Genomic DNA, 72,089 nt, shown 5'->3' on the forward strand with positions numbered 1-72,089 from the left:
TACTCTCCAAGAGAGGTATTGAGTGTGATCAAAAAGGTATTCATACCGAAATATTAATAATAGTAACTATCGTATTTTACAAGAGCTCAACCCGCCGACTTTTAATATCTAAATAATGCAGCGCCCTCTTCCTTCAAAAACCAACCAAAATCGTCACCCGGAACGGTTTAAATATACAACACTGACAAATTCTATAGTAAGCCATCGCTTGCTTTAAGTGCAAAACTCGTGCAAGATTGATGAAGTACTGAACAATGACAATAGTTTGTGTATTATGGCAAACGAGTTTGCGCCTATAAACAAATACGTTATTTCTAGCGTTTGTTTTGATTATTTAAAACTGCTTTTAATTCAGTACCTGAACATATCGAGAATGCGCATTTGAATTGATATTATTCAATGTTTAAATTCACAAAGTAAATATTTGATCATTCTTCTTGTTTTGCAAATAATAAAACATTGAACGGAATTGAAACGTTTATCATTATTACCGAGTAAATATTGATTCCATTGTTATTTTTCTAGCTGAGTGTGCATCTTGAAAAGTAACGTATGTAACGTATTTACTTTCGTTTGCGTGCGAAGATCAAAACAAATCGGCCAAACTGTGAAACTGTGCAAGTCAAAAATTGTTGCTGGTTTGGTGCCTTGTACCGGCAAAGGCCAGGGAGTCCGCCTGCCGATCTTAATTAGCATTCCCTGCATACTGGCTCCTGCAGGTCTCGGACTGCCCTTCCTCCAATCACTCAGGCCTCGGACAATATGTAGAATTCATTCGAAGTAAATACATCAGTGCGCAATCAAAGTTTGTTCTGCAACGGAACCCTGTTTACCTAAGTGTTCTGCGTGTTCAATTGTTGCCGATGTCATACCTCTACAAAAGAAAATGGACATGGACCTTGGAACACCCTGCCACAGCGCCTAAATTTTAATTTCGAATGCATGACTTTCAGATTCAGAGATGTAAGTCCTTTTTTTTTAGGGATTTTTAACGGCTAAGAGATGTAAGTCCACAAATTACACCTCAGATATCGAACACAGTTTGACATTTTAGATATAGCATCTGTTTTGAATTTTTTCAATACTTCTGTCTTTTAGGAAAATATTTTAATTCATTATTTCGGTATTTCAGTATTCATACTTTGACTTTACCTTAGATTCAGATTTATTTTAAATCCTAGCATTAAACATACACCACCGTATTTATGATTGACACTTACAGAACACGACTATTGATGAAATTTGTCTTATACCTAAATCCTCACTCATCTCACACAAATTACACAGTCAAATCTCAACATGTTTCATCAGACTGGAATTGAATTTCAATTCCATAACTTAAATTTTAACTTCGGATTCATGTTGTGTTGGCATATTCGAATTCAAATATAGTCAACTTTGAAGACAGTGATTTGCAGATTCATATTTCTATCCTTAAGTTTGTGTTACTTTAGTAAGATAGTGTTAGACTCGCGGGCTGTGGCTTAAAAATCAGACTTCAGAATAGTATTCAGTAAGCCAAATGTGAGCCTGAATAACTTGATCGAGATTCAAATTATGATTCTTCTAAGATCATGATTTATCATTGCCAATTCCGTACTCACATTGATTTTATTCTGAATTTTCACGCCCTAACATAGATGAAATGTAGTTCACGATTTAACAGCAGATTCGGTATTCGGTTTAACACATTTATTTTATTTTGTTTTCCAGAATAAAATTACGTTTGAAAATTTTTGATTTTGACTTCAAATAGGAATTTGTTTATAACTAGTTTTGATTGTCAAATTCAGGATCTTAAAAATTCAGATTACTATTTAAATTATTCCAGATAGTTTCTCACTCATATAAATTTTTTTTTTTAATTCTTCGCAGAAGCTGAACATGAATGAACTCCATAGCTTTATAAAACTTATATCGAAACCTTTGGCTACAGGTTCTCGTAAATAAGTTTTAATTTTTTTTTTTAATCAGTTCGACATTCAAAAAGGTTCAATTAATTGTGAAGGGCAAATTCAAAACTTGGTTTTAAGATCCGGGTTTCATAACTTGGATTCTTACTAAAAAAAATAGATTTAAAATTGTAATCAAAAGTTATTTCAGCTACACCTGATTACATTTAATTTAGCTATTCTTGTTCAAGACAACCTTTCGATTCAAAAATTAATTGAATCGTTCTCCAATACCTTGTTTTGAACTTTTATTGTATCCAATTGGCTATCGAATGCAAAAGAAATTGCCAGTCAATTTCATGTATAAGTTTATCAATGAAAACATATGTAAGATTAGTTCTTAAATTACATTTATTTTCAATGCAAACTTGGTTATGGTAACTTCGCTTCCCGAAAATACAAACTACGAATACAAATTTCTTTATCGCTTGAAGTATAAAATCAGTGGTTTAATAAACACAATTGTTTTGAAACGATTTTTTCATCTTCGTATTTGCAGTACATGTTAACATCTGAAGAAATAAGTGTTATATTCCAAAGACAGATCTCGAGTTGCAACTTCGAATATAATATGCAATTAAGTACCTAGAATGATTTTTCAATTTGGATATCATGTTAATAATTCCATATTTTTTGACAAACTACAAAGCTTTTTGTATTAAACTTCCCAATCGATAATTATTAACAAATGCATAAAAGAATGCATACATTATTTAGCATGAAAATATTTTTTCTGAAATTGATTCTCATATCGTCAGTCACTTTAATTACACTACTTTTTTAATCTGTTCGTTTTTCAGGCACTCCGCCTTCTCATCGAAGTCCTTTATTTGATTTTTTTTTTGCATTTAATTTTGAATCTTCGCCTTCCCATCGAAGTTCATGTTATTTTTTACAAAGCTTTTTATTTTTTTATTTTTATTTTTATTTTTTTTTTTTGAGGAACTTCGCCTTCTCATCGAAGCCCTTTATACTTTTGACAAACTTATTTTTTTTTTTCATAAATATATATCGTTTTTTTTTTTGGATCTTCGCCTTCCCATCGAAGTCCATTTTTTTCATTAAAAATTTCTTTTAATTTTTTTTTTTAATTTATCGGATCTTCGCCTTCCCATCGAAGTCCATTTATTTTCTATTATCAGGATCTTCGCCTTCTCATCGAAGTCCCATTATTTCTTTCTTTAATAAATAAATTTCAAGGATCTTCGCCTTCTCATCGAAGCCCTTTTCAAACGATCTATTTTTAAATATTGTTATCAACACTATCCGCAAATCAAATCAAAGCGTTTTCATATTTTTATTAAATTTTGGCGTCTTGTTTGCATTTCTTTCAATATACTCACCTGATCCGTGGAGTCGCAACTGCGCCATGTCGGATTCGATGATTCTAAAAACGTTAAACACACCCGATCGCGTCTGTCGTCCTGAAAATTAGTCAATAGACTGACCCATTACGTTGGTCGTTGCTCGTTGATGTTTTTTTCCGTTAATCACTCTTTTCGTTCGTCCTTATCTTTCATCAATGCACTCATGTCACTCATGTCACTCATTCAGTTAATTGCACGCTAAGAAAGGAATAAGCAATTAGTACCATTTCCTATGCTGATTATTTTAGCTTACTCATCTGTATCCTACAAATATCACTTTGAATTTATTCATATTTTTCAAAACACTTTTCACGAACACTTTTCATAAAATCTTTGGATCCTGGGAACGCACCTTCCGGCTAATGAAACCCCAAGCGACCGTTCGTCATTCATGCATCGATGATTGTGCCGGATGCAGTGCGTTGAAACTCCAGTTGTCCACTTCCGAACTGTTGTAAAAAAAATCCGTCAGTCTTGTCGGAAATTGTAACCTGGTTGAAAAAAAAACAATTTTACAATTCGAATATCGGAAAATCTGTACACTACTTGATCGGCCCTTACCTGTACGCATCCGGTATTGATCTGGCTACCGTTTTGCCACCACGAGGACCACCAGCATCGCGCTTTCAGAACCGCACTTAATCGCTTCAATTTGTTATTTTTCCCCCAACTGGCGGCGGCTGCTGTCTATAAACAAAGCGGCTAGAAAACCGCCGTTTTACTAATATCAAGTAAAATTGCCTTTTTAATTACTAAAAAGAAGCAAAATTTGCTTTTTGCTATCACGTTAGTAAAATAATCCTTTTTGCTAATCGAAAGTAACAGCAAAATTTTGCTAAGTGGAGCCTCGAAAATTTTGTGTGTTGGTTTCTTACGATGCTTCAGAAAAGAATAAAAGCGAAAAATTGGTCTTATAACTCATTTTCAAAACGAACTGCTGCGAAAACGAGTAAAACCACAGCAGATAGCGCTGACGAATTGTATTTAGCCGAGGCGCAATATAGGTAGGTGCTGCCACCTTGTGGTAAAAAACAGAAAGGGAGTACTAGAACGCATCATTCAAAACAAGTGCACGGTTAGCTTGGAGAACTCAAATCACAGTTAAATTCTTAGTTTTTTATTACCGCTATGAGCTGTAATGAAGCTGAAATTTTTGTCATTTAATTTCATTGTTTTTTTTTTTGTAATTTTTGTCCCTTAAGTAATTTGTGTAATTTTTATCATTTTTTTTCAACTTCGTAATTTTAGTCATTTTTGTCAATTTTGTCATTTTTGTCATTTTTGTCATTTTTGTCATTTTTGTCATTTTTGTCATTTTTGTCATTTTTGTCATTTTTGTCATTTTTGCCATTTTTGTCAGTTTTGCCATTTTTGTCAGTTTTGTCATTTTTGTCATTCTTGTCATTTATGCCATTTTTGTCATTTTTGTCATTTTTGTCATTTTTGTCATTTTTTTCATTTTTGTCATTTTTGTCATTTTTGTCATTTTTGTCATTTTTGTCATTTTTGTCATTTTTGTCATTTTTGTCATTTTTGTCATTTTTGTCATTTTTGTCATTTTTGTCATTTTTGTCATTTTTGTCATTTTTGTCATTTTTGTAATTTTTGTCATTTTTGTCTTTTTTTCATTTTTGTCATTTTTGTCATTTTTGCCTTTTTGTCATTTTTGTCATTTTTGTCATGTATGTCAGTTTTGTCATTTATGTCATTTTTGTCATTTTTGTAATTTTTGTAATTTTTGTCATTTTTGTCATTTTTGTCATTTTTGTCATTTTTGTCATTTTTGTCATTTTCTGTCATTTTCTGTCATTTTCTGTCATTTTTGTCATTTTTGTCATTTTTGTCATTTTTGTCATTTTTGTCATTTTTGTCATTTTTGTCATTTTTGTCATTTTTGTCATATTTGTCATTTTTGTCATTTTTGTCATTTTTGTCATTTTTGTCTTTTTTGTCATTTTTGTCATTTTTGTCATTTTTGTCATTTTTGTCATTTTTGTCAGTTTTATCATTTTTGTCATTTTTGTCATTTTTGTCGTTTTTGTCATTTTTGTAATTTTTGTAATATTTGTCAATTATGTCATTTTTGTCATTTTTGTCATTTTTGTCATTTTTGTCATTTTTGTCATTTTTGTCATTTTTGTCATTTTTGTCATTTTTGTCATTTTTGTCATTTTTGTCATTTTTGTCATTTTTGTCATTTTTGTCATTTTTGTCATTTTTGTCATTTTTTGTCATTTTTGCCATTTTTGTCATTTTTGTCATTTTTGTCATTTTTCTCATTTTTGTCATTTTTGTCATTTTTCTCATTTTTGTCATTTTTGTCATATTTGTCATTTTTGTCGTTTTTGTCGTTTTTGTCATTTTTGTCATTTTTGTCATTTTTCTCATTTTTCTCATTTTTGTCATTTTTGTCATTTTTGTCATTTTTGTCATTTTTGTCATTTTTGTCATTTTTGTCATTTTTGTCATTTTTATTTTTTTTATTTAATGCTTAAAACGAGTAGATTGAAAAAAAACTGGTACCTGGTAATGTGAATATATTAATTGGGAAATTGTTTGCGCATTTCACCATTACATAAATATAAACCTTTCCCCAAAATATAGTTACTGACTAAAATATAATTGGTCTTTATACAAATTCCTTGTCTGCGTATGGACTAAAAATAAAAGTTTATAGTTTCAGTTTGCTTATAGCATTTATCGAACCCTCTCGATGCCATAAAAAAAAGCGATGATCGAACGATGATGACAGTTCGCGCGAGCAAAAATGACAGCACAACTCATCATTGCACAAACACAACCGCACGCAACCTTCCATCGCTGCTGTCAATTTTTCTTTTCCCGAGTCAGCCGTAGCCAGGCAGTTCAGCTTCGAACGGAGGTATCGGGCGAGCTGACTTTAAAATTCTTATTTCGCACCAGCAAAGTAGAGCTGCGGTCGTTTGAGTTTTGAGGAAGGTGTAGTGTGAAGTAGTTTTCCTCCGCGACGACGACGACGACGACGGTATCTCTGCGAATCGCGTCAATAACTACTTTGATAGTGCTCGGTCATCTAAATCTAAAGTTTCGCAGCGAACCAGCTAAGGTCTAAAACATCCGGTCGTCTCCGTCGTGGGTCAGCTGGAAAAGTCGAAAATTATTGTGTTTAGTGTGAATTGAAAGTGCAAAGCTTTACCGGACCTATTCCGGATCCTTCCCAGTTGCAGGAGAATGGCTCCTGCCGAATGGTAGAAGTAGCCTGGCAAAAAAATGTGAAAGTTTGGGTTTTTTTGCCATTTTGCAATATCCGTGCAATAGTGAAATAAAAAAATTGTGTCCTAGTTTAGTTTTCTGTTTTGGTTGCCGAATTAGTTTAATTTTTCTCTTCCCTGGAGCGAAAATCTATCGGAACTACTCCGAGCAGTTAGTGCGGGTTGGGGGCAACAAAAATGTCGGTGGTGCGAACCAAAGTCCTTGGGCTGGTGGACGTAATCATGCGTGTCCCCAGCCTTTTTATCATCGATGAAATCCTAAAAATAAGTATGGGGCTGCCAAATTCCTCGTCGTCATCGAGCTCCTCCACATCGACGACGTTCGGAGGAAGTTCTCCGGTAGTCGAGGAATCGTCAGCGTCGTTCAATGCGTCGCTAAATGCCACGGTCAAAGCTGCGGCCACCATGGCTGCGAACGTCCTGAGCGAAGCGGCGGGAGCAGCAAATCCATTGGATGCCCAACAGGTCCACCCGGGAGGACAGGGTGGGGTCGATACCCTGCGGGATGATATCGAGTTCTACAAGTTCGTTTCGCTGACCACAGTGAAGTTTCTGCTGTGTTTGTTCGGTAAGTGACAATCAGATCTGTCTATGGGAAAATTCGATTGTTTCAGATCCACTTGTGGTTTTGTTGGTTTTGTGCAATGACCTTCACACATTGTTGTGTGGTTTTGTTTTTGTCGGATTATGAAGGGTTTATTTGCTAAGGATGGGTATAATTAAAATGATAGCATGATCACAGAAACCAAATTAGTTGCCTTCCTCCGCAAAGCCGGATTATTCTACAAAATATAGAGAGCTACCACGAAGCTTGACCCTAATGGGTTAACCAACCGATCGAATCAAGGAAGAATGAACCTAACGGGTCAAACACCTATCAAAAAAGAAAAATAATGATAGCATGGAATCGCTCCCATGGATGATGGTTCACTGACTGACTGACTGACTGACTGACTGACTCTGACTGACTGACTGACTGACTGACTGACTGACTGACTGACTGACTGACTGACTGACTGACTGACTGACTGACTGACTGACTGACTGACTGACTGACTGACTGACTGACTGACTGACTGACTGACTGACTGACTGACTGACTGACTGACTGACTGACTGACTGACTGACTGACTGACTGACTGACTGACTGACTGACTGACTGACTGACTGACTGACTGACTGACTGACTGACTGACTGACTGACTGACTGACTGACTGACTGACTGACTGACTGACTGACTGACTGACTGACTGACTGACTGACTGACTGACTGACTGACTGACTGACTGACTGACTGACTGACTGACTGACTGACTGACTGACTGACTGACTGACTGACTGACTGACTGACTGACTGACTGACTGACTGACTGACTGACTGACTGACTGACTGACTGACTGACTGACTGACTGACTGACTGACTGACTGACTGACTGACTGACTGACTGACTGACTGACTGACTGACTGACTGACTGACTGACTGACTGACTGACTGACTGACTGACTGACTGACTGACTGACTGACTGACTGACTGACTGACTGACTGACTGACTGACTGACTGACTGACTGACTGACTGACTGACTGACTGACTGACTGACTGACTGACTGACTGACTGACTGACTGACTGACTGACTGACTGACTGACTGACTGACTGACTGACTGACTGACTGACTGACTGACTGACTGACTGACTGACTGACTGACTGACTGACTGACTGACTGACTGACTGACTGACTGACTGACTGACTGACTGACTGACTGACTGACTGACTGACTGACTGACTGACTGACTGACTGACTGACTGACTGACTGACTGACTGACTGACTGACTGACTGACTGACTGACTGACTGACTGACTGACTGACTGACTGACTGACTGACTGACTGACTGACTGACTGACTGACTGACTGACTGACTGACTGACTGACTGACTGACTGACTGACTGACTGACTGACTGACTGACTGACTGACTGACTGACTGACTGACTGACTGACTGACTGACTGACTGACTGACTGACTGACTGACTGACTGACTGACTGACTGACTGACTGACTGACTGACTGACTGACTGACTGACTGACTGACTGACTGACTGACTGACTGACTGACTGACTGACTGACTGACTGACTGACTGACTGACTGACTGACTGACTGACTGACTGACTGACTGACTGACTGACTGACTGACTGACTGACTGACTGACTGACTGACTGACTGACTGACTGACTGACTGACTGACTGACTGACTGACTGACTGACTGACTGACTGACCAAAACGACCAAAACGACCAAAACGACCAAAACGACCAAAACGACCAAAACGACCAAAACGACCAAAACGACCAAAACGACCAAAACGACCAAAACGACCAAAACGACCAAAACGACCAAAACGACCAAAACGACCAAAACGACCAAAACGACCAAAACGACCAAAACGACCAAAACGACCAAAACGACCAAAACGACCAAAACGACCAAAACGACCAAAACGACCAAAACGACCAAAACGACCAAAACGACCAAAACGACCAAAACGACCAAAACGACCAAAACGACCAAAACGACCAAAACGACCAAAACGACCAAAACGACCAAAACGACCAAAACGACCAAAACGACCAAAACGACCAAAACGACCAAAACGACCAAAACGACCAAAACGACCAAAACGACCAAAACGACCAAAACGACCAAAACGACCAAAACGACCAAAACGACCAAAACGACCAAAACAACCAAAACGACCAAAACGACCAAAACGACCAAAACGACCAAAACGACCAAAATGACCAAAACGACGACCTAAACGACCAAAACGACCAAAACGACCAAAATGACCAAAACGACCTAAACGACCTAAACGACCTAAACGACCAAAACGACCAAAACGACCAAAATGAACCAAAATGACCAAAATGACTCAATGACTCAATGACTCAAATGACAAAAAATGACACAAATGACAAAACTGACATTTTAATGAAAAAAAGGACTCAAATGACAAAAACGACAAAACTAACAAAAATGACCAAAATTAAAAAAAAACAACCCCCCCTTGTCCCTCAATCATACTGAATTTTTCGAATTTGAATTTAAAACAAAGCAATTTGAAATTTAGGATATTCCCTGCTAAGATTTTGTCGCGATCCTTAATGTGCTTTCTGTTGTTTACCGTCCATATTTTCGTTCGTGGACCATTCTTTTTTCGAATTTCGTTTCACTTCTGTATTTCTTGTCAATTTGGTTATTTTCGGTTTACTACTTTTTTGTTATTTTATTTTTTTTTTTTTGTTATTATTGTTTTCATTTTCATCATATTTTCAATTCTTTGATTTTTTTTTATTTCGCTTTTTTGCATTTTTTAAATGTTAGAATTTCAATTGTTTTTGCCATTGTTCATGTATTTTGTCATTTTTATAACTTAGCCATTCGTCGTGTAAATTTTTATGAAATACTGAGTGATTTACAGTTTCCACAGATCGTTAGCCTCCTCAAGTACTAGACATTAATTTTTTAAATTTTCCCTCCGGGAAATACAGGCGAGACTTGTCAACAAAAAGTTTCTGGTTGGAAGCTTGTCAGCTAATCGCTGAAGAGTCCGGTTTGCTGTCAATTACAAAAATTTTCAAAATATCTCTCCACGAGATTTCCAAATATTTTGCGCACGATTTGACCACCGTATTTTGTTTTTTTTTTTTTTTTTGTGTTGCCGTTTTTGTCATCTTTTTTTCACAACTCAAATATATGCACTCAATTTTCAATATTTAAATGCCACGTCGATCTTTTTATGCTTCTCGTTTGAATTTCTTCGCGTATCAACTGTTATGATTTTTTAAATTTTTGTTCGAGGCCCATCCACTTTTCGTGTTCTAAAAGAAGTCCGATCTGGTCCGTTTGTGATTGTCATTTCATTTTGTGACAAGTCGTTTGACTTAGGACAGGTCACAGTTTAGTCCCAGGTTGGATGATTCTAGTAGCTAGAATATCTCACTTCAACCATTGTGTAATGTTCAAATTGTAAATGTTGATTCGAAATATGAAACTGTCGGCCTTAGCAGGAGAAAACAAGATGCAGAATGACAAATTTCAAGAAGGTATCTATGGAGACTTAATAATTTGCCTTAGTCTATCGGATATAAGTACATACATACTTTATACATATCGACGAGAACGCAGCTGATGGTTTGCTGCACAAGAACCCAGTCTATGAATGTTCGTTGAGTACCTCATCGTCCCCTGGACAGAGGATAGTCTAAGGCAGAACAAGTTCCAATCAGGTGTCGCATTCTTGCACTCCGCACTCTGCGCGACCAAATTAATGGCTTATAAATAAGTGTTCTGTGTGTGCTACTCCACTGTACTCGAACATATTCTTGACCGAACCACCAGTAACGGTGACCTCGATCGATCTGACAAGTTTGGTTGCATTAATCAGTTCAAAGGCGGCGCGAAAATTGGTGACGATCGATAGCTGACGGTGACTTTTCAGTTTAATTTATCATATTTGTTCCGATGCTCTATTGAACATTCGCAGGGCAGCACCTGTAGAAAACAACAAAAAAATTAAAATCTTCAATACTCGTTGAATGTTTTAAAATAATATTTTTTTGAACTTGTCGTTAGAAACTGCTTATGATTCATTATCTACCCACGCGTTGAATTTTCGATTCTCACAAAGTACAATATCCTCAACATTGAATTATCACTCAAGTTGTACTATGGCTGATGTTTATCATTGAAGAATAAAAAAGAATAAAAAAGAACATGCATGAGCTGCGTTCTCTACTCAGCCATGGAGTAGAACCACGGAAAGCCACGGTTCTAGCTTTTCATTCCGCATTATTATGACCAAGCTGAACCTATGAGATTTAGTTTTATTTGTACCTACTAAGTACAACGCCGCCGTCCAAAACAACCGAGGAGGTGAGCCCTCTGATTTTTTTTTACTTAGCGCGGCACCGCAAGAGAATGTCGATATGGCCTTGGACCTAGCCAATGCCATCAATCAGTCATTCGTTCGAACCGATTCGATGGCCCCCGCGAGTTTGGCTCCATCTGTTCCGCAGTTCTTGGAGCATTTTCTAAGCCACGAATGCCACTAATACATGGCAGGTTTCCATTGAAAAACCGTTGACCTAGACTTTGGCGCATATCATCGGTGCGCGCGGCTTCCAATAAATTCGCCGGAGCCAGCCGGTAAATATGTAGCAGATGTACCTACTTAATAAGTAGCTGTCGATTTGTGTGTTTGAAAGTTTGCACATTTTATTTACAAATTGTGTGCACCGGGAATAGATAATGCGGATCGGTCGGACCGATCTCATTGGGCTTCCATAACGCCAACTGTCATATGCGGGAATAATAAAAGGATCGATTGTCCAACGGAGATTGGCAGTCAGTCGAAAATAGACATTCTCGTTCCTACAGTTATTTTTAGCTGAGTCTCTTATACCTTTTTTGAAATTTTATTTATTAACGTATTTCTGAAATCTTTGAGTGTTGTGGTACAGACAAATTATTCAAAATTAACTCACACGGTGCCCAATAAGTTCTTATACAAATCAATCACAGCATGTGTTTGTGCAAAAAAATCCACCTTTATATAAATCTGTCTCTTTTCTAATAGACATTCCGTCCCTTGCACGAATGAATGCGGTTTTTTTTTAAAGGGATAGAAAATATAGTGTTTTCTGAGTCATTTTCAGGCTAAATAAAAATGTTACATTGATGAATCTCCATACATTTTTGAAGAGATTTGTATACTACCCAGAGAAAAAGTATAGTATTGTCAACAATTTTCCTCTTATTTTCAATAATATTTCTGATTGATTCTCGACCAACTATAAATATTAAACTTTCGACTGCTCGATGTTGTGCATTCAACCATACATATAATAGATTCAACTATATGTTTATGATTGATTTTACGCACTCAACAATAAATATAATAGATTCAACTATAATCCTATGGTTGATTTTCTGCGTTCAACAAAATGTATAGCAAGCAGGTTGGTCAGCGAACGGGGAAAACCTGGAATTGAAAATGGAACTGGGAAAAACCTGGAATCTCGAATCTAAACCGGGATAATTCTGTATGAATCGTATTTCTCATGTACTGACCCCGTTCGTTTACGGCAACATTCAATTTCGGCAACATCCGATTTTGACACACGTGCCAAAATCGAACAGTTTTTAGAAACGACATTATTGGTTTTTAGGACAAATTTAATTTAGACAAACACCGTAAATACGTTTTTATGTTCTGGTATGGTGATAAAATGCAACAATAAAAACCAAAAAAATTTAAAATTTTTATAAAGTACTCAAAAATGACAAAAAGATGAAGAATTTAAAAAGTTAAAAAACAAATTAAAAAAAAGACTGAATGTGACCAAAAACTACTAAAAATGACGAAGAATGACAAAAACAGCAAATATGACAAAAGAAAACAAACATTATAAACAAAACAAGAAAAGTGCAGAATGAATGAAAAAAGTGATGAAAAAATTAAAAAATGACTACAAATTTCGATTTTGGCAACATAAAATGTACGGGCGTGTTGCCAAAATGGAACGGGGTCTGTATAAATCTATTGAATTCTAAAGTACATTCATTTTCACACGATATTTTTTTCCAGAAGCTTAACATTTCAGAGTAGGGGAACTGGGTATAAAATGCGCAGAGCGGGCAAGATGCGCCACGATCAGTATTTCACGAAACAATCATTTTTCAACATTTCTGAAAATGCCAGTCTGTTCAATTTACACTTTTATGCGTTTATAAACATTTGTGTAGAAGGTCCACAGAAGGTTTTCTATATTACGTAAATTTTAAGAAAAACGAAAACAAATTTTTTTAGGAGATTTTCTTGCAATTTTTCAACTTTTCTCGTAAGGAATTACGGCATCTATCAGCAAAAAAAACTACCTGGTATCTTCTCCAATGATTAACATTGGTCTTGACAATCATCCCACTACGAATAACTTCCTTATTCAATTTTTTTTTATGTTATTTTAAACGATTTTTAATAAACAGATATAGGTATGACAAAACGCGCCATGTCCGTTTATCTTTAAGCATTTTTCATATTTGTTTGAATTTATATGCAGTTTTCATCACAACAATTTGAAAGATATTTATATGTTGAATTGGAAAACATAACTTAAATATAAACGAATATATTTAAAATTCCTAAATTTATAACAGATTTTATTAACTTTTAACAAGAATGGCAGTATATCTGGCAGCACTGCGCGTAGCAATACATTTTTCCATCTGTGAAGTAGAATAGAAGTGTTTTTACCTGGCAAATACTTTCGGAGGCACTTGAATCAATAAACGCTTATTAAACGTTAAACGGCGCGTTTGGGCACAAACATATGCGCACTTTGCCCCAAACGAAATGGAAGTCATACTTTAGAAAGCCTTTCAAAATTCAATGATTAAGACGTATATCATTAGTATAAGAGTTCCTGTTTATATATTTCTGATGAAGAACAGTCCCCTTTTTCTAAACTATTGTCGAATTTACTGGATTGCTTTCTTCATTTACGAGTAATAAAAGATTCTTCTTAACGTGGGCGTCTTACCCCCAGTTCCCCTACACTCTCCGTAAGGAAAATATGGAGAAAAACCGGGTTGTTTTTCCAAAATCGGATTTTTTTCGCTCAGTAGCGCTTTCATTTTCAGCCCAGTTTCAGTCCCAAAATATTTTAAAAGTATTTTGAAATCGAAACGTAACAGAAAAATTTGTCATGAATAAAATATTTCTTAGCTCACAGATATTGTTTGTGAATAGTAAAAAATGTTTTTGAATGGAAAAAAAACCTTGGATAAATGTGAAGCATAGTTTTTTTTTAAATTAGCCTTATCAGCGTTAAATAATGCAAGATTTATACATTTCATACATTAGCGCACTTTCTTTACGAATTTTAAGAATAAAAAAAGTCTGGATGAAGAAATTCGTTGATTTTTTTTTTTTTTTATAACAATACATTTATATGTTCATAGTTTTTTCTCCTGAATTCTTATTTTGAAACTTAAGATTGATGCTTCATATACTTCTTACAATTGACCTAGGATTTATTATGTTCAAAACTTCATCAGGGACACGCTATGCTGAATCAAAACTCACAATAAGCAGGAATGTAAAGAAAATATTTCAAATGTACGGGAAACAGTTTTGAGGACTCCGACCAAAAAATCTAATGAATATGTTGAACAAATGAGGGTGAAATGCAATTGACTAATTTTCGACTATTTTGAATTGAGAATTCGAAAGTACACGTACAAGTTTTTATTTTAACCATACTTCAAGATTTAATTTCATTAATAATATGTATGTATGTATGTATGAAAACCCACCAGTGGCTGTTAGGTCTTTCGACCCGAGTCGGTACGGGAAATCTCAATCGCACATTCAAATATTGTTCATGCTTAACTCATCAACAATAATTGCAGCACTACCAAGGGGTCCGTTACCACTGGTTTGGGGCAGGTTTGACTCACCGAACTCACTTCCAACTGTTCGAAACATATAAAGAATCCTGAAAAAGTACCGAAGTATCCTCCTCATGATTCTAAATATGCCGAGATACTCCGGCTGGCTTGAACCCACAATCCATTGTATATCAGCTTTCCGATCGTTTGATGCCCTGCCCAACCCCCCAAAGATCCCCAATAATAGAGTTAAGCTACTTTGAACATTCTATCAATAAATAATTATGCATTTTTATTCATATTACCTTGAAACCATTTTAAACAAAAAAAAAATGGAATAAAATGTATAACAATTTGATACTTAGCTGAATTTTCTGGATCTTGATTAAGGCCGCATTTTTTTTTAAAGTTTTTCCATATAATTTCAATCACAGTAACCATTGTACAACTTCAAGCACCTTTTCACCATGTGGATATTGAAAATCGTTCAACGAGCAGTACATATACAGTATAGCAATTTTTATAGAATGCTGCTCATCGAGTCGACATTTCTGTTATCAATTCCTAGCCATTACTATATCAATACCATGATCGCAAATCCAAAAACCTTACAGGTTTTGATCAACTGGTTCAACTAATAAATCTTAAAACTTATCAGACAATTCATGCTTCCGATATCCTGTGTTTAGACACGCACACAAACACAAACCATGTAAAAAAAACACACGCATTGTGAAAATCATAATCTTTATATGAACTCATCATATGAACTCATCGTCCAACTTATATTTCCCCTAGATTTTAAAACCACTCCCCACTAGCGCTGGAACTTGCATTTTTTCTCTTTTTCACCATGTTTTCTTCTGTCTCTTTGAAATCAGGCAATTTCTGAAAAACAAGTGAAAGTTTTCCCTTTTTTACCACTGTTTAAAACCAAAACAAGCTGGATCCACGATTACGAACGACTGAGATTCCTTTTTTTTCACAATTGCCGAACGTGCATATTCTTCTCAGATCTACACGGAAAAAAATTGCATAGGTTTTTCAAATACGGCGTCATGATAATTTTACTATATCCAGTATTTAGTATTTTTAACCATGATTTAGTATTTTCTACCAAAAATCTTGGCGATAATACTACAACATAGTATTTTTACTATGAGTAATTTGACAGCTCATCGTATTTTTCCCGTGTCGAAATTACCATGCGCATGATATTCCGATAGTGCACGATTCGTGTTCTTGCATTTACTATGAGCATGATAATTTTGACATATCGTCCTTCGTGTTGTCGGGAATACTATACTCATGGTAATTTCATCATTGATCATACATTCATATTAATAAAATACTACGTGCATAGTAATGTTACGCTCAGATGTATTATTTTTAACAGTCACTTGAATTTGTTAAATATTGTCAGTCGGTTACAATTTCGGTACGCGAAAAAAACAAATTTTGCCCCGCAAGTACGTCAATAAAGTGGCCGTTTTGAAAATGTCCGGCGATTTGTAATGTGCACCTGGGGCAAATTCGACAACACTGATGTGGCCAATCAGCTGTGGGAGATAATGACAACGCTCCGGGTGAGGGTGGAAATCCACAAGAATCTATTATTGCTGTCGGATCCGGATAGCTGATCAGTATGGTCGGAAATGCATTTTTCAGGTAAGTTAGATTGTGTTTTTTTTTCTTTCAAATGCTGCTCATTGGATAAGCAAATTTAACATTTTTCCAATCCAATGTGTGCAAGAAAGGTTAACTGTTTTTTTTCAATTTCTTTTAGTGTCGGCTAATGCTATTCTCGAGTTCCCCAACCGGGGAACCTCCCTCGATGGTGTAGCAAGTTAATATTTCGGGAACAATTGGCCGGAGGACATGCAGTTTTTCAGGTGAGTGGAATTGTGTTTTCTTTCCAAACTAATCAACTGGTCATTGAATAAGCAAACTGATAAGTTTTTTCTTAATTTCTCATAATTAACCAATTAATTGTTTTTCTGTTTTTTTTTTTTTTTTTTTTATTTTCATTTCAGACGCTAAGTGCATCTAAATCAGCGAGTCTGTTCTCTTTGCTGCAGCCCGAGTTCCCCGACCGGTGGTGCTATAACACAATCGTAAAGTGAAGTAATGTGGATAAAAAAATGAATAAATAAAAATTGAAATTAAATAAAATGAATATCATAATTTATGGGGATTTTATCGTGCTGAAAGATCATTATACCATGTTATTTTTATAATTTCTATCATGGTACGATACACATTTTGATAATAATGCATATTACTTTAATAATGGAAAATTGTACTTTTACTATGCACGAAGTAAACGAAATCATTCTGTCAATAACAGTTTTACTACAAAATGTAGTCGAAATTACTATGCGCAGCAAGAACAAACACATAGTAAAAATACTATGCGCGAAGTAATTTCAAGAACAAAACATTATTGACTCAAAAATATGGTTGTGTGTTGTTCATTTAAACCACGGATTTAGTAATTTTACTATGCTTTTTTTTTGTGTGTACATAAAGGCAAGTAAAAAATTTCACTGCCCTGTTGAACTTATGAAACTTAGACATGAAAATCGAGAAAAAAATAAATTTTGTGGAATCACGAAGCAAAACGCGACCGCGGAACAAATTGCAACCGCACTCGATTTAATTTCATTAATAATATATTAAAAAAATCTAATAAAACTCCAATTTTTGGTTTGTGTTATTCATAAATTTTGATAACCGAATTCTTTATTAGAAAAGAAATGTGAATAAATGCATATCATATGTGTATGAGCTTCGGAATCATATTTATTAAGAAATCATTACAAAAAAAAAATTAAAAATTTCACCCTAAACATGGTTTTGAAAATTTGGGTTAAAATTTCAAATTTAAAGTTTTCATTTACATTTTTAGACCAAAACTGAGGAAATAAAAAAAAAGCTTACGGAAAAATCGGGAATTTGAATTTGGAAACAAGCTGGTCACTCTGAGCAGGGGGTTGATGACATTTTTTCCCATAACAGCATCTCATTATTCGGGTTTAAGTTCTTTATTAATAGTTATTCATTTAAAATCATAACTTCGAAAATAAACCCTAAAAGTGTTCAGTTCTTTTAAGATTTAAAAAAATAAATGAGGGATTTTGGGCTTCATTTGAAAGAAGAACTTGTTTGAAACTCAAATCAGATTTATTTTCTACTCTTGTAAACTCAATAATTCAGATTTTAGTTTACATCTTTGTTTTTGAAGTATCTGCAATACAAATAAAGTTTAAAATCAAACCAAAAAATATATCTCCAGCTGAATTTTCCTAAACCTGAAGATTAAGTACAAGTTTTTTTATCAACAATAAATTACCGTTAATAATTCATTTCATTATTACAATCCTGTGAAAAAAAAATTAAATGAATGAATAAATGAAAAGATTTCTTAAAAATAACATTTTTGAATATGAGTTCAGATCTTATTTTTTGATAGTGGTTTTCATCTGTTTTGTGTTTTGTTTTGAGCTATTTAGAATTTTAATTCCGAATGTGAATTCTGCATTTTGAACCTTAATGAAAATTTTGTATTTCTCATTTGAAATTGATTTCTGAATCTAAATTCCAAACAAAAAATGTCCAATAATTTTGAACTGAACAGACAGAATCCTTAACCTGAAATCTCTTATTTGAATTTTGAGTCTTTGATTTTCTATATGAATTTTGAAACCCTGATATTTCAATTCTGGATCACCATTATGGAACTTTTTTAAGTTTCAATTCTGCATAAGAATTAAGATTAAAATTTCAAATCCAGATCTTTAAAATGGTTTGTTATCTATATATATAAAACAGGGAGAGAGACAGCCCATACAGAAATGTGCGAACACGAAAAACTCTTCACTGGATCATCCGATTTGCATGCGATTTTTTTTGTTATGTTCGTCTTCACGCGAAAAATAACACAACGGAGAGATAATTGAAAAATGTTTTTACGGAATTTGAAAATTAATTTTTAGTTTTTATTCGTATCAAATAAAAGTCATGGCACCCAATTTCCATTTTTTTCCATTCGAATCACCCAGAGTAGGAAGGCGCCAAAAGCAATCAAGGCTTACTGATGTGCATCCATCTCTCTATAGGAAGTTTTGGCGCCCATTTTCGTTGCAGGTGTACTTTTCACGTGGCACCAGTAAAATGGATACTTGGATGTAATTGTTCACCTTCCGTATGGGGTGAAAAAAAAGAACGCAATAAGACGGCATGGAGTATACCTATTTTCGAAAATTGTCATTTTTGCTTCAGCATCAAGGCAACTTTAACATTTTTTAAGCTTATTTACCCAAAGCTAGCAGGATTGCCCGGTTTTACCCGGACCTGACTGGGTAATCGAAAAAACAAAATTCAAAGGGCCCGGTCAAGTCGTCCAGCCCGGTTGTCCGGATTTTTATAAAAAAAAACCCGAATTTTCCGGATTTAGTCATTTCATTTGCCAAATGAAAAAAAATTCTTATTAATTTTTTTTCTGATTTTGCGTACTAAAATGAAATTTTTTGAGCAACTTTTAATATAATAATCATGCACGGTTTCTGGATGCTTAAAATATGAGTCAAAATTTCTGATGTGTTTCGAGGAAAAAAAAATTAAAGTGCTTTTCGTTTTCATTTTTTTTAGTAGTTTCTGAATTTAGCCCAAATTAGCTTGGTATTGCCCGGATTTTGGATTGACAATTTTGAAATCAAATGCCCGGATATTGTTAGGTTTTTATATAGAATAAATTTGCCTGACCAGGATACGCGCGGGAAAAATTCTGATCTATTTTATTTACTCCGTTTTTTTGTTTTGTTTATTTTCCGGTTAAATGAAAAACTGTCATATCATTCAAGAAAAATAATATTCAACGCATGACTGTGGAAATTTTAACATATCCAAAACAACTGACAAATAACAATGAAATATTCCATTACAGAATCTTCTGTTCATATTTATGGTATAACACCAAGAGAACGTCTAATTTTTAATTATTAGAACAAGATGTTCATAAATTGATTTACCTGGTTTTTGTAAACGTCAAAAATATAATGAGTTAGTTCGAGAATAGAATGATATTAACTTTGTAATTCTATATGAATTTCATCAGAAAACCAAGGAAATGTCAGATACTATCCACTTCTTCCTTTCATACTAAGTTGCTTAAAAACTAAACAAAATTAAGGATATAAATCGGGTTGACTTTGTTAAAATAAAATTCCTATTTTGATCCAACACTCAGTATCAGAAATCAAGAACAGATAATTAGTTCAATAACATCTTCAAATAAAAGAAGCTTGGAAAATAAAAATTTTGAACTCGACGAAAATATGATTCAAGATCCAAAACAGAGATAATGAAAACTGAATTAGATTTGCAAAGACTTTTTTGAATTTCATTTCTGATTTTGAATTCAAGATCTCAAAGTAAAAAAAGATTTCATAACCGTTTGATTTGAAATTGCTGTGAATAAAAATTCCATGTACATACACATATATTGTATGTTCTAATTTTATTTGTTTAGTGATTAAGCATAAATTTCTCGATAATTATGATAAAGTTCAAGTCGATATAAAAAAGATGATTTTAAAAATTAAGAGGAGATTATCTAATACAGAGAACATATCAAATGCATGATAGATAACGAAAAACAGAATGGTATATGAAAATTTGTTGATATTTATATATTTGCAGCTTAAAAAAATCGCGAAATTTCATACCATGAAATGTGTTGTGCCATTTTTACAAATTTGGTACCTAAACGATAAAGAAAATTTCAAACATGGTTTTGGCGAAAAAGGAAAGACAGTTGATCAAAACTGCTTTAAATGACGACACATTTCAACAAAACATTTTTTGACACTTATCTTGGGGTTAATAGAAATTGAACATATCGGTGTCAAGGATCCTCTGTAAATAAAAAAAATGTAAAACGGAAGAAAATAGATTTTTAACTTTATCCCAGAAGATATTCGCTTTCCAGTTTTGTTGAAAGTCAATCTCCTTCGAAAATTTTTGCCCCTGGAGTTAGGTACTACCATAATATGACAGAAGTAGTCACAGAAGTCAAAAAACTGTGTCGATTCACTCCGTTTGAAGGTAACAATCCAGTTTCATGAGCGTAAACAATTAGTTACCTATTTTCTGCTTATTTACATGTTCATTATTTTTGCGAAATTCAAAGGCTTAACGAAGTTTGCCGGGTCAGCTAGTTTTATATATTTTCATTTAATATTCCGGATTAATGAGTTTAGAACATGGAAAATGAATCTTATTTTAGTTTTAAATGTAAAACCAAAATTCGATTCAGGATTTCATCTCAATGACGAACCGAACTGCAAATAAAATAAAAACATTCGGACAATCAGGCAACCTTAGTGAGCCTAATCTTATTCAAAATTCGATATTCTTCACCCAAAGTTCATGCATTCTTTTGTAAATAACTTTTGATAGTATATTTCGAGTCTTTAAATATCTATCAACAAGTGAGAAAATCTGTAGTAGAATTGTGGACCTAGATAAGATTTCGATTTTGGGCCTTAATTCTGAATCAAAATTGTTACTCTTGATAGACTTTAGTAGTACATGTATCAAAATTCTATTAAGAACTTAAAATTTGGAGTTTAGAGAAGAACCTTTCTCTTGACATTTTTTGAACCCTCATGGAGAAGGTTTTTCTCTGAGGTTTTGAATATAGATTGTTCTAGAAATTATAAGCACAGCTAATGTTAACGGTCATTTTTAATCGATTTTTTTCTTCTTTTCTTCTACTGGGAACGTCCTTTTGATTACACATTTCTGTATTTTGTTTACACATTTCTGTGACATAAAAAAACGTTTAGTTTGTGATTACATTTCAAAATGCGCGGTCCTACTCCGGAGAAGAGAAAAAGTATCGTGCACAAGTGGTCTTCTGTGAGTGGAATCTTATTGAGAAAATTCGCCCAAGAAGATGATGTGAGCGTAGCAGTAGTACGGACAGCTATTGAAAAATATGGTGAACATTGTACATTTGAAGATGAACCGAGGAGTGGTCTAAAACCTGGTCCTGTGAGTCCTGCTATCGACAAAAAGGTCAGAGATGCCTACAAACAGAAACCATCGGCTTCCGTTCGGGATGTGGCGAGAAAAGTCGGGACCTCGACGCCTAGCGTGATGCGTGCTAAAGAGTGACTTGGGCTCAAGACGTACCGGAAGCAGAAACAGCCTAAAAGGAACCCAAATCAAGTCGCTTCTGTCAAACCAAGAGCCAGGAAACTGTATGATTCAATATTTAGTTCTGAGTGCATTATCATGGATGATGAAACATTTGTGAAATTGGACTATAAAACCCTTCCTGCTGGGCCACAATACTTCACTGTACGCAAGGACAAGGATATCCTCGAAATGAAGAATGCCATTTTCACCGAAAAAATTGGCAAAAAGGTGATGGTGTGGCAGGCAATTTACGAGTGCGGCAAAATATCTTGCGCGTACGTCAAATCGGAAACAATGAACACCCAGAACTATATCAAGGAATGCCTCCACTAGCGTTCATTGCCGATGATCAATTCGCAAGAAGGATCCGTCATATTTTGGCCCGATTTGGCATTATGTCATCACGCCAAAGACACACTAAGGTGGCTACAAAAGCCAAAACCTCTGTTTTGTGCCAAAAAACATGAATCCGCCAAATTGCCCCGAGGCACTGCCAATCGAGAATTTTTGGGCTTTGACCAAAGCAAAGCTACGAAAATGCGTAAAACCAGCTGATGACGTCGGAAAATTTAAAAAGGATTGACCAAAAGTGGTGAAAATGGTGGCTAATGCAACTGTGCAGAAGCTTATGAGTCTTGTTCGAGGAAAAGTGCGAAGTCTGGCTGATGATTAAAGATTTTCATTAAATAAGAGTACAGTGTTGGGTAGGATACAAATAATGATACAGCGTGCCAAATACAATTCAATAAAACAATATTTTTAGGGTTAAACCCCTCACCTTCCATGAACTATGGTCGCGTAGTTGATGTTCAGCTGTTTTGGGATCTTTCAATGGGGTTTTCCTGGATTTTCACAATCGTACTCAAATATTATCCATGTATTCGAACGTTTACAAAAATGCGGTGTTGAATCCTTTGAAATGCAGTCGTTATCCATAAATCCAAAGTACTTTTATATGAAACTTCAAATGCGTATAAATGACACGTTCAGTACACTTTAAGGACTAGGCTTTAGTCCACACTAGATTACGATTGAGCCGTTCTGGTTGCTGCAACGAGTCGCAACTGCCCACTATGCTTCAAAAGGACGACAACAACATAACAAAAATGTAGCCTTCAGTTTCATTTAATCGGAATTAAAATTTTTGAACTAGCATGTACATATCTTGTCATTCATTTATCTTAAATAATTCTAATGATGCTGATACAATTTGTTTGCAACTAATGTTTGGATGGATAATCATGGATAATCTTTGCAGGTGTCCAGTTTGGCCCATCGATCCGTAGGTACTGAATCTTGTGCAATCCCTTGTGGACACGTCATAACAACTTTAAATCCTTGGTTATCATGAGAAACACGCGATGTAAATATATACATAAAGTGCCGAGAGAAGAGAGCGGAAATATACATGCAATCAAATACGAGCAAATACCAAGCAACGCCAGTAGCTTCAGAATGTTCTTAACTTCATCAATTATGAACCGGGCGGTATTTTTAATACCAACCTATACTGCATCTTACTTCGACCCGTCCATTACAACGTTTATGTTATCTATTGTTGGTGTAGCTTTACGATGCACCTGCTAAGAGACGTGATCAACCATATTTCTATTAATTTTTTCTAGCAGTCATTTGAAAGCTGCTACCAATACGTTCTACCTTAGCCAGTCGCCATCGATCAGCTGATACGGGGAGGAATTATCGTATCTTAATTCTAGCAATATGTAACTGTGCTAAGTACTGACGATGACGGTTGTTTGTAGGTTCCCTATTTGGTCATTGGAACTGGGTCAGGCGATGAACTGCCGGCCGCCGCGCCGCCTCAATTCAACTCACACGTCATGTCATGATGATGAATCAGGAAAAGGTGTTAAACGAAAATATAGCTCCTCAGGCCATGGCAGCAGCGTCACTCATTCGACACTACATACGACTACACTGCCGTGTTACGCCGAAGTGACGTATAAACCATTTTCGTTTTAAGCGAATAAAAGCGATTTTCTGTTTTTCCTCTTTATTCGTTAATCTGAGACTTTTCATAAAATGTGATCTGTAGAATTTATGCAAAGATAGATGACAAATGCAGCCTTTTGAAGCACAACTCTTTATTTTGCGTAAAATTCGTATAATTACTGCAAATGGATATGCGTCAGTTCGGCGTATAAACGTTTGTTTTGATTAGACGATTCTCCGTCGGAGTGACGTTTATCCTTAGTCTTTTCGTGCAGTTGGAACAAATTTCGTTCTTTAAAATGGCCAGTGCGTTGGATCTTCTTAAATTGTATTCAAGTGAGGAAGAAAATTTTAGTGATGCTGTCGGAGAAACTTCTCAATGTATGTATTTCTTTGTACATAAAAAACAATTTCCGTTTGTTCGTTTGTGAGTTTTTTTTTTATTTGACCTCAATTGCCCTCTCAGCCCTAGTTTTAGCGTTAAGATAAGACGTAGAGAACTGAAATTCGGTATAAGTGGGTGCTAATTATTACCAGGAATGAAGGAAAATGTCAGATTTGTAGATGACTCATAATGTTTTACATTGGATTTAGATGAAAATTGACATACAGTTGCGTTCAAAAAAGAATGAATTTGCGCGAAGCGGCGTACCCACTTCCAACTTTGACAAGCTGTCATTTCTTTCTCGGTTGATATTTTTTCATGAAATTTTCACACAAATTAGTTCAACTATCTCATTAACGCTCTACGAAATTTGAAATCTTTACAATGACTGGAAACAAAGATACAGCTATTCCCGTAAAAAAAAGGGAAATTTGGAATTGCTTCATTATATATGCTGTATCTTTGACAATTTTCATTGGAAAATCTTGAAATTTGGTCCAAAGATGTTAAAATGTTTGATCTAGTACCAGGCCAAGTTTCGTCAAAATCAATGAACGTGATCAAAAATGGTGCCGGGTAGAAAATGAGGTTCATTGGACTAAATTTCAAGATTTTTCAATGAAAATTGTCAAAGATACAGCACATTTAGTGAAGCAATTTTAAATTTCCCTTTTTAACGGGAATAGCTGTATCTTTGTTTCCAGTCATTGTAAAGACTTCAAATTTCGTAGAGCGTTAGTTAGATAGTTTAACTAGATCGTGTGAAAATTTCATTAAAAAAAATATCAACCGAGACAGAAATGGCAGCTTGTCAAAGTTTGAAGTGGGTGCGCAGCTTCAAGCAATTTCATTCTTTTTTGAACGCAACTGTATGTAAATTTAGGTATCAAACTTATAACAAACAAATGACCACACAAAAAAAAAACAACGCAAAATTAATGAAGAATTTGTTTTGTTCTACAAATGTTAAATAATTTCTCGATTTTTTTTAATTATAATGTCGACGTTTGCATTCAAATTTTATTTATCAAAAAGGCTCGACAACTTCTTTGTTTGAGAACCATTTATTCTGAGGAAAGGGGTAGGGGGGTGGCTTTTTTATTTTATTCTAAACCGATTGTCATGTTAAAATATAATTTTTTTTCAAATCTGAGGAATTTCGCCTGTAAATTATACGGGTTATTGAAATTGTTCTGTATCACTTTCAAAAACGCATGGATATACGTCACTTCGGCGTATAAATCGCGTTTTTGGCGATTCGTTTTTATCGATTTTCTCAAAAACTGTTTGATATTTTCTAGATTTGTTGAAAGCATTTGATAGCTCATAGGAAAACGCACACAATAGCGTCAAAAAGTCAAAATCGAAAAAATGGATATACGTTACTCCGTCATAACACGGCAGTACAGTCTCGTATCATCTCACTTTTTCAGCCGTTGGTTTAGCTCTCTTACTCTGTTGTACACTTGAATCGCGTGTTGATTTTACTGTTTCAATTGGGACGTGTTGATAGAGATTCTATTAATTACACACATCTGGCCGAAAATTATGCTGAAATAAAAAAAAACACTGCCAAATGTTTCGAGTCGAGTACTACCGACAGCAAATATTGCAGATATTAATGCCTATCTTCAAGTTATTTATGCCATATATTAGAAATGATCCGCACTTTTTCACTTAATCCGTTAATGTTTTAGGAATCGTAGGATGTTCATCAAACTTTAAAAAAAAAAACAACTTTATTTAAAAAAGTTTTCCGTCAGATCATAAGACTGATTTTTCCGCTTTGATTTGGACACCGGTGATAATTTATAAGAAAGTGGAACTTCTGTCAATATGAAAGGCGGAATGAATCTAATGCTTAGAAAATTGATGGCAGATTTGCCTCAAGGAACAAGTCAGATTCTTCTTGAAAAAATAGTGCGACAAGTTGAAACTTCCGGTGGCTGGAAAGTAAACTATTATGCGTCTGCAACATCAAAACCTTGAGCTGATTAAGACTTCCGCTATAAGAATACGCTTTCATTAAAAATACCATAGACTACCACTTTTGAGATCCAACAAAGTAAAAAGTATATATCACTTGCACTTTGCTGTTAGATTATCAGTAAGAATGTAAATGTAATGTAAATGTAATGTAAATGTAATGTAAATGTAATGTAAATGTAATGTAAATGTAATGTAAATGTAATGTAAATGTAATGTAAATGTAATGTAAATGTAATGTAAATGTAATGTAAATGTAATGTAAATGTAATGTAAATGTAATGTAAATGTAATGTAAATGTAATGTAAATGTAATGTAAATGTAATGTAAATGTAATGTAAATGTAATGTAAATGTAATGTAAATGTAATGTAAATGTAATGTAAATGTAATGTAAATGTAATGTAAATGTAATGTAAATGTAATGTAAATGTAATGTAAATGTAATGTAAATGTAATGTAAATGTAATGTAAATGTAATGTAAATGTAATGTAAATGTAATGTAAATGTAATGTAAATGTAATGTAAATGTAATGTAAATGTAATGTAAATGTAATGTAAATGTAATGTAAATGTAATGTAAATGTAATGTAAATGTAATGTAAATGTACTGTAAATGTACTGTAAATGTACTGTAAATGTACTGTAAATGTACTGTAAATGTACTGTAAATGTACTGTAAATGTACTGTAAATGTACTGTAAATGTACTGTAAATGTACTGTAAATGTACTGTAAATGTACTGTAAATGTACTGTAAATGTACTGTAAATGTACTGTAAATGTACTGTAAATGTACTGTAAATGTACTGTAAATGTACTGTAAATGTACTGTAAATGTACTGTAAATGTACTGTAAATGTACTGTAAATGTACTGTAAATGTACTGTAAATGTACTGTAAATGTACTGTAAATGTAATGTAAATGTAATGTAAATGTAATGTAAATGTAATGTAAATGTAATGTAAATGTAATGTAAATGTAATGTAAATGTAAATGTAATGTAAATGTACTGTAAATGTACTGTAAATGTTAATGTACTGTAAATGTACTGTAAATGTACTGTAAATATAATATATTGTTATTTTAATAATGTATGTAGAATTATAAACACAAAACAATAAATCGACATGTCTCGTTCAAACTCACACCAGGTCAACAACAGTGATGTGCACTTTTCCTCCTAGATGGGTTTATCCGGACCATCGTGAAATCAGAGACGATTATCAAACTTTGTTTATTTTTGTTTTGATTTTGTTTTCTGTCAGCCAACGCACACAATACCATAACTTGAGGGGTAGTAGACAGACCAAAAGAGCAAGTGCAACAGTTTTTAGTGTGCGGTTGTTTTTTTTTCCTTGTTTTCTGTCTGCCCCTAGCCATATATAACTATGTCTTTCCTTGCCGAATGGCAACGATATAACAAGTGGTAATCGCGCCGACGGCACGAGTTAGAAATATTATGATACTCAACGTCTTTGAGTGCTGCTTCAATTAAAATAGATAGGAGCTTTGAGCAGTATTTATAAATTTATTAATCCACTTCCGACCCCCCTATTTTTAGAAGGATTTTTTTCAACTTCATAAGGTTTTTGTTTGAATTATGTGTTTCGCCATTCTGACTGGAGTCAATACCCAGTGACCAGTTTGACGGCCAAAGGTTTACCCTTCAATCTTATCCAATTATTAGTTTCGAGCGAAAATCATCGAAAACAGCACAAACAATGTACCAAAAATATCTCTTTCGATACTTTTCTTCTACAATGAAGTAACCTTTTCCCCCATTTCTCTCTTTCCTATCCAGGTTGCATCAGCGCAGCGTGCGTCTTCATGCTATGGACGCGCCATCTAGTCATAGTGTACATGTACATCATCTCGGTGGGACTGATATTTCTGTCCTACTGGAGCAACGTATCGGCCATCTCGGTCATCTCGGACGGACCTAGTCTGCTGGAGGACATCCTGTCACTAAACATGGACAGGTTGCTGGATCCGGGAGGCGTTGCGCTTTCGATACTGCCCCATCTGCTGGCCCAGTGGCTGATGGGGGTAATTTTTGCCTACATTCATCTTGGACCGAAGTGAGAACCTTTAAAATAATTTCTCTAAATACCTATACCAAAAATAATCGTTATGTTTTTTTCAGGTACCATTTTACCCAGAAAGCTCTCCCGTTTAGCTTCCTGATGCCACTTTTGCTGGCCATGCTTCCGCTACCGACGGTGGTCCTGAAACATTCCCCCGCCTTTGCCGCCATCCTACCTTTGGTGCTTTCCAAGATAGCGCTGTGGAGTTCGTCCTTCGATGTTGTCAAAACCATCTTAAACGGGTATTCCCATGCGCGGAATTTTGCCAGCAACTTTGGTATATCAGCTTTGATCGAGAACGAGTGGCAACGGTTGAATGTGCCCTGTGTGCTGCGTGCCTTCTGGACCATCCGGCTGACGGAACAGTTGATAAGTCTGCTTGTGGCATCGGACGTTCCGCTGCGATTTGCGGCCACCTTCCAGAATCTGCTCGTCAGTGGGTGTGAAACATTAACGGCCGTCCTCGGCATGACCAGTATCATCTCACTGATTTGCCACTACATCGGAAAGGCGTTCCAGCTGTTCCTGCTATCGGAAGACTACGACGAGGACAAATCCATTGGGACCGTGTCGGCCATATTGTTCTACATTTTAGCGCTGCAGACCGGATTGACGTCCCTCTCGCCGGACAAACGCTTCGTGCGGTTGTGCCGAAATCTTTGTCTGCTGATTACGGCATTGCTTCACTTCCTGCACAACATTGTGGCACCCATTCTGATGTCACTCAGTGCCGCCAGGAACCCGTCAAGGTAATTTCGGATAGAGATCGGTAGTAAAAGGCGTCGCACAGTTGTCCAAAAGAGCTAAAAGTGGAACTTTTTTCGTAGCGCCTCTGTCTTTTATCATATCTCTTAAGTGTCTTCAGAACATTCGCTTCTTCAAACATGCTTCATAACTTGAAAGCATCAAAAGTTAGTCAAAATCCACTATAAAAAAATTGAAAATTCTAACTTTTTTATTCACGCAGAGAAAACTTGGATTTTGAAACAAAACAAAACTGACTCTGATTCAAAACACTCAGTTTTTTTAATCAAACTCCTGTTTTCTTTGAATCAATGAATTATCGTAACAAAGTAAATTTTCTTTCAACCAAAGAAAAATGTTTTCAACAGAAAGGAATAATTTCTTTAAGTTAAAACTTCAAACTTAGAAGATAATTTGGATTGAGCAAGTACCGAATTTCGAATTAAGTTTCGCCGGTCGTGTTAAAAATCAAAACTAGTGAATCAGAGATAGCTATTTAGGAGGATTCAGGATGAGGAATGCATACCATGGTAAGTGCGTGTTAATCCATTAGTCAAAAAGTGAATATTTAAGATTTTATATAAACTTTTGCATTGTTACAGGACCACGGCTGATTCCGCCCAAAATCCAGCGGTCTGATTATCTTCGGGCCGATCTTCAGCGGCAATCACCAGTTGGATGACCGGAGTTGCTTCCGGAAGTTTATTGAGCGGTCCAAGAAGAATGCCCTCAGGCCAAAATTTAGGACCGGTTAATTCCATTATAGTGAACCAGTGTTTGTGTTAAGTTTAGTTGCCATCTTGCTCACTTTAGAGTCGGACGCATTTTTTGATGTCATCAAAACAAGGTTTTGATTTTCTAAAAAGTCTCACGGACTTTGTCCGTCTTTCCGCTAAATCGGAATCCTGTTAAAGGATCCAACACTCGCCAAAATGACCTCAACGGTCGAACGCACCTTTGTCATCAATCTCCGAAACATTCCCGTTAAGGTCAAGTATCCGGAAATCGCCAATTTCATTATTGAAAAACTCGGCATGGAAGTCACCCAGGTAAAGCACCTTCAAATCAGCAATGGACAGGTCTTTGTAGGAACCGACTCAGCCCAAACAGCCCGTGGAATTGTTCAAGAACACAACATGCAGCATCAACTACAGTACGAAGGGAAGAATTACGATATTGTGTTGTCTATGGAGGACGGCTCAATTGAGGTTAGGATCCACGATCTCAGACCACAAATCACCAACCAACAACTAGCTTTTCGTCTGCGCGAGTATGGCCAAATACAATCAATTCAGCTTGAAACCTGGAAGGATTTCTTCCCCGGGGTACCAAACGGTATCAGAATAGTACGAATGAAGCTTGCAAAACCTATACCATCCTACATCACTGTTGAGTCATCTATGACATTGGTTACCTACAAAGGCCAAACTGCTACCTGTAAACATTGCAACCGAAATGTTCACTACACACAAAAATGCTCGGAATATGCTAAGTCGCTACAAGTGGAAAATGATGTTCAAAAAAGATTAATGTCAGATCTTTTTAAGACATCCTCAACCACTAGCACGGATACCTCGAATATTCAGAATGAAGACACACAAAACTTGAATGCTGGTACCACTAGAAGATTGTCAATATCATCCACTGAAATGGATGAAGATTTCCCTCCGTTGCTAAGCCCGGCCAACCAATCATCTATCGTTATGAATGAAGTCGAGATCGTGGAAAGTTCAACATCAGCATCCCGCAGTTTTCCTGAAGCGCTAAACAAAACGACAACCAATCTGACGTCGACCATAAAACGGCCGGCTTCGCCAATGAATGTGGATCAAAACAACGAAGAAAAGCGAATCACACGTAGTCAGGAACAGCGCAGCAACCAACGTTCACGAGAATCATCTAGGACCAAAGCTCAAAATGCCAAATAATACATTCACTCTCATCGTATCAACAACTACTTATACCAGCCCTATTTGTCACCAAATTCACATCAACGCATTACTTCTTGGACGTGATAAGAAAGCAGCCAGCAATATTTACATCAGCAGCCAAACGTTCTCGAGATGTGCCGTAGTACTTTTGCCGCTGATGTCAACAACGATCGTAGCCAACGAAATTACCGGACAAGAAGCTGTTTTTTTCTCACCGGTAAGCAAAATTTACAGTATATGTTCAGCCTTAGCTCCCGATGATACTGCTCCTCTCAGTGAAATCTCATCCTTTGCAGTACACAACAAACTACGACGAATGATTGCAGCATCCAGGGTTACCAGAATCTGCTTTGTCGATACTACATTTGATTCATGATGACTTCGCACAGTTATAAAATCGGAACCATTAACATGAATGGAGTATCCAACGAAACGAAATTGCAGTCCATGGCTTCGTTCATCCGCGCTGCTGAACTGGACGTTATTTTTCTCCAGGAAGTCGCTGTCACCGACCTTGAAATAAATGGGTACAACATCGTTTTCAATGTCGACGAACGCCGGCGAGGTACAGCGATTGCATTGAGAAACTACTATGTCTACCATAGAGTACAAAGAAGCCTAGATGCTCGTTTGATAAGTTTAGGTATCGGCAGCATAACTTTTATTAACTTGTATGCACCACCTGGCACACAAAATCGCGCAAATCGGGAAATTTTCTTCAATTCTACACTAGCGAATCATCTATTAGATGCACAAAACGTAGTGATAGTGGGAGGCGATTTTAATTCTGTTACCAATCGCAAAGATGCTACTGGGACAAACTCGTACTCTCCTATGCTCCGAAGGCTTATGGAATCGTCTGATCTTAAAGACACATGGGAAATACTTAAAGGAAATTATGTAGAATATTCATTCGTACGAGCCGATTCTGCTTCAAGGTTGGATCGAATATTACTACCCTCAAACATACGAAGTTCGGTCCGATGTGCTTATTTTGCTGCAACAGCCTTTTCTGACCATAAAGCATACGTAATACGAATAGCTCTCCCTCATCTTGGCACGGCACCTGGTAGAGGAGTTTGGAGAATGCATCCAAAGGTCTTAAACGATGACGAAATTATGGCAGAATTTAATACAAAGTGGAACTACTGGTGCAGACAAAAAAGACATTTCCCCAATTGGATCGAATGGTGGACGAAATTCGTTAAACAGAAAGCTAAATCATTCTTGCAATGGAAATCAGCTCTTCAACGTCGGAAGGATCAGGATACAACTGAATTGTATTATGCTATGTTGAGTAGGTCGTATGATCGTTACTATGGTGACCCACAACAACTCAGAGACATCAACCATATAAAAAGCCTTATGCTTAGACATCAGAGGGAAATTTCCTCAGCCAACAAGCAGTGGAACGAATGCTATATTGGTGGAGAGAACACCTCAATTTTTCATGTCGCCTGCCAGAAAAACAAGAAGAAAAAAACCAATATTTGTCAAATTGAAACATCAACAGGAATAGTCACGGATCAAAATAACATTCAGCAACACTTCAAGAACTTCTTCGAAGAGCTTTATAGTCCATCTCAGACCAGATGGAGTGACAACTTCGAACCTATTCTAAAAATTTCCGAAAACAACGAGATGAACCGAGAAGTGCTCCAAGAAGTAACCCAAGGCGAAATTTGGAGCGCGATAAAATCTAGTGCTTCGAAGAAATCTGCAGGAATAGATGGATTGCCAAAAGAGTTTTATGAAAAATGTTGGAACACCATTGGCCGAGAATTCACTCAAGTAATGAACGATGTCATACGAGGTTTGGCTTCGAAAGAATTTTTTGACGGAATAATTGTACTGATTAAAAAGGAAAGTGACACGAATAGCGTAAAAGACTATCGACCTATCTCGCTGTTAAATTTCGATTATAAACTGGTTGAAAGAATTTTAAAAAGACGTTTAACAGATTTGCTGCCTATGGTGCTATCGGACAAACAAAAATGCTCAAATGGAGGAAAAAATATATTCGAAGCAACATCGAAAATTTTAGACTACATCTGCCAGCTAGCTACAAATAAACAAAACTCACTTCTAATAGCCTTAGATCTGGACCATGCGTTTGATCGGGTTGATCATGCTTTCTTGGCGGCAACGATGCATAAAATGAACTTCAACGAGTCTCTTATAAACCTACTTATGTCCTTCTTTGCCAACAGCCACTCGAGGGTATTAATAAATGGACAGTTATCCAACGAATTCAGGATACAATGCTCCGTCCGTCAGGGTGACCCCCTGTCGATGTTGCTCTTCGTCATCTACATACAGCCGCTGCTCGATAAAATCAGTACAACACTCCCAGCATCAGTGCTAAACGCATACGCCGATGATATCTCAATATTTCTTGAGAACGAGAACCAACTAATGACTTTGGTTAACCTATTTCAGGAGTTTCAACAGGTTTCGGGGGCAATCTTAAACCCTCTGAAAACTGTAGCAACTGCTATTGGAAATGTTGTTCTTTCCCCAAATAGTAGTTGGTTACGAATAGAACCAAAAGTGAAAATCCTTGGAGTTTACTTCTGTGAACAATTTGAACACATCATCGAAGAAAATTGGCAAAAAACAATCCGGGGATTCCAAATTAGGCTATGGATGAATAATGTAAGAGTATTAAATTTATGCCAAAAAATTATTCTGATTAATACCTACATCTCTTCAAAACTCTGGTATATTGCATCAACACTTCCGCTGCCAAACAAGTTTGCTGGGAAAATCACGGCGCAAATAGGGAAATTTATTTGGCATGGCAGATCCCGGAACAGGGTAGCATTCGAAACTATGGTTCTTCCAAAGGAAAGAGGAGGTCTTAACCTTCACTCACCAGTACTGAAATCAAAGTCCTTGCTGGTGAATAGGTTGCTGAGAGCTGGTTCGAATCTCCAATTCATGTGGAGTTTCTTGGAGAATAATGTTAGTCCACCGAATATAACTGCAATCCCAAGGAAATATTCTCATATAAGGACCGTTGTACAGGAATCTGCATTTCTACCAGTTAATCTACGTCGATCGCCATGTTCATCGAGCATCTATCAATTTTACCTTCAACGACTAAAGGACCCCAAAATTGTTCGAGAAAATCCACAGCGAGAGTGGAAAAGGATTTTTAAAAACATTCATTTCAATCGAATTTCGTCTCAACGAAGATCCACATGGTTTATAATCGTACACAACAAACTAGCAAACAATGATCTGCTATTTAGGAGAGGTATGAGAGCTGATCCACACTGCGATTTCTGTCCTGGGACCACGGATGATTTGGAGCATGTTCTTTTTGAATGCGGAGACACGAAATTAATATGGCAGTACCAAAGGAATCTATTTTCGACCATCGATAGGAGAACACAAAATCTACAGAAAATGGATTGGATATTTCCCGATTTTTGTAACTTCCAAAGAAACACTAAACATTTACTCATAAAACACTTTGCTTCGCTTATATATTACCTTACTGAAACAGCTAAAACAGACAGAAATGTAAATAGTTATAAATTTTACTTACAATGTGAATAACCCTAGACGATAAACATAAAAAAAAAAAAAGTTTGTAATAAAAATGAATTTAAGATGTAAATTGTTTCTTTTTATTGTTCAAAATTCCTAATTGGAACTTCTGAACAACAGAAAATATTTTTTCCAGTTGGAATAAAAGGAAAATATTTCAATGAACCAATCCTTTTAAATCTAAATCTAAATTACATTGGAGCAAACGAAAACAACTTTGCATCAAATGAAACTGTTTTTTGTTTCAAAGCATTAAGATTTTGACTCAAAGATTTTTCAAAAGAAAAATTCTTTGAAACAAAGGAAAATGTCCTTGAACCAATGGAATTTTTATTTATCCCAAAATCAAAGGAAAAAATCCTTTGTTTTTGCGGCACTTTCCTTTGAAATAAAAAATCTTTTTTCTGCGTGTTTGATAGAGCTTTACTTTATACTACAAAGTTGTCGAATACGTGAAAATATGAGACTTCGTTGAAAACATCAAAACTCTATCTCTATTCAGAGCAGAGTTCTAAAGGTTTTATTTTAAGTTATTTAAAAGTTAGTTTTTAAACTTAACTATATAGCTAGAGGAGGATTTACATGAATAAGATGTTCTGAACATTTGTTGAAGCATTCAAATCACACGTTTTGCATAAGATTTCAACATTCTACGACGTTTCCTAGCCAACTTATTGCAACTTTATTTTTACTCAACTTTCAGAGCGTTTATTGCAAAAAACGTGCAAGTGAACTAATGAACCACATTGAAGCTTGAACTCAGTGCAACAAACTGGTGTCGTGGTCATTTGTCTCCACGCGCTTATATTTGAACACAACAAGCATATACAGTGAGGGGCAAAATAAAGTGTCCAAAATATTTTTTTATCATTTCTTTTATTTTTCTGGTTAAAATTCATCGAAAACACATCGTTATCATTTTTGAAATATTGTTTATTATGTTCGTTTTAATTTTTGTTATTGTTGCCCTGGTAAAAAAAAAGAAAGTTTTTCTGATAGAAAAATAAAGCAATTACTATTCCAAAAAAAATGGGCAAAATAAAGTGTCCAACTCAAAAATCAATATAATTTCGATAAATTTCCATCGCGAGGCCCCTCGAATTGTTTGTTTTGTGTATTTTGACGTTTCATAAACAACTGGCTTGGCTCTGGAGTGTTCAAACAGGTGTCTACATTCGAATAAGTTGTAAAATATGGAGAACGCATAAATTTCTGGTTCCATTCCGTTGTCCATCCGGAAACTGGTTGTTCGTGATGTGAATAACGGTAAAACGCACCGGGAAGTGGCCAAGCACTACGAAATCAGCAAGACAGCGGTATCAAAAATCGTGAAGAAGATGAAAACGTTCGGATCGGAGATGGATCGCCCAGGAAGAGGACTCAGCCCAAGACAGATGCCAGAACGGACAAGAAAATCATTCTTTAAGTGAAGAAAAACACAATAATAACTATCCGGCAGATACAGGAAGAGCTCCAATTTTCGGTATTGCGTCGTACTGTCCGTTGCCGCATCCGTGCAAAGGAGTACCATAGCAAGATCGCAGTGAGAAGGCCTTTCATCAGCCAGGTCAACAAGGCTAAACAGCTCAAGTTCGTCAAGGAACACGCCGATAAACGGCTCGAGTACTGGAAAACATTGTTATGGGCCGACGAATCCAAATTCGAGCTATTCAACCGGATGAAGCGGGATCATATGTGGCGCAAGTCGGGTGGAGAGCTCCAAGATCGCCATATCCTAGGAACTGTCAAGCACGGAGGAGATAACGTGATGGTGTGGGGTGGACAATTTGGTAAAAATTGACGGTATCATGACAGCTGAGTGATATTCCCATATCCTGCGGGAAATCCTAGAGGTATCCCTCATCAAGACGGGCCTCGAAGAGCGCTTCGTTTTACAGCAAAATAACGATCCGAAGCATACGGCCAATCTGATGAAGTCATTTTCCCGTTCCTGCCGCATCAAACCCCTTGAATGGCCCCCACAAAGTCCTGATCTGAACCCCATCGAAAATCTGTGGACCATCCTCGATGCTCTGATTGATAAGACTGGTGTGACAAATTAAAAATACTTATTTTGATGCCATGGAGCATGGGAGGAACTCGACCCACAACATTTGCACAACCTTGTTGAAAGTATACCGAATTACTTGTAGGAGGTGTTGAATGCCGAAGGAGGCCATACCCATTATTAAATCGTTCTTGTTTGCCTTCAGTTTGAATCAATTTGAAGCTGTACCGATCTGGACACTTTATTTTGCCCCTGTTTTTTTTTTTTGGAATATTAATTGTTTTTTCTCTACCAGAAAACTTTTTTTTTAACAGCACAACATTGACAAAAATTGAAAAGAACATAATAAACAATATTTAAAAAATGATTACGATGCGTTTTCGATGAATTTTAACCAGAAAAATAAAAGAAATTGAAAAAAAAAAATAATTTGGACACTTTATTTTGCCCCTCACTGTATTTGATCTGTTTTACGTGTTTCCATACAACGAAGCTTAGTATCCTAGGGATTTAACTTCTTATCTCGATTTTTTCCCAATGATTTTTTCTGGGATGTTTAGTTTAGGATTGACGGTTTGAGAGTGGGTTATAATCCGAATGTACTGTGAAATAAGAGTGTTCAGGAGACACGCATTGAACATCAGATGAAACATTTGAATGGCAAGAGCACGTTCCTAGGAGTGGTTCCAATAATTTAAAGTATGTTTAGGAAGGCTTTCGAAAGAGATTCAAAAAATAAATTGTACTACCGTATTTCAACAAACTTGAGCTTTTCTGTCTCAATTTCAGAAAACGCCACGCCCGGGCCCTTATGGTATGCGCTTTTCTGCTAATCACACCGGTTGGACTGCTCAGTGTTCTATGGTCACGCCATTCTCCTTCGACGTGGCTGCTGGCCGTGACAGCCTTCTCGGTAGAAGTCATCATCAAGGTACGGAGAGGCGCTTTCCTTACCTAGTTGTTTTCCATAACTTACTGTTCTAATTCGATTGCAGGTTCTGGTTAGTTTAGCAACCTACACGCTATTCCTGCTGGATGCACGGCGGCAAACGTTTTGGGAAAAATTGGACGATTACGTGTACTACATCCGGGCGTTCGGGAATTCCGTTGAATTTTGCTTTGGAATTTTTCTCTTCTTCAATGGCGCTTGGATTCTAATCTTTGAGTCAGGTAAATTTTATACAATAACGCAACTAATGTAACAACAAACTCGCTCGTAAGTTCCACATGATTTCGTAGCATTTATTATTTTTATTATTTGGACAATATTTCTTCTTTTAAAAATACTTTAGTTATTATTTTTTGTTTTGTTTTCTATGTATAATACTTTTATTGTATCTTTAGTTTGATTGATTTTCAAAAAGTATTTTTACTCTCCCGTGACCTTCCTTTTCCTGTAACTTTCCTCGATTTCCTTACTTCCAACCTTGAAAAACCAACTTTTACTAAACCGACTGTCGTAAATCGAAATTGAACCGTTTGACGAACACACATACATAAACACTTGTAAAAAATCCGATACTTGGGCGACTTGACACTACTGCTTAGCTACCATTCCTGTAGGCGGCGCGATCCGGGCACTGATGATGTGCATCCACGCTTACTTCAACATCTGGTGCGAGGCGCGGGCCGGCTGGGGCGTGTTCATGAAGCGACGCACGGCGGTGCACAAGATCAGCTCGCTGCCCGAAGCGACCACTAGTCAGCTGCGCGCGTTCGACGACGTGTGCGCCATCTGCTATCAGGTCAGTATAACTTGGTTACCTTCACTGTATTCGGTAGTTTTTGAACGATTTATGGAGTCCTCATTTGGTTCGATTTCAACGATAGCCTGACTATTGGAGATCTTCATCTAAACCAGGGACAGGCAACCTACGACTCAAGGGATGTGAAGATCTCACTAACAGTTGAGTCGCTCCGACAATTACGGAGCCTCTCTTACTATCATTATGCGTAAGTGGAGAGAAGGTATCTGATCCAATGCATCAGGATTTTCGTCAACAGTTCTTATTTCTGAGGCCGTACTAGGCCGCCACGAGCTTCTGCGCCTGCTTCTTGTTCGATGTCCGTCTGAATTCCCATCAAGGGCCTCTCTGCAAATCCCGTTCTCAACTTTTCGCAATGTTTGGTCAATCCATCTCCAACTACAATCTTGGATCTCTATTTCTATAGCCTATTTCTAAACCTACCATAGAGAGACGGCTTATGATATAGTTCAGTTGGCAGAACACTTGCCTGCTGAGCCGAAGTGGATGTTTTCGAACCTAAAAGTAAACATCGAATACAGCTGTACCGGAAAAGTTTTTCAATAACCATCCACCAATTGCATCCTGACATCTCTCTGATCATAACTTAACAAAAAAGTGAGGGGACAATTCCTAAAACGTGCCCTTACTTTCTGTTAAGAATCGGATCATATATTGGCTAGCTTGAGTTGAGTTGTACTCTTTTCGAGTATTTTTTATCGTTGAAGTGAAAAAATGTAGCTCTGTCAAACAATTGTAAAAATATGATGAAATAAAATCGAAGAAATTTACTAAAATGTCAATCAACACTGTTTTTTTTCACTAGGAAATGACATCGGCGAAAATCACTCGCTGTAAGCACTACTTCCATGGTGTGTGCCTGAGAAAGTGGCTGTACGTGCAGGACCGCTGTCCGCTGTGCCATGAAATAATCATGAACCAGGACGGACCGACCGGTGGAAAAGCCGGTGGCAATGACCCGGCTGGTGGCGGGGCTGCCATTGACAACGGGGTCGAAGCACCAGCAGCGGATAGTACCGGGCAGGAAAACGGGAACATCAATGGACAGGTGAGTTTTTAATCGAAATACTATCAAACATTGAGACAGATGTACAGTTTTGATTTTTTTTTTTCTGTTATTTTAGGGTAGTGCGGTTAATTCGTACTCACTGACTGGTTCCTCTGGTAGTGGTCCAAGCACAACCAGTGCCGATTCGACAAGTTCGAGTGCCAGCAGTAGCACCAACTCGACCAGTACAGTTAGTTCCAGTGGAGAAAGTAGCACCATCAGCAGTAGTAATAGTAGTAGCAATACTAGCAGCATCATTAGCAGCGCGCTTCCGGCCGTGGTCAGCAGTTCCGGGCGCAGCCATCTGTCCGTAAGTGGGTTCCGAATTCCGAACCCATCCTCGGTGATGTCGACCTCGACGGCATCCTCTATTCCTTTGCCTTCGGTCGGTTCCATTTCGACGTCGTTGGCTGCTGCCGACTCATCGACAAACGCCGATCGACCGCATCATCAGCCTAGGTCATCGGTGGATCGGGAGATTCTGGACGGTCTGGAGTAATCTAAGCCTCCACTTGCCAGGTTAGTGGTACGTAACGTGGCGCTGCTGTAAAATCTTTTCCACCATTCGGTTGAAAGAAAAAGTTCTTCAAATTTAAGGGAGGGTGCTATGGTTTAGTTTTTTATTTATTTTCCAAATGATACGCATTTCCAGTTTTGAAGTTGTTAGGCATGTTTGATTTAGAGAATCGTGCTATTTTGAATTTATTCGGGCTAATGAAATTAAATTTTACTCAATTTTTAAACTGCTGCCAACCTACCTTCTATTTCTTTAAATGGAACAGTGAAAGTCCACGCAAATTATTCCTAAAATCGAAGCATCTCCATTTCTAATTCTACATGTTCGCAGCAATTTCCGAAGAAATCCAGGCTCCAATTTACATACGTCGATATGTTTGAAATACATCAATTGAACTAAATATTTTGAACACGCATCACTTATTCAGAAAACGGTGAACAGAAAAAGCTCTTTAATCAAATTTCACAAAACAGACACATTTCAAGTCCAGAAATTTGATCATTAACTACATACATATTTGTCAAGTATGTCTCAATATACAAGATGTTAAAAATAAAGAAATGAATTCGATTGAAATGTTGACCTCTTCCGTCAGCTCAGTCAGTAGGTGCTGAAACCGATCAACTCTTGTCTGTTGGAACAAGAGAGTTAGCTATCCTTGTATTTACCATCTACGTTAATATTCAACTGGTTGAATAACGGATTACGTTAATCGTTTTGAAGAGTCCCCAACTGAAATCAGGTTCCAAAACCGGGTTGACAAATGTGTTTTTCAAAATTGTACACCCAGACAGAACTTATTTCTCCAAATGTTGTTTAGTTTATTTCTTAATTTTCTTTTTAGTTAACCAAGTGCTTTGTTTTAGATAGTCTCGTTTTGTTAGGATTTTTAAAGCAAATGTCTAGTGAAACGGTAGTTATTATTATTATTGTTGTTATCGAACAATGCGAAAAAAAATATTACTCTTTCATGGGCTAGTGAAAGTATGGTACGAAATGTTAAGGAGCGTATCATATGGGATTAGTAAAGAAGAACAATTGCAACCGAACAAATTGTACGATGTATGTAATCGTGTTATTTCTTCATTTCAATTGAATGTATTGAAACGAAGAGCAGAACGCGATCATTGAATCAGTTTTGAAAAAACTGAAATAAAACAAAACACAGATGATTATCATTTTTCGCAAAAAAAAAACAGCGCTGGAAGTTGGTTGAAAAAATGTAAACAATTAAAATATGATGTTTAAACCAAGCATCAGACGCTACGCGCGCACGCACGTGTAAATACTATCAGTGTAAAACGCATAAAACAATTCTATCAGAAGTAGAATCAAAACATCATCCTCTGAGATGATGCCATTATTGATGAAAACGTCGAGATAGGTCGGGATGAACGGGAAGAAGGTGTGTCGCGCTACTTCAGCATGAGAAAAAGGAGAAAATATAGAATAGGTTCTTATTTAAACCGTAAAATGTTACGTCGCTGTCTGAAATGTTCCGAAAATGGCCTTCGATTTTAATAGTGGAGTTTTTAATTTCAAGAGCGGGGCATATCTTGAAACATATACCTACAGTTTTTACACGGGTAGACATACATACGTACCGTGTAAAAACCTGTGCAATAACCATGTTTATTCCAGGATTAATTTTGCTATTTCCGAAGCTCTGAAGCTTGAGATAATGAGACATGTAACTTGAGAACTGAGACCAGAGACTAGGAACTTCATGTATCAAGTAGAACCTGCAATCTGAGACCTGAGAAGAAAGAAATGGGCCCTTGCACATGAAACTTGAGACAATAAATTTGATACACGAGACCTTGCACCTGAGACTTAACATCGGAGACCTGAAACCTGGAACTTGAAAACGTAGACATATTTGAGACTCATGTGCCAGGTCTAAAGTTCAATTTGCCATATCTCAGGTCTCATATTTCTAATTCCCAGTTCAATAAGTCTCGTGCAAAAATGTTTAAAAAGAACATTGAGGGGTACATGTAAGTAGCGATCGATGACAAAAATTTAAAAAATCTATAGGTAGGTATATAGGTATATTACAAAGGAAAAATAACAAAATTGACACAAATATAAATGACCAAAATAACAAAAACGGACAAATGTAACCTAAAGAAATAATAAAAATTGACGAAAATGACAAAACAGACAGAATTGATAGAAATTATAATTATAATACCAATAAACAAAATAATAAAAATGAAAAAAAAAATTGAAATGTATAGTAGCAAAATGGACCAGTGAAAGTCGTTCGATTATTTTTCTACAAAACTTTAAACTGTCGATATGTTACAAAAACGAATCCAATCAATCCAACAGGTGAAAATCAACCCTAAAGGCTACCGAACCTTCACCGTCCAATTTTCTTACTAATGTGCATCAATTCCTTTCAACAATAACACAATGGGCAAAGTGTTCGGACTACCAGAAAAATATGAATGAACAAATGGCTTCGAGGAACAAAACACGTGTGCTCTCTATTTCTCTCTCTGCAAAACGGGCATCCATTTTCCATAAGCTACCAACTAAACACTATATGTATGTAGAGGCCTACCAAGTAGGAAACTTTTCCGGTTGGTTGAATCTCCCGGTAATATTGAACTTCGGCCGCGGTTTGTTCCTTTGTATTTAAAACCGAAATAAAACGGCGGAACCAAGCAACTACAACCCTATATTGAGACAAAAAAGAGTCAGGTGTGAGAAACTTTGTCTTTTTCGTCCGACGTTACAAACGAATTGGACGTTAGCAGGGTTAACATTTTTTTTTCCTTTTTCAGAATGGCAAATTGAGACAGAGAAATTTGTCGAGCGGAAAACTGTTTAAAGAAAACAAAAATTTCTTTGAGTTTGTCTGTTGATTGTGATTGAACTTTTTTTATTCAGTTGGGGAAACTGGAATGCGTGACTGCCAGCAGTTGTTACTAGCGAAGAAAAGCAGATGAAATTTGCGATAAAAGTGGGTAATATGACGCTGATCGAACCAGATTGGGCCCGTTGCCTTCGATAAAACCTTGAAAATTTTACATGCTTGCTGGATGGATAAATTTATATAATGAGACCGACAAGTAACAATGCTCGAAGATGTTCCAGTAGCAACTCAAAAGTATTCAATGAGAAACATATTAATACATACCTTGGCTGCCAGTACGATGACAATGAGCTCAATTTGCAGATAATTTAGTACAAACAAAGAAATCTTCGCGACATGGTTGTATCATCATCTAATGGTCAACCATCCGTTGCAAGTTGATGTCATTATTCCACTCAAAGAGGATCGGCTGTAAATGTGATAATATGCTCGCCAAACTTGTTAACGCAGTTGATCACCAAAAAAAATCGGAGATGAAATGTAGTAAAGAAAAAACTATGAAACTATTTCTGGAAGATCCATGGAGATAAACGTCCAACAATTAATGAGACATAAAACCTTCAGTAAGATAAATCCCTAAGAGTTCGATAAAAGCACACAATTACAAAAAAACGATTTCCGGCTATTTTTTTAAATTGTAAATAATTTAATTAATAATAGAAGTTCGTGTTTCAAACGACGGAGTAGGCGCCGACGCCGATACCAGAATATTGGGCACGCAAGTCGCAAGCATGCTTCCCTCCTCACTTCCGATATAAACTAAGAATTAAAATTCAAAATTTATAGCCAGTAGGTATTCCGACGATTGATGAACGCATTAGATTAGGAGTGCATCTGCTTTGGACAATAACACGAATGTACGAGTAAGTAATTATTGTGAATATAAATTATGAGAAAATATGTTTTATGCTCCTGTATTTAATTTTAGTTCCATAAAAAGGAATTTTTTCGAAATGTTGGATGAAGAAAATATTAAAAGTGTTATAATTAAACTGATAAGTCCGAAAAGCCAATACATAACCTATAAGAACTATTATAGATTCCAATTTTCCTTCTCATTACAACTTTTGCCAGAAATTAAGTGAGTGATTTGTGGATGGAAAATAAGCTGTACTCATAGAGCGTCCATTCTATAAATCGAATTTTCCAGTTTAAGCTCTAAAAATTGTACCTCTCGTTAATTTTGAATGATTCGATGGAACTTTTTAAAAATTTCCACATGTTAGTTTTATATTTCAATAATCATCCTGCAAAATTTCGATGAATTGTATTGCGTTCTTTCTGAGATATCGCAGAATTTTTTTCTTACGAAATTCAGGAACGGGAGGAATAAAAATCAGGATACATCATAGTAACGGAAATCGCTGTCAAAGTGAGAACCTTTATTTTGGTCGGCACTCCACATTTTGACCATCTTCAGTAGTATCTTATGCAGTTCAATACCACCTATTTCTTAATTTTCTAAAATCAGGGAAAAACAATGGCTTATCAGGTTTTTAAGTATTGGTGTACCAACACACATTCGATCTGCATTAATATTTGGAAGAGACTGCCTTTAATTGGAAAGTTTTCGTGACGCGAGATCCGTTTGCGGATTTCAATTTGTACCGCTATAGTGTTCCCGTAAGACGTTATTCTACGTCAAAAGTTTGCAATTAAATGAAAAAAGTTCGTCACCAATATATCAAAAATATTATTATTATTAGTATTATTTCATTCATTATTCATGTAACATAAGATTTTAACCTTATAAGTTGTTACAATATGGTGGATGTGTGTTGTTTCTATTATTAACTTAATGACTATTCGTTCCATTTTCCAAATTCTAAACTTAATTGATGTCGTTCTTACTCAATACTATTTTCTAGCAAACTCCTTTTAAACTCTTGATTTCTTTTGAATTAGTTTTGAAGAAGTGGGAAGATTATTCCAATTCACAATACCTCGGACGAAAAAAGATCTACTGTAATAGGAAGAACTATGTGGCGGGATTATTATATTTCCAGTGCGCGAATTTCTAAGAGGTACGAACAAACTTTTCAAATACTGTGGCTTTCCAGAGTTGATAATTCGGTGCATTAACATGCAGGATCTATACTTGTAAAAGTTGTCGAATGAACAGCCAATGAGCAGCTGTTGAAGGTGAGAAACTCGAGAGAAACGTGATAAGTTAAAGACATAGCGTACGCAGGAGTTAAGGGCTATGCGCAATCTATTTACAGATCTTTCTAGAGCATTAGAATAAATAAAATCATTGTAGATAAACAGGGGATAGACATATGTCTTGAAAAGTTACAGTTTTGTGGCAACATCTAAATGACTTGTTGTTAGGTTCAATCTTTTCATCGCACCATAAATCTTACAGCATTGAGCGTTAACATGTCTGTTCCAGGAAAGATGTTTTTCAAAAATAACACCAAGGTTTTCAGCGTAATCAACAAACTGAATAATAGTATCATTTAGTATAAGTAGGGTAAACCAAAGAGGTAAGCTGTCTTCCAAAATACAAGGCTTTAGTTTTTGCAGGATTGATTGGTAAGAGGTTTTCATTGCACCATTCAATCAGTTTAGCTAGATCGTGATTAATTTGAGCATAAAAAACATTTAAATCAGAAGTTCTTTTTGCACAACGATATATTTGGACAACATCTGCAAAAAGATGAACAGAGCAATGTTCCAAAACAGAAGGTAAATCGTTAATAAAAAGCGAGAAAAATAAAGGTCCTATAATTTATCCTTGTGGAACCCCTGATTCAATAAAAGCGAAATTAGAAAAGCATCCATTGAAAAAAAAACCGTTTGTGGCCGACCTTGCAGATAAGACTGTACCATTTCAACAGCTGATCTAGAAAAATGATATTTAGAAATAAGCTTATTAATAAGTTTAGAATGGGAAACACGATCAAAAACTTTTGCAAAATCAATCAATAAAAGTATTGCGATTCCCTTTTTATCCAACGTATATGCAATATCGTTATGCACCTTCATAAGAGCAGTTTCAGTGCTATGTGAAGAACGAAATCCAGATTGGAATTCGTGTAATATATTGTTTTGGTTTAAATATTCTGTAATTTGGTTCTTAAGTAACTTTTCAAATACTTTTGAAGTTGCACTCAGTATACTAATAGGTCTCAAGTTTGACAATTCAAGAGATTTTGTTTTTTTTAAATTGGAATAACTTTGGTTTTCTTCCATTGATAGGGATATTTTGATGTTTTGATTATAGTGTTGAAAATATGTCTGAGTGTGGGTAAAATGTGTGGTAGAATAATTTTTAGTAATTCAATTGGAACTTCATCAACTCCCGCAGCATTAGATTTTATCGAACTGAGAGCATTAATAATTTCATATTCTTCAAAATATTTATAACTAAATCCTTGCAATCTATGAGGACAATGAAGCTGTTAAACTGAGAAACTAGTAAAGCTCGAAGTAAAATAATTATTTATTTCTTCAGCAGAAAAATTAGACACAGCCAAATTACCTTCTGATTTGCTCAGCCCGAACTTTTTCAAATTATTCCAAAATAATTTAGCAGGTAAATCAAGGTTCATACGTTTTTTGTCACGCTCAGTTTTTGCTTTAGCGATCAACGAATTTACTTTTTTTCTAAATTTTTTATAATGACTTTATCTACGACAGATTTCGAACGCTTCCATGAATTGTAGGCCAAGTTCCTGTTGATTATTGCATGATTTATTTCATTGTTAAACCATTCATTCTGGCGATAGCTTCTATATTTTAGGGGGTAAAAGGTCTCGTGAATTTCTAACAGTAATGAATTGAAAATATCAGAATCTTCAATACTTTGAAAATAGGTGCAATCTACTTCAGTGAGAAAAAACTATAAGTGCATTTGTGTCAAAATTCTTGTAATCACGAAACCAAAAGCCTTCCGGTTGAACAACTTTGACGAAATTCAGTGATGAAAAAATCAAATCATGATGAGATATTCCTGGTAGAGATATTTGACTAAATCGGTGTATAACATTAACTGAATCAGATAATAACAGGTCCAGTAAAGAACTCCCGGTGATGTGGAAAAACGTTGGCTCGTTATTAAAACAGCTAAAATTAGAACTGCTCAAAAATCCTTAAACTTTTAATTTTAAAGGCACAGGATTCCATTACATTACTGAAATATCACTACTAAGTCGCATTTATTCTGGAGAAAGGAAAAATATAGGTTGTGTATAAAACTACATGGTAACGTATTTTTTCTATCAGGTCTTACTTCAAACTTAATCGTAACGGTTCGACGTACCCTTCTATGAAAATTATACGCTGATAATAACCCCCCCCCCCCCCCATCTTGTCATGTTTTTAAATACTGCTTTTCGAAGGTAAAAAAAGATTTTATTTAAATTTTTTTGACGTTCTTCAAAACGGAATTAATATCCATCGAAATCGCTTCTTAGTACTCATTGATGATAACTCTATGATAAAATAAATTGATAGTCGTATTACCAGTTACTCTGTGCTAGTTAACTGATAATCTATCATGTTTACTTCATATTTTTCAAGGGGCATAACTTGTTATGCAAAATATACTCCACTCAGTAATATTCGTTGGAATAATCAGAATTGCATTATTTTTAAACAATTGAGAAAAAATAGTAACATTTCCGTCTTAAGATTGGATTGAGTTCTTGGGGATAAATGTAGGTACCTAATATTCGGTTTTCCAACGGTTATTTTACGGATATCCAATACATAGACTCTATGTCTATTTCAGAATCTTTAAAGAAGAAAGGGTACAAACCAGTTTCAATCATGTTGAAGCTTGCAAATTTTAAGCTGATTTTGGTTTGATGATCATTCTGCAAAAATTGCATGACGTCAAAAAAGCTACGATTTAACTGAAATTTTTAAGGGAAAAATCGATACCTAACGATGAGCATACCTCCCCCCTCCCCTTTGTCACGATTCATAACGCTCAAGCTTACTCCCTCCCCCCCCCCTAGGAGCGTTACATAATTTATGGATGCCCCCTAAGGAAAACAAGTTAACACATTTTTTACTTTACTATTAAACTTCTTATATCTGCCTCAAAGATAGAAATTAGTAGTTTCCTTAAGAAAAATCTAAGAGCATAGGAGGTGTAGGAAAACTCGAGCACCATTCACCAAAATGGATCCTGATCTATAATTTTTTCCCTACTAAAACAATCCTTTTCTTGGATATTTTTTTTTGTAACTTCCTTATTTGAAACGGCTCATACCTTGAGGCTTTAAGGAGCCAAACTCGTTTTGTATGTTTACAATTGTGTTCTTAAGTCTACATCACTTTTTTACTCTTCGAAGAGAACAGGAAATTGATAGGGAAATATGAAAATTAAAAGAATTATAGACGAAGATCAATAGCTGTTAGAAAAAGGTATATTTTTAACATGTAATCAATGTCTATCGCAGCTAGTACATCTCTTACTTCCTTGGATATTTAAAGTTAGATCCGCAGACGTTTAGACGGTTTCTATTGTTGGAGATATTGACTTACCTTTGTTTCAGAATTTTTCAAAATTAATCTTTGAAATATAAAGGGACGAAAGGTTGTTAATTGAATCCTATGAAGTATCCTACTAACAATCCTTCCTTAATTCCTCATTGACTACTAGGGCGTGGCCGGAGCCGTTATTGGGGCTTATTCTGCGACGCGAATGACGTGACTCACGAAATTTCATATCGTTTTGCTGGCTTAATAGCCTCTCTAGTCTCAAAATTTTCGTTCGGATGAGCTGATATTGGTCTTCAGAACTCATCGATACATAAATTTCTTTGCTGAAGCATTTTCTGGAGTGAGTACGAAGAAGTGAAATTTCGTGAGTCACGTCACTCGCGTCGCAGAATAAGCCCCATTGGTCATTTTCAAAGGGAGAGCTTGAGTTTTGTGCATTGTGAATGGACTGCTAGTCCCAAGCACTGGCTGGCCCTCGCACAAAACTGATGGCCTCGATAAATCATGGAGTAGCAACTATTGGCGAGGTAGAACTTGTTTTGCCATGCTACGTCAGCGATCATGGAATTTGAAGTGCATAAGTTGACTAAAGTCTAATCGAATATGATATCTGAAGTTTCAAATGAATAATCATATCTATGTAATTCAAGTTCAATGAATAATGGTGGATATGAGTAATCAACTAAGCTGAACTAAGCTATGCTGTATTGTAAATTTTTTGTCATACTTTTTCCATATTTTGCTATATTTTTGTGATATCTGTCCTATTTTTATCATATTTGTAATATTTGCCTGATTTTTATCTTATTTTGAAAACTGATAGAATTTTTTTTTCATATTTATGACATAATTTTGTCAAATGTCAAATTTGTCAGATTTTGATCGAATACAGTAAGTGACAGAAATGCCTAAGCGAAAGACGCTTTCTTAACAGTCGAGTGAAACACGTTTGTTCTGGTTTACGAGTGAAATTTCTACCAAGGGGCGGAAAGAGAAGAAAATTTTTCGAACTGATATTTAATCAGTACTGCACTGACGTTTTGGCACCAAAATGCCATTGAAATCAAAGGGGAACTGACGTTCTGGTTCCGAAAAGTCAATACGGTCCGTTTGTATGTGATTTGACAGTTGCTTCAGTCCCTTGCTTTCTACTGACTGATAGACATATTCACAAAGCTTGCCGCTAGCACCTTTTCCTTTCATTTCAGTTTGAGCTTTTTACATGGATAGAAACTCACAGTCAATATCATCCTTGCTTTCAGAAAATTTGCAGCACCGATTCTGAGGCTCTTGTCTTCTTTCGGCACTTAATTCCCACTTTTTTCAATGTCTTGCCAATGTACTGGTGAGAACAATTGAATTTTGGCGGCATCCCGTTGGCTCAGTGGCTTCTTGATGCTGAAGGTACGATAAAGAGAACGGAGTCCTTTTGCGTCCATAAATCTCTGGTCTGCCACTATCTTGCTTGCGAGTATTGTTGGGGATTTTAGGATAAACAGTGGAAGCCGCCACATTTTCACTATTAAAATGTTGAACTGTGAACTGTAAAATACTGTACTGCAACGTTTATGTTTAAGTGTTGTGGCCTCGAAAAAAATCCAAAAGTTTAGTTGCAACCCGTTATAAGCTAATTCTGAATAATCACAAGCATAGCCATTTTAAATATTGATGAAAATTTGTCAAATATTATGAAATAAAATCAGGAGATTAAGTTTGCAGTTCAAATCAGATTTATTTTCCACTCTTGTTAACACGACAAGTTTAAGATCTGAAACAAAATGTTTCGTTTTTTTTTTCAAATTCGATGATGAAATTTTTCCCATACATATACATGTTTCATTTTTATTTATTTAGTATTCCGTCTCACGACATCCCATACATTCACTCCATAATTCATCAAAAACCAACATGCTACCATGCTGAAACTTTTACACTTCCGTTTTGACGGTCGCAAAGTGCGGTTTGATTGCACTACACAATGTTCCTCCCAGAAAAATAAATCCAAGTACCAACTGGTGTTGCCGTTTTACATTTTGTGTTTTTTTATTTTTCAAATCCTACCTACCTACCTAAGGGTCCAGCGCCGATTGACCGGCGCATAGGGCTGAGATAAAAGATCTCCACTGCTGGCGATCCGGAGCCAGCGTCTTCACTTGCTGCCAGCCAAGGTTCTCGTCAACTGTGCGGATTTCAGCGGCTAGACTTCGCCGCCACGAGCTTTTGGGCGTGGGCCTGTCTCTTCTTCGATGCCCATCTGGATTCCAGTCAAGCGCCTCTCTGCAAATCTCGTTTTCATCTCTTCGCAGCGTGTGCCCAATCCATCTCCACTTACGTTCCCGAATCTCGATTTCTAGCGCCTTTTGATGACACCGGCGAAAAAGTTCAACGTTTGAGATCCAGTTGCCAGGCCACCAAGCGCGGATGATGTTCCGCAGGCAGCGATTCACAAAAACTTGCAGTTTTCGCGTCGTCACCGCATATGTGCACCAAGTTTCACACCCGTACAGCAATACGGATTTGACGTTTGAGTTGAAGATTCGGATCTTAGTTCGTAGAGAGATCTGGCGTGACCGCCAGATGTTTCGGAGACTCGCAAACGCAAATCGGGCTTTTCTTATCCGGGTTTCGATGTCCTTCTTGGTACCACCATCAGGCGTAATCTGGCTACCAAGATACTGGAAGCACTCCACTATCTCAACCTGTTGTCCAGCTACCACGAAATTGCAACGATTTTCTGTGTGGATTTCCATCGACTTGGTCTTTCCGACATTGATTTTGAGACCTGCTGCACTAGAGCTTTCGGTGAGGTCGTCGAGTTTGCTCTTCTTTTCAAATGGGCTTCAACAATCGCTTTTAGTTTCAGGATTGTCCTCCGGAAGGTTAATCAGGCTTTCAGCCTGATTTCTGGGCACTATCTTAAGACTTCCGACTATATTCCCAATTATGATTCTGATCTATTCTCAATATCTTCGTTGACTGTTCGTTGTTACCCGCTCGCCACTCGTAACATTTCCCAATTTCCACAACAATTGATCTTCTCCATCCATGCTTGATGGTTGGATACATTTACAGACAGGTGGCAGTCTCTTTCTCCAAAACCTCAGCCAATGCTTCCCGGTGGTTAATCGCATTCATTTGCCATCCACATTCGTTTATATTTATGTAGTACCTATGTTGGTGTTTTTTTTCTAACTCTTCTAGGCCCTGATGCAGAAATTAGAAAAAAAAATATGCGGGAAACTTCTCTTTTTCTATTATTTGGAGCCATTGTGTCCCCCTCCTAACAAACAGAAAACAACCGGAGCGCCATCAGATGAATCGGTAGGTGATTTGCATTGAAAATCAGCCAGCCCGAACGTCATGGTGTGGTACTTGCAGTGGAACCTGCGCTGTGGATCGGCGGATGAAACCCATTGCGTACCTTACCCTGATAGGGGTTTTTAGTTTCATTAACATAAGCAAGCTTCAAGTCACGTGCCTAGAAAGGTGTTCGAGCTCGTTTTATGCCTTTTGACAGTGATTCTAAAAAGGTCACCCTTCTTGTGCCGCTGCACCGGCACCCGGTAGGAAAATGTTTAACCTAAATTTTAATCTCCGATAAGCCGCGCAACCGCACCGAGAGCAGCGAAATTTCCCTCGGCGACCCAGGAAAAGCTTAAGATTTATGGGTGTTTTCATTAAAATGTCTCAGCCAGCCCGCCAGTTTCACCCGGTAGAAGTAGTGACACGATTAATCAATTATGGAAAGTTTAATTGTCTCGAGGAAAAAGTGCACAGCATCGCCGAAAGGTGGCGCGGAATGGATTTGTCGTTTTTTTTTGCTTAAACTAATTACAATGAAACTTTTTCCGTGCCTAAAAGGGCTGCTCTGTTAGATTGTACGCCCCAATATGCACAGTGAAATCTGCCCACGACACCCTCTACTTGTTGTTTTTTTTTTTGTGTTTCCGTTATTTAAAAGTAAATTACATTCATGTGGTACCGTGGCGCCTTTTAATTGTCCCAAGATATCGTGTACCTAGAGGCAAAAGCAGCAGCAGATATAGCGGACTTTCGAATCACGACAGACGACATATATTCCTAAACTTGATTGATTCTGCACATGGCCCTATGATGGGGAGTGCGAAAATACACGAACATTTTCAATTGATCCCTCAAAATTCTATTTTTATTCGAAATTGTAATTTTTAAATGATTTTTAGTAGTTTTTTTTTATTATTTATAGTTTTTTTATGTTTGTTTTTAAATTTTATATTTTTTGTCATTTTTATTCTTTTCTTAACTTCTGTTGTAATATTTGAATAACATTAACACTTTTTCGCTCTGGAATCTCAATATGACACTATTGAAAGTTAGACGCCCTGTAACATTTTTCAGGCGCACCAAAAAATTATGTATTACTCCTAATAAATTTATGAAATTTCAATCTCCATTATGATTATTTATTACAAAATTTCTAGCTATGAATGGGAACCTTGTAAAGTTACTTAAATACGATTTTCAAACAAGCATTCGGCTATAATCGTTTATTCAATTTAGGCTTCTGAAAAAAATGCTGTAGATGCTTTACAAAATCTTAGTGCATAAGTAAGATGAAATTGGATGCTAAACTGCAAGAAAAAATCTGAAATTTACATGACGCGTAAAGTGCATTAATATGTAAAATATCAATATGTAAAGTTTTGAAAGAGCAAAACAACCATTTTTTAACATCAATCCCATGTTAACTTCCTATTAATAATTTAAATTAGCATCAAAAAGCCAATGAAAAAAATTGCAGTTTTTAACCTACAAATAAAAGTAACCATTTTCACACCTTTCCACGTTAAGTGATTTTTTGACTTTTCACATAGAAGTCATTTTTTACCTTCTCTTGAGAAGTGAGAAAATTGTTATTTTTGAACCACAGTCGATTTCAGCGTTTAAGTATTAAAGTAGTTATTTTTTCAAAGAAGATGAGTTTTGAATCGTAAAAAGAAAAAGGATTGCACATTATTTTCGAATGATTTCGGAATATATTCAGATAACAAATTTTGATTAATAGTTTATTGAGCAGCGATTGAAACCTTGAAGAACCAAAATCTTTTCATATAATTTAAAAATCTTCCAACAATCAGCTGAAACGACTTTCATTTTTTCGGAACCTGAACCAATGCCTGCTGCACATGGTGGGATTGTGTTTGCTAAGATAAGATTACCTTCCGCTATTGTTTTTACATGATTTCAGAATTGAATCAACTTACCTTACCATCAAGCCATGTTGTCCGGGTCAGGTCGTGGTTTCTTTTCCATATTTACCGATGAATACCAATCAGCTAGAGAACTTCTTTTCTTCAATCCTAAAGACGCACGCAGTTAAAATGGCGCCGGAATAACAATTTAATTTCTATGAAATTTTTTTAACCACTTTTGGTTTTTTGCATGAGAACTTCATTGGTGGTTTAAATTAATCTGCAAAAAAAGTAACCATATTGACAGTTTTAAGGCACAAATCAAAATATGGTTATTGTTTAAACAAAAATGGTTTATTAAAAATGAGCGTGTATAATATGTGAGTAACACCATTGTTTCGTGTTCAGACACTAAAAAAGTCTGTTTCCTCCTGACTGGCCGAAACTTGAAAAGTAGGTAAAAACCTTTTAAAATTCCTTTCCAGGTACTGTAGGGGCATAATGAGAACTCCCCTGGGGCAGTATAAGCACTATTAATCAAGGCGCGATTAGCGTTTTCTGCCGTAAAAAGAATCTAGCAGCAAATTTAACTCGATGAAATCAACTGAATTATAGATCTGCAGCTTGACTAGTTCACATCTGACAATTTAGCCTATTGGTAAGGTGTCGGAGGGATAATCAGATGACTCAAGTTCGATTTCTTTTCATTTACCATTCATGATCAATGCATTTAGTGCTAAAAGGTGAGCCGTAGATCGTAAATTATTGCAAAAAAAAATTAAAAAGGGTTCCTAAGACTAGCTTTGCTCGACTCTTTTTTAACGATTTAGTTTAGTTTTGAATATTTGGAGTAATTTGTTTTTGAACATGGAACGAGAATTGGTTTCTTTAAATTCGTTAGGTAGGGAGTTATATTTTGTTGGAGCAATGAAAGAGATTCTTTTCTGCCCTAAGCTAGTTGATGATCGACATCGAAATGAATATTTTGGATGATCATTGTTGAGTGTAAACTATCAAAACCGTACATTATAGTTTGAAAGTCACAAATGTCTACTAGAGGTAAAATATTATGATATGTGGTTTAGTAACTGAGTCTAGTTGGATAAAGCAAAGGAAGCTTGAAAATATTAAAAAAAAAACGATTTTGTAAGGTTTGAAGTTTTTGGAGATTTGATTGTGATATGCGTCCCCAAACTATTATAAGATAATTTAGCAGAAGCGTTTCGTAAAATTTGCAGTGAGGAATCTTGCCTGGGGAGAGAGTTTACCGGAATATGAACATTTATGTTACCTGCTAGATTTGGACCTGTTAGAAAGTCGGCACCGCATAAACGATTTAACCTTTTTTCTTAAGGTAGATAGAGGCATGGTGGACTCAACATTTTTATGTTCCCGCTTGACAGCGAACACAAGCACTTTGACATTAAGGCGACGCAGGCGTTATGCGCTTGACCATCGCAGGACGAATTACAGCCGCAACGAACCAGCTTTCCGTTTTATGAGGGAGGTGAATAATATTAACAGTGTACACGGAAAATAAAAAAAAGGTAAAATTTACCTTTTTGCGAGGTGAATTTTTTCCACCCCTCTTTCGAGGTAAATTTTACCTTTTTTTTATTCACCTAGCAAAAAGGTAAATTTTACCTTTTTTCAATTTACCTAACAAAAAGGTAAATTTTACCTTTTTCGCATTTACCTAGCAAAATAGTAAATAATACCGTTTTCCCATTTACTGATTTAAAAGGTAAATACTGGTTGGATTGATTGTTTTCTTCAATAAGAATTAAAAAAATACAAAATTCTTTCAAAAATGATATTTATTGGAGATAAATAGGGACTGGTAATTCGGCTTCGCGTTCTTCTGAGCCACTATGGCCGCTGAATCCACCTGCGTTGCGTACATTCATGGCCTCCTCCGTTCGACTAATCCGGTCAGGTTCGGCTTTTCCGGCTGGAGGATGACGTGGAATACACCTCAAAGCTCTATGGGCCGATCTGAAACAAAATCAATAGTATTATGATGAGAACCAGCACAACTAAATGATATTTAAGAACACTTACCATTCTATTCCGATTTTCACATATTAGGCACAAAGCAAAACTTGTTCCTAGAATGACAAAACAGCTTAACCTCAATGAACGGGTTCGGCGAATAGTTACTTTTTTTTAGAAGAATTGTACCGTTTTGTTTGGCTCAATCCAGGTCAATTACACCTCGCTACGAGGTAAGTTTTACCTTATTTGGATTTACCTTTTTTCTAGGTGAATTATACTTTTTTATCGAGCTCAATTCACCTCGCTACGAGGTAAGATTTACCTTTTTTGGATTCACCTTTTTTCTCGGTGAATTGTACCTTTTTTCAAACCTCGATTCAGGTAAATTTTACCTCACTGTGAGGTGAGTTTCACCTCGAAGAGGTAGAAGTTACCTTTTTGGCTTTCACGAGCGTTCACCTTTGCTAACTCGGTAAATTTTACCTTTTTATTATTTTCCGTGTAATAGATCTCAATTTAAGCATCCCGACAATCAAGAAGCTCTATGTGTTATTTTTAAGAAATCAACTCTATGTAAGATAATTTTAAGTAGTTCGGATGACGGGCTCGGCCCATATATCCTTAATAATAAACAATAAGCAAAGAGTGAATGAATGCATAGTAAAATTGTTGAGGTACAAAGTTTCTTAATCTCCAGAGTACACCACAGAGGGGTGATTTTTTTTGTCTCTAAATTTTGTATGTGACAATTCCAAGAAAGAGTTTCATCTAAATGCAACCCGAGGTATTGAAAGCTCTTTACCTTGAGCATCAAAAACTCGTCCAGGTGTGGGTCCCGGTGGGGAGGTAAAATTTTTCTTATCGAATGAAATAACATGTACTTGTTTTTTTTGTAATTTAATGAAAGAAGATTACTGTTAAAATACATGGACAACAATTTCTGGTCATGTTCTAGATTATCGATGATTGTGATTGGGGATTTCCCTGTATAGAAAAGAGCTGTATCATCATCGAATATCCTTGCTGTCCCTATTAGTGGAAGATTGTTTATAGATATCATTGATGTATAGAAAAAAAAGAATCGACCCTATATTGCTGCCTTGAGGCACGCCAACGCAGATGTTTTTAGATTCACTTTCTGTTCCTTCGATAACGACAAATTGTTTTCAGTTATCGAGATAGCTTCGAATTAAATCATTGGCTAATCCCCTTATCCCATATTTGTAAATTTTAGCCAACAAAATTTCGTGATTTTGCGTAGTAATGTACCAACTATTTTTCGAATCGATTTCCTTGATTATAGAGTCCACTAACTCAGAGATAGCTACGAGTGTGCCAGACCCGGGTCTAAAACCGTATTGAATTTATCAGACACATGTTTATTGTCGATTATAAGATCACCATTGTCTGTAAGCTGAATTTGCGATGATTTTTTTTTATATTCCTAAAAGTTGATTAATATTTTTTCAAAGTTTAGTATGAGGGGTAAAATTCAGAAATTACAGTCGCTTGCACGTTTGCTTTTTGTAATATAGTTTTTTGTTGATATGTGCAAGCATTTCTTTGAGGTGTATATCATTGGGATGATTGCTCACACGTTTCAGATAATTATCTTTTAGCTTTATCAATATCCAGAGAACGAAAGACATCCAAGGACAAAACTGGTATTGAGATTTATTTTTTTAGAAACTGTATTTGTGCACTGCCTAAGCATACAACTGTATGTTGAAGTAATCTTTTGTATGCCACTATTCACATTTTCTCCCGGGAGAAATGTTTATAATTTGAGAACAAATTATTAAGTTTGACGTGATCTGTGATATCTCTTTTCAGAACCGTTCTTTGACGTTCCGACAGCATTCTAAAAGTTGTAAGAATCTGTAAATGATCACCTATATCTGTAAAAATTGTTACCCAAGGACTTCACGGATAAGCCAGCTGGCCCTTAGAGTTTAGTACTCTAAGGGTACCTTGCCTTGGCTGTTCTATAAGTAACAGTTTAGTATGATTTTTCTCCTCTAGTAATAAAGCAGAAAATTTTAACTTATCGATATTTTTATGTTTGGCAAAACCTTATTTAAAGTGCCTATATAAAAAAAAACATTTTTTAAATGACACAAATGATAAATAAAAGTCAATGGATCATTTGTGAATTTGCTTTTTTTTGGTAATTTTGGTCATTTTCATTATTGTCCTTTTTTGTTGTTTAAATTTGCGAATTTCGGAACCTAATCTCTCGAGTAGGTATCAGGTTTGGATTCAAGCTCCCAAAGCATATATTTTGAATACCAATTGAGAAAAGCCAGTGGCACATCATTTTTCCTACCTTTCCCCACTTCAGAGTATATCCGACCGACTAATAGATTCTCATTCCCTTTCGTATCATCATCAGCACACATGTATAAACGCAGAAATGTTTAATGGCAATGAAAGCGAACAAAACGAGTTTTATTTACTTTTACTGACTGAATGCAAGTTATTCAAGTTTACCCATCGATTGGGATCAGTAATGTAGATTTTCCGGTGTATGTTGTTTATGTTATTCTTGTTTTTCCTAAATGTCATCCAGAGCTGTGAGTGCCGTACTGTTATGACGCTCCGCAGCGTAGATAGAAAGTGGACGATATCGTCTTTTTCCCCGCGTCTGTATTTGGGCATGTTGTGGAGAATCTCGTTTGGGGAACCCCTTCGATCTACAACCAGTAGTTCACTTTCGTTTCGTGACGCTCAGTTTGTGACACATCCCCACATTTTCAATTCCATCTATAACTCACTTAACTAGTTCGCATTTGGAACTTTACACCTTCCTAGTGACTTCAATTGACTTCTATGAGGTTCGTCGCTTGATCCAATAATTTTTTTTCAATTCTGATCATTCTGGCCTGTATTCTGATTGTAAAAATTTACATTTGAAATGCAACATTTTAATCCATCTATTCTATTAGCCACAATTCGTGCTAAAACAAGTCGTTCTGCAATAAACAATAATGCACCACTTCCCTGTTTGCAGCTCTCCAGACTTAACGAGAAGGAAAACAGCACAATGGAAGCCACTAAATCTACCGAATGATGGCGTTATATCATCCAGTAGATAATTGGAAGATACCCGGCCAAGATTGATTCAAATGTTGCTCAACTTCGAATGTAAAAAATAAAAATCACCACCGTAGAAGAAACACACAATAAACACAACTTAATAGCAGGTTTGGAGTTGAGCTCGAGCTCAAGATGGGTGAAGTTTGAGCGCTAAATAAGTAAGTGGAGTGCCTTTCGGAAAACTCCCCCATCTACTCCCCCAACCTCAACCTGTGTATGGAAGACTTTTCTAGAAGGCGTCAAATGCTCTCGGAATCTGTCGCAATGCGACATAAAACAATAATTGACCTGTGAGAACCACCACCGGAGCCATCGCATCGCTCAGCAGAATAAAAGGTTTTAAAATTCAACAAACTGTGCCATGTCGCTAGAGTCACTTTCTTCCTCCGGTGCGGTGGCCCAAGATTCGCACCCCCAAAAACTGTGGGTGCATTGTTGCTTTTTGAAGTTGGATTTGTTTTTTTTTTTCTTTTCAACTATTAATTCTCGTAGAAGACATTGATGGGAGAAAAAAAAAGTTTTTTTCTTCAGTCTTGCGGTGGCTATTGTTTTGCAAGGCATACACAAATCTTAAACTTGAATCCACTTCGGGTGTAAGCTTTGTTTTGCATTAATACTGTTATTACCATTGCAAAAATCGCTTCAAACTATTGCAAAATGGCTTTATTTTTGCATTTCGGTCATTGGGTGCGATTTTACATTTCTTACTACTGACCGCCATGCAAAAATGTAGCCATCTTTAGGCGCTCGAAGTTGACCTTTGCCGTTGGACCTGGATGTGCAAATTGTGAGCTCCATAAAAAATGCTCTTCGATTTTCCAGCTATACATATTTTCTTTTCATCATTGAAATGGGTCATTGATTGACAAAAAAAACATAAAAAAAACACAAACGAAAACAAAATAGACAAAAACGCCAAAAAAGAGATAAAAACGGCAAATAAGAGACAAAAAGGAGACAAAAAGAGACACAAAAAAAACAAAAAAGAACAAAAAGATAAAGACGTACAAGACAAAAAATGGCAAAAACACAAAAAAAAACTTAAAATATTAAAAAAAGGTCAAAAACGATAGAAAACAGAAAAATAACAATAAAAAAAAAGAAAAAAAAAACGCAAAGAATTTAAAAAAAAAACAAGATAAAAGGATATAAAAGATGAAAAACAAAAATGATAAAAAAAATAAAACAGTAAAAAACTGACATAAAACAATAAAACCAAAGAGAAAACAAAAAAGACAAAGAAGACAAAAAAGACAAAAAAGACAAAAATGACAAGAAAAACAAAAAAGGCAAAAAAAAGACAAAAAAGACAACAAATACTAAAAAGACAAAAAAGACAAAAAAGACAAAAAAGACAAAAAAGACAAAAAAGACAAAAAAGACAAAAAAGACAAAAAAGACAAAAAAGACAAAAAAGACAAAAAAGACAAAAAAGACAAAAAAGACAAAAAAGACAAAAAAGACAAAAAAGAAAAATAAGAAAAAAAAGACAAAAAAGACAAAAAGACAAAAAAGACAAAAAAAAAAACAAAACAGACAAAAAAGACTAAAAAGACTAAAAAGACAAAAAAACAAAAAAAAACAAAAAAGACAAAAAAGACAAAAAAGACAAAAAAGACAAAAAAGACAAAAAAGACAAAAAAGACAAAAAAGACAAAAAAGACAAAAAAGACAAAAAAGACAAAAAAGACAAAAAAGACAAAAAAGACAAAAAAGACAAAAAAGACAAAAAAGACAAAAAAGACAAAAAAGACAAAAAAGACAAAAAAGACAAAAAAGACAAAAAAGACAAAAAAGACAAAAAAGACAAAAAAGACAAAAAAGACAAAAAAGACAAAAAAGACAAAAAAGACAAAAAAGACAAAAAAGACAAAAAAGACAAAAAAGACAAAAAAGACAAAAAAGACAAAAAAGACAAAAAAGACAAAAAAGACAAAAAAGACAAAAAAGACAAAAAAGACAAAAAAGACAAAAAAGACAAAAAAGACAAAAAAGACAAAAAAGACAAAAAAGACACAAAGACAAAAAAGACAAAAGAGACTGTTTGAGTGTAAACTCACCGTGCGCCCAATAGTGGTAGTAAGGGAACGAGCTGACACTTCCCGACGGGAATTTAGACCTACCCGAAAGCGATCTAAAGCAGCTTTCGGGAGAAATAAGCTCTGTTCAGAACAGGGAGAAAATGCACACAAAGTTAAATTTATGCTGTTTACTCGAGTCATATTATACTTACACGAACTTGTGAATGTGTTGATAGGGAATTTGTGTTATATTCATTTTCTCTATTTTCGCCACTTTTTATACAACACAGTTTGAGGCACAGTCCAAACCAATCCGCCGTGTACTTCACATCGTAACAATAAAACCCCCCAATCAAACCGAAATAAACTTGTCGTTTTAAGTTGAAGTTTAAATTCGCGAGTTTTCTAAAAGTTGTCCGAAAAGTGTTCCGGTGCCTAAACATTTGGTCCTTCGAGCCGGATGACCGTCCGGAAAAGTGGTTCTGGAACAAAAATCGGACTTAAGTAAAGTTGGACTTAGCTCGACAGCAGGAAAGGTGTGAACCATTTTGGGTTCACAAAATCGCCATAGCACAAGTGAACAATCGAACAGAAGTGATTGTGTCATAAAACAATAAAAGTGCATCTAATTATTCGCCATTTACGCTTGGCTTGGATGCAATTAAGTGCATCGGAAAAAGTGTCAGCCATCGCGATATCGGGACATTTCTACCGGATACCTGGAGCATACGAGCGGAGTGAAGCCGATACCTGAGGTTGATCGATCAGCAACGCAGCAGAGGTCAGCTGATTTACAACCAGCATCCGACGCAGCGTCTGAAGGAGCAGTTTTTGTGGAATCTTAAAAGCAGGAAGTATTTACTGGCTTGGTGCATGAGGCCAAAGAAAGTGCGAATCAATAAAGATTTTAAGTGTGAATTGGTCTTTTAGTTGCATGAAGTGTGTGCCCTGTCCGTAACTACAAATTGGTCTTGATTCATTATTGGCATTTCTACTTTGCAATTTTTATTTGTTGTGCCCACTCGCTGCTGTCAATATCGGGTTGCTAGTCTCGGTAATTCGCGTCGCGATCGGATGGAACGTTGAGTTGATCAAAAGTAAGTGCAAATACCCTTAGTCAGAAGCACATAAGGTGCAAGTCAGAAGCACAGAAGGTGCAAGTCAGATATTTTGGTCAGAATTATTCAGTACTGGACGGATTGGGTCCAAGGTGTTCGAGTTTGTCAGAAAATTCAAGTTTGCTGAAGAATTTCAAACTCGGAATTCTTGTCAGAATCAAGTTTGATTTGTATGAATTTAAGTTTGAGTTCGAAACTTGTCAGAATTAAGTCTGAATTAGTTTGTGTTGGAAACATTGTCAGAATCAAGTCTGAATTTGTCAGAAAAAACAAGTTTGTTTGAGTTTGAGTTGAAAAACTTGTCAGAATTAAGTCTGAATCAGTTTGTGTCGGAATTCTTAAGTGAATATTGTCGAAAATCCTGTTTGAAACTTATCAAAATTGAGTCTGATTCTCAAAATAAGCTTGCGTCAGAATTCTTGTCTGAATATTGTCAGAAACCTGGTCTGAAATATTGTCAGAAATTCAGTCAGAAGAGATCTTGTCAGAAATCGAGTCTGAATTCAAATCGTCTGAAACATTGTCAGATATTAAGCCTGTGTCAGAAACAACGTTTCAGTTTAAGGACTTGTCTGTAGGTACAAGTCTGAATTCGTCAAAATTTTGAAGCCTGTGTCAGATTACAAAAAGTGTTGCAATGTCGAGAAGTACGCTGAAGGCTTTGCAAAAACGTGAGCGGCAGTTATATGTGATTTTTGATGGTACTGATAGATTTATCCAAACCTATCACATCGGTAGTGATCGGTGCCAGTTAAGCTCAAGGTTGCAAGTGATTGATACAGTGTACAGTGAATTTTTCGAAGTACGGAGCAAGATAGAAATGTTGCTGGACGAAGCAGCCGAGAAAGAGCAGAAAGATGCTGACAGCGAAGTCAAAGGGGAGATTGCAAAACAGCGCGAAGAAGAGAACGACAAAATTCTGCAGCAGTTTGATGACCGATACTTTGCAATTCGAGGTGACCTTCTTAGACTTCAAGGCGATAAGGATGCCTTAGGGGTGAACACAACCAGCAACAGTCAGAGTCAGTCTGTGTCAGGGAATACGTCCAGAGTAAAGCTGCCAGAGATTCGTTTGCCGTCCTTTAGAGGAAAAATCAGAGAATGGGTTACGTTTAGAGACTCTTTCCGTAGTCTCATTCACGACAACGAGCATCTGACAAAAATGGACAAATTTACGTACCTTCGTTCCTCTCTGCAAGGTGATGCATTAAAGGAAATAAACAACATCGAGCTGTCAGAGGCAAACTACGACGTCGCCTGGAAAACGCTTGAAGTCCGCTACGAAAATAAGAAGCTGATCGTAAAGGCTCATCTCGACGCTCTCTTCGCTCTCGAATCGCTAAAAAAGGAGAGTTACGATGGTTTGGACTTCCTCGTCAGCGAATTTGAAAAGAATTTAATGATGTTGCAGAAAATCGGTGAGCATACGGAGTCTTGGAGTACAATACTAGTCTACATGTTGTGCGCTAGACTAGATTCTGCAACATTGCGCCAATGGGAGACGCATTACGGGTCTAAGGAGGTCCCAACGTACGAAGAGCTGCTACTGTTCTTGCAAGGTCACTGCTCAGTTCTCCAATCAATCACCTCTGCAAGAAGTTCACCATCCGAAACACGTCAGACAAGATCAACAGTTTGCCATACAACCATCCGTTCGGATTCACGATGCCCGTTCTGTACCGAAGCATGGCACTCACCGTTTCACTGCCAGAGATTCCTTCGATTGAAGATATCAGAACGTGTTGAAGCAGCCAATCGAAGTCGAGTCTGTCGAAATTGTCTACAGCCAGGACATTTTGCGACGAGCTGCACTCGTAGCAGTTGCCGACTATGTCAACAAAAGCATCATACTATGTTACATGCTACGCGATCCTCCGTTCCATATCCGTCGAATCCGAGACTCAGTCAACAGTCAATTGCACAACCCTCTAATCAAGAAAGCACCCATATTTATCCACAGCAAGCCTATCAACAGCAAAGTCACACCATGCCAATAGTTACGGAAACACACACTCAAACACAAAATGCAACACACAATTCACCAAATACAAGCACACGAAACGATTCACCAACGCCAAGCACAAGCCATAACTACGTCGCACTACCTGTTAAGTCTGCTTCGAATATTCTGCTCCCTACCGCTCTTGTTAAGATTAAGGACCGTTACGGTAACGCTCAGATTGCTAGAGCTTTGTTGGATTCCTGTTCGCAACACTGCCTAATGTCTAATGAGTTTTCGAGAAAACTGAAGTTGAACGAAGCGCCTGCATTTTTGTCAGTTCAGGGTATTGGGTCGTCTCGGTCAGTTTCGACGAAGTCAATATATGCTGAAGTCTGTCCACGATCGCCAAAAATCTCGGGATTCAAAGAAAATATGCAGTTCTTCGTTTTGCCAAAACTTGAGCTACAAATACCCACAACATCGTTTGATCTTTCGCCCATGTCGATTCCAGATTCCTCTTTGCTAGCTGATCCTTTCTTCAACGAATCAAAGTGGGTCGATGTCATCATTGGTGCGGAATACTATATGGATCTGTTGACGAATAATCAAAGAAAGGCAACGAAAAATGGTCCCACGCTTCAGAACTCAGCTTTTGGTTGGATTGTGTCAGGTAGAGTCGTCGAATTTCCTCAAAACGTATCCCAAGCTTTGAATTATTCCTCAAGAAACTGCAGAAGCAGCTCACATGGTTGTAGGAGCTGGAAACATACCGCGTTACGAGCACGAATTCCATTTAAGAATCCACAGTCAGAAATAAAGCAGAATGTTATGTCAGTACCCTACCCAAGAATGAGTCGGATTGCGTCAGATATCCCTTGTCAGAATAAAGGAATTCATTGTGAGAATTCATGGAAACAGATTTTGAAGAATGACAACGTTATGATATTTTGATTGAACAGAATGCTAGTTCGGTTTCGAACACTTCCCTTCAAATATGACCGATGTCCCCTTAAGTCAAACCAGTTTTAAGTAAGCGAACAAAATCGAATTGAACTCCAAACTATTTTGAAGATTAATCAAGCAGTCGTGCATGAGAGCATGAATGCTCCTAGGGAACGAAGGTTTAAGTCAAGTCCGTATTTTACCCATATCGCTTGAAGTTTCACAGTATTGTTCAAAATAACCATATCGCTTGAAGAACCCTAGCATATCTATTAAACGTCCTCGTCAGAACCCTAATTAAATCATTGAAACAATCTGACCTTTTGAAGAACAATTTTATCTTCATAATAATCGCATTGTATTAAGGTTCATGTCGATTGAAAAATTATTACCCTATCGTTTTAAGAATGAAGCTTTCTGAAGAACCCCACCGATCGAAGGAAAAATTTCATGCACAAAACCCTATCGTTTGAAGTACCTAACTAAATTGCTTGAAGTACCCTATCAAAATTTTGAAGTTCACATTCTGCCGGAGAAACCCTCTTGAATTGTTCGAAATTTTACTTGCGCTTGAACAACAGTCGTTTGAGAAAAAAAAAATGTGTTTAAGTACCCTATCAGTTTTACAATCCTATCATTGAAGAGTCCTTGCATCTTAGACATTAAACTGTCTGAATAACTATTGTCAGTAGTACGAATCTTGCCCCATACCCCATTACCATACGTAAACGGAACGGCCTTAGGTTGTCAAGAGGTCCCCACAAAAAAATCGTTTTGCTTTAAGAGCTATCCTGAGCAACGTAGGATTTAACGAACTCCCATAAGAAATTTCGCATTGTCTGAAGAAGATCCCAAAAGGTTTAAGAGGATGTCATCAATGAACAAGGGTCATCAGACGTTCGTAGGAGCGTGGGCGGAGGTCGTGGCTTCCGCATTAGGGAAGTCCCATGTCTATTTAGCTCTTATCAAATGCTAAGCACCTTCCCTTTTATATTCAGGTTGGCTTCCATCGGTGCTAATCGAGCATCTACCCACACCAGCTGGTGACCCACCAACAGCTGCACATCGCTGGGCCGAATTGGAGGTATCTACTTCGCCGCAAAGAAACCTACACCATAGATTCCTCCATTCTTCGATCACCATATGGGTCAGGCAGCCAGTCTAACTTGTGGTCAGCATTACCGAATACATCGCCTGAGCCAAACGTGTACTTATAAGTTGAGCTGGAGCAGCATCGTTTATCGTTCAGTCACACGCCAGCCAAAATTACAGATTGGGAGTTACAACCCAGCTGTAAGTCCTGTTATCATCGCCTGTAACACGCACTGCAGCGGGCCAAGTCTGCAGCATAATCTAAAATGTTACCGAAGATTGCATGTTAGGCTCGTCGAACAAACACAATGTTTGTTGTACTCACCTTGCAAATCCATTCGCATTGGGCATCCATCCAGCAATTTCCAGAAACTCTCAACAACACTGGCAGATTTAGAAAATCGGATCCTTTGCACCACGTCCATCATGCTTCTGAAACACGCAATTGCCTCAACGAAATTCTCCGATCAACAACAGGAATTGCGGCTCTGAAGGAATGTTCCAGCTATGCGGGGCCCGCGCTGCACTCTCAGAAAAACGCTTCATCAGGTCCTTTCTAACAGGCAATCCAGTTGAATCGATTGCACTACGTCCCCTAGGTCCGGTGGTCCAACCTGTGCGGAAATCTACAAAGCAAAAAAAAAACATCACTGACGCTGTCGAGAAACATAAGCTACGCAGTTGAAATTTCATCGGTAATCTATATTATACGAACCTTAGCAACTCCAGTGGAACAAAACGTAATCCGCCAGCAGCCAGGTTCCTTCCGAAAGGTTTGAGAGCATCTCCCAGCTCCAGTGATTTCAATCCAGTGTTTCATCAGCAACAAGTCACACTACCCACACCACACTACACAGCAGCAGACTTTAGCAAGCATTAAGCCCAGCAGAAGATAGGTTTTTCGAGAAAATTGTGATCACAACAAAACTGATTACTGTTATAGTTGAAATAATATTTCAAGGCGGGCGGCATGTTTGAGTGTAAACTCACCGTGCGCCCAATAGTGGTAGTAAGGGAACGAGCTGACACTTCCCGACGGGAATTTAGACCTACCCGAAAGCGATCTAAAGCAGCTTTCGGGAGAAATAAGCTCTGTTCAGAACAGGGAGAAAATGCACACAAAGTTAAATTTATGCTGTTTACTCGAGTCATATTATACTTACACGAACTTGTGAATGTGTTGATAGGGAATTTGTGTTATATTCATTTTCTCTATTTTCGCCACTTTTTATACAACACAGTTTGAGGCACAGTCCAAACCAATCCGCCGTGTACTTCACATCGTAACAATAAAACCCCCCAATCAAACCGAAATAAACTTGTCGTTTTAAGTTGAAGTTTAAATTCGCGAGTTTTCTAAAAGTTGTCCGAAAAGTGTTCCGGTGCCTAAATAGAGACAAAAGAGACAAAAAAGACAAAAATGACAAGAAAGACAAGAAAAACAAAAAAGACAAAAAAGGCAAGAAAAAAGACAAAAAAGACAAAAAGACGAAAAAGACAAAAAAGACAACAAAGACTAAATAGACAAAAAAGACAAAAAAAAACAAAAAAGGAGGAGTAAGCCATGACTCTTGAGTGACGGACGCGTTTTTGTTTTCGTCAAGAAATTTTCGAAAATTATTTCCAGATATAGGATTTCAAATTGTTTTTATTACAATAAGTTGTGCGAAATTAAAACTGTTGTGCATGAAAGTTAGGAGTTAAGTGAAATGGTGTGTAAAAACATTCAAAAAAATATCTACAAATTATTCGAAGCGACAAAATTGCTGGGGCTAGTGCTTCGCCTTCCGGATCAACCCAGGTTATTTCTGCCAGCCGAGCGTTACGTTGGAGACGCGATGCCCAGTTTGAATCAAAGATGAGTAACCAGTTTTCATTATTTCTGTACCTATTTTTTGGAATCCTTCTATATGTATATTTAATCAAAACATAACTCTTCAATCGAAACAAAGTGAATCATAGAACATAGTATCTTTTATCGCAAACCATTAACAACATTAAGTTTCAGGGAAAAACTTCTAGAATAAAACTTGTTCAAGTCTATTCACAAGAAAACTTGTCTGGTTATACGAAATTAATTGCATATGTTTAGGAGTTTTCCGGTAGTACAAACAGGCACAGATGATGAATGCTCTAACGGTTGATTTGTGACAAAATATGTTGGTACCTGAATTAATTGAAGTACTATTCGATGGAACGAGTAACCTGTTCTATTTGATTAATGTTTGATGATTGAAAGCTGAAAACTCAGATAATCAGATACCTTATACTCGTCAATCATTATGCAAGCATGTTTGGGTTAACCGACAAATCTGTTTCCAAGGATTCCAGAGACTCTCGGGGAAGTCTCTGGATTCCCATAACTCGGGATAGGCTGAACAGTTAATTGAAATAAAGCAACTTTTATTTCTCACTTTGTTATAAAAAATCGTATTTTTTACGGAAGTTACGAAATTAATTACATGTGTTTAGGAGTTTTCCGGTAATACACACAGACACACAGACACCCATTTCTCATTGAATAGTCAGAATAACGTTTAATACAAAACGAGGTGTGTGCTTATTGTTGTTTTTCAATTCCCGGTAAACTATTTCGGATTGATTATTACATTTTAAAAAACGGTTACCTAGTACAAGTTTAAAACAAAATTGCGAACAAATTGTTTTGGATCTAAGTTAAAACTAAATTTTATTTGTGGCAGGGAGTTAAGTATGCGAGGACTCGTAATGGTATCTTTCATGATTTCTGATAAAATTTTAATTCAGTAATTATTTTAAAAAACATCATCTGAATTGGAAAGTTTCAATACGAAATCCCAGGAGCTTAGGAGAATAGAATTTTAACCAAGATCGCATAACACTAGTCAAAAGTGTCCCCTGATCATATCCTTTTACCCAATCCACACAAAAAAATTGTTTTGCTAGGATGCAGAGGTGACCTCGGTCCTAAAGCGTGAATTATTATTCTTTCAATCCTTTTTCTCTTTTTTCCTTCTATCCATTGACTACTAGGACGTGGCCGGCGCCGTTATTGATGTATAAAGAGAGAGCATCAGTTTTGTTCATTGTGAATGTGCTGTCAATCCCAGATACCAATCATTTGACCTCTGGACAAAATTGATGGCCTCGGTCAATCACGGAGTAGCAACCATTGGCGATGTGGAATTCGTTCTACTGAGCCACGCCTGCGATCATGGAATTTGAAATGTGTTTGTTTTAATAACGATTAAAAAAAACATTTATTGGTTGACGAAGCTTATATAGAACTATTGATTTAGATAATTTCTCATGTTGCATTTCAAGTTCAATGGTTTATGGTGGATGTGAGTAGTCAATCAAGCTAAGCTAAGCTAAGCTAAAAAAGACAAAAAAAAAAACAAAAAAGACAAAAAAGACAAAAAAGACAAAAAAGACAAAAAAGACAAAAAAGACAAAAAAAGACAAAAAAGACTAAAAAGACTAAAAAAATAAAAAGACAAAAAAGACAAAAAAGACTAAAACGACTCAACAGACTAAAAAGACAAAAGAGACAAAAAAGACGAAAAAGACAAAACGGACAAAAAAGACAAAAAAAAGACAAGAAAGACATAAAAGACAAAAATAAATAAAAAAGACAGAAAAGACCAAAAAGACAAAAAAGACAAAAACGACAAAAAAGACATAAAAAGAAAAAAACATCAAAAAAGACAAAAATGACAAAAAAAGAAAAAAGAGACAAAAAAAACAAAAAAGACAAAAAAGACAAGAAAGACAAATAGGACAAAAAAAAGAAAAAAAAGACAAAAAATACAAAAAATTCAAAAAATACAAAAAAGACAAAAAAGACAAAAGAGACAAAAATACAAATAAGACTAAAAAAACTAAAAAGACTAAAAAGATTAAAAAGACAAAAAAAGACAAAAAAGACTTAAAAGACTAAAAAGACTAAAACGACTCAACAGACTAAAAAGACAAAAGAGACAAATAAGACAAAAAAGACTAAAAAGACGAAAAAGACAAAAAAGACAAAACGGACAAAAAAGACAAAAAAGACAAAAAAGACAAAAAAGACAAAAAAGACAAAAAAGACAAAAAAGACAAAAAAGACAAAAAAGACAAAAAAGACAAAAAAGACAAAAAAGACAAAAAAGACAAAAAAGACAAAAAAGACAAAAAAGACAAAAAAGACAAAAAAGACCAAAAAGACCAAAAAGACAAAAAAGACAAAAAAGACAAAAAAGACAAAAAAGACAAAAAAGACAAAAAAGACAAAAAAGACAAAAAAGACAAAAAAGACAAAAAAGACAAAAAAGACAAAAAAGACAAAAAAGACAAAAAAGACAAAAAAGACAAAAAAGACAAAAAAGACAAAAAAGACAAAAAAGACAAAAAAGACAAAAAAGACAAAAAAGACAAAAAAGACAAAAAAGACAAAAAAGACAAAAAAGACAAAAAAGACAAAAAAGACAAAAAAGACAAAAAAGACAAAAAAGACAAAAAAAGACAAAAAAGACAAAAAAGACAAAAAAGACAAAAAAGACAAAAAAAACAAAAAAGATCAAAAAGACAAAAAAGATAAAAAAGACAAAAAAGACAAAAAAGACAAAAAAGACAAAAAAGACAAAAAAGACAAAAAAGACAAAAAAGACAAAAAAGACAAAAAAGACAAAAAAGACAAAAAAGACAAAAAAGACAAAAAAGACAAAAAAGACAAAAAAGACAAAAAAAGACAAAAAAGACAAAAAAGACAAAAAGACAGAAAGGACAAAAAAGACAAAAAAGACAAAAAAGACTGAAAGGAACAAATATGACCAAAAAAATAAAGACAAATAAGACTCATAAGACAAAAAAGACAAAAAGACAAAAAAGACAGAAAGGACAAAAAAGACAAAAAAGACTGAAAGGAACAAATATGACCAAAAAAATAAAGACAAATAAGACTCATAAGACAAAAAATACAAAAATGCTCAAATACCTGCTGATACCAAATATGGTTCCATTTCCTTTTTCAAATTTTTTTTTTGGGATACCTTGCCCCTCTTCCAATTTTCCCATTTTGGTCTTCTATTGAAGTTAAGGATCTAAAATCATGAAAAAAATGAGAATAACACTAAGGTTTGCATGGTATTTTCGAAGTCGTATAAATGTGGTGCAATGTTGAATTTTGTGAAATTTTTTTATATTGTTTCCTATTTTTCATATTTTCATTATTTCAACCGGTTACTACTTTATGTACCCCACGAACCGATAACATTCATTGGAACAAACTCTAGAAGCACGACAAAACGACCAAAAGAACTACCATTTCTATTGCGCACTGTTGAACTGATTAAATTCATGTTTGTGGTCGACAGCAGTGGGTGATCAGCGTTCCAGAAAGAAGAAGGGAAGGTCGTCTCTGGCCTGGCGTGTTCGTTCGTTTGCCTCATTCGCCTGGCTGAACTTGCCAGCATGCCAGGCCAGCCAGCCAGCCCGTCTCTCCCGGAGCCTGCCTTCGTTCCGAGATTTGGCTGTGGCCCGGCCATCCATCCATCCGAGGACCCAGCCGGTTCGCTCTTTGAATCAGCCAGCTCAGTTGGTTCCGATCAACGCGTGGAGTCGGTTGCGTTTTGTTTTTTCGGGTTTTTCTTTTCGAATTTTCCGTTGCAGATGCATTTGCTTAGTGTGGGATCAGGAAAGGAAGTGCCGTGTGTTTGGAATCGAAATAAATCTGCATTTTCGTGATCCGGTCGCGTGAACCTTTGTTGTTTGTGTGGCGTTTGTTTGCCAGCTTCCTGGAACATATTAAACTAACAACAACGGTGCGGTAGCAGAATATGTAAATCGGCGGAATACGATTGAAGCACCGTCTATGCAAATCATACCAGTGACAGTGAATAGATGATGTTGTTGGGTCCGTGAAATGTTAGCCCCCGAAAGTGACCCTTCCCTCAGGCAACAAATACATACTGGATGCAGCATTGTGTATCAGTTAATAAATGTTTGGTTAATATCCTGGATTAATGAAGCCAAGGCGTAAAAGATGAACGTTCGACGATGTTGGATCTTTTTACTGTACATTGTATCTGCTGATTTGGTTTTAGGTGAGCTTGATATAGGGAATTGTGCAATGTTATCGCCAGTGATTTATGATCAGAAATATAAATTAAATTACTCGAAAAAGCTCAACTCGACGGAAAAA

The 72,089-nt window shown here is 36.2% G+C and overlaps 2 protein-coding genes and 1 long non-coding RNA gene across 5 annotated transcripts in view; all 3 read left to right on the forward strand.

The window, feature by feature from the left end:
* Positions 1 to 6,145: 6,145 nt before the first annotated feature.
* LOC129741162 (protein TRC8 homolog) lies at positions 6,146 to 41,680 on the forward strand. Of its 3 annotated transcripts, none has more exons than XM_055732872.1 (8): positions 6,146 to 7,138; positions 28,363 to 28,639; positions 28,705 to 29,394; positions 37,673 to 37,814; positions 37,879 to 38,053; positions 38,432 to 38,628; positions 39,455 to 39,697; positions 39,774 to 41,680. In XM_055732872.1, the coding sequence occupies exons 1-8, from the start codon at positions 6,748 to 6,750 to the stop codon at positions 40,194 to 40,196; spliced, it is 2,538 nt and encodes an 845-aa protein (XP_055588847.1). In that variant the 5' UTR covers positions 6,146 to 6,747; the 3' UTR covers positions 40,197 to 41,680. The 3 variants fall into 3 exon arrangements, with proteins under 3 accessions (XP_055588847.1, XP_055588852.1, XP_055588858.1); XM_055732877.1 differs by having other exon boundaries at positions 38,447 to 38,628; XM_055732883.1 differs by lacking the exon at positions 6,146 to 7,138 and adding an exon at positions 27,938 to 28,284.
* On the forward strand, positions 16,592 to 17,160 carry LOC129741181 (uncharacterized). Its single transcript, XR_008736433.1, has 3 exons — positions 16,592 to 16,698; positions 16,817 to 16,922; positions 17,064 to 17,160. It is a non-coding gene; the product is annotated as an uncharacterized LOC129741181 (long non-coding RNA).
* Positions 41,681 to 71,328: 29,648 nt separating the features above from the next.
* LOC129741186 (uncharacterized) overlaps positions 71,329 to 72,089 on the forward strand; it is an 18,944-nt gene continuing 18,183 nt past the window's right edge. The window contains exon 1 of the mRNA XM_055732897.1: positions 71,329 to 71,991. Within this exon, the coding sequence (XP_055588872.1) occupies positions 71,931 to 71,991 (61 nt within the window). The 5' untranslated portion in view covers positions 71,329 to 71,930. The remainder of the gene's footprint in view (positions 71,992 to 72,089) is intronic.

Source organism: Uranotaenia lowii, chromosome 1 (assembly GCF_029784155.1).
Source record: "Uranotaenia lowii strain MFRU-FL chromosome 1, ASM2978415v1, whole genome shotgun sequence".
NCBI classification, from domain to species: Eukaryota; Metazoa; Arthropoda; class Insecta; order Diptera; family Culicidae; genus Uranotaenia; species Uranotaenia lowii.

Bases quoted from the DNA above. Each gene is read 5' to 3' on its own strand.
- LOC129741162 (XM_055732872.1), top strand. From the start codon at position 6,748: ATGTCGGTGGTGCGAACCAAAGTCCTTGGGCTGGTGGACGTAATCATG. The intron at 28,640-28,704 runs GTGAGAACCTTT...TGTTTTTTTCAG, and splicing joins TACATTCATCTTGGACCGAA to GTACCATTTTACCCAGAAAG. The intron at 38,054-38,431 runs GTAAATTTTATA...ACTACTGCTTAG, and splicing joins GATTCTAATCTTTGAGTCAG to CTACCATTCCTGTAGGCGGC.